Source organism: Apteryx rowi, unplaced genomic scaffold (assembly GCF_003343035.1).
Source record: "Apteryx rowi isolate R43461 unplaced genomic scaffold, aptRow1 scaffold_629, whole genome shotgun sequence".
Taxonomy (NCBI): domain Eukaryota; kingdom Metazoa; phylum Chordata; class Aves; order Apterygiformes; family Apterygidae; genus Apteryx; species Apteryx rowi.
Window position 1 is genome coordinate 450,350 of NW_020450904.1, and position 70,693 is coordinate 521,042.

Sequence of the window (70,693 nt, forward strand, 5' to 3'; positions counted from 1 at the left end):
CCAAATCTAAATCTTTTGGGAGGGGGGGCTTGTTYCTGTTTTCTAACACAAATGTGAAGACAGAAGTGAAAGGCAGAACTAATAAAGACGAAAACTGTTGACCAGAACAGAAGAAGGGCAAAATACGGGCACAGATGCACATCAAAATGAAATATGGGCACAAAAAATCCTTTTCATGAGTATGAATGATGATTACATGGCCACAGCTGGAAATTACAGAGGGCTTTATTCATTAAAAACTAACTGTCTTCAATTAGGTTTTGCTTTCATGACAAAACAGCAGAGTAGCAAAGAAATGAATTGTCATGCTGTGTCCGCAGCTTCCCCGAACACGCTGTACCTCAGCCCTGCAGCCAGCACTCTTCCTCTTCTGCTTAGTAGCAGCCTTTACTTTTCTGGGACCAAAAATCAATTCTGCCATGAGGGAAAATGCATTTAACTGGGGGTGGAGGGGACAACTTAAAAACAAGTAAGTTATGCCCCACCACATAATAACAGAAATCAAAGTATCTTATTCCAGCTAGGTGCAAGTATGTGCACCCTGCCGGTTGTCTCAGTACTTCTTGATCACCTGTGGCTGACTGTTCTAAAAATGTAAGTGTGAATGTTCACGCTGTGACCATGGCCCTGAGGAGATCTTTAATTGACTCAGTGCTATGTCCATACATGAAGCTTGATGCTAAAGGGTCCCGGACACAAGTAAAAGCTGAGACCTAGCAAAGACAGCTCTCCACAATGTTTTTCAGACGAGAAAGGAAGGCAGTCCCAACTGCCCGGCTGGTCATCTCTGACAGAAGGGGTGCTCCTCTCTGTCCTCTGGCAGCCTGCTCCGAAGCCTGATGACACCCACGAGAGACAGGGGTTGTAACATCACCAAGCTGAGGAGAATCTAAAATCCACTACTTCTGTGAGCATTTTTGCCATTGCAGTATGATGAAAACAATGTGCATCCCTTCACTCTGTACTGCCACATCGTGCTGATGATGTATTCTGGCACACTTGCATAGGGAGCTTTGCTAGCAAAGGCAATTAGGATTCAGAGTCACTCTGCGGCTTGGTTTTTAGCGCTCACAGAGTTTTCTGCTGTGTGAACTGTCCACAGTTTGTGCAAGGATGCTAGTAGCATTTGCAGTCTCATCCAGCCCTCCAACATTTGGAAGAGTTTCTCCTTGTTGCAGGTGTTTTTGCCTGCAGAAAAGTTGGAGATTCCTTCATGCAGAGGTGCTAGGATTTGAAAATAAGAACTGGTACCAGATGGAGTTGATAAATCAGTCGATACTCCAATTAATTCTGCCAGTAGGAATTTTGCATTCACATTAGTAGTAGCAATAACATCTTGTTGGCCTCTTTCTTGATTGGGGCTATAAGACTGCAGGAACCCTGCTGCTGCAATCACATGTTTCTTCATATGTTCCCTGGAAAGTGAAAGCGGTCAATATGTCAATGACTGTGAACAGTTGATTCCGTGGTACCTTGTTTAGTCATCTATGCCCAGAACAGGATGAGCAAAAAAATGTAGTTTCTTAAAATATTATCTCACTATTTTTTTAATCAGTTCTCTAGCTGGTTTGGAAATAGCATTCTTTTTTAATCTATTCCTCTTTTTTTATTGACCCCAGATTTTGGAACTTTTCAATCAACTCTAGTTGTGACATTGATGATGGGAACACATTTCCTTCACTGGAATGAGGAAAAATAAAAAAAACATAATTGGAAACAGGAGTGCAGACCCTAGAAAATGGTGCAAATCTATGGAAAACAGTTTACCCAGCTGAAAATATAGCCCTATTCATTCCAGCAGTGCTTCCTCACCACAGAATGCACACTGCAGCATGTGTAGCTTTCCAAGTATTTTTAACCTCTTATGCAACTTGTATTCTGGCAAACATATCTAAAAGCACTTCATATTAGGTGCTTTGCAGTTTCTAATGGATATTTTTCTAGAGGTGATTATGAGCAAGTGGTTGTACTCTTCCTGCTGCCATACTTCCCCTGTGTCTACATGAGCAGGGCTTTTGCTATTTTTTGGAAACAGGCAAATAAAGATCTGTTTAAGGATTTTGGAAAGAAAAGTTTCTATATGAATTCAATAAGGACACTACAGGCTTGAAGTAAGCAAGAGATAACTGAGAGAAGAGAAAGATTTCATGCTAATTTGCAGATTTTCAATGAAAAGTTGAAACCCACATGCTTGGAGTCTACAGTGACTGCAGAGGTTTTTAATGGCCATGCAATCCTCAACTTTTTATGTTCATTAGGCCTTGCCACCTGTTTACATTTACACATAAAAGTGAGGGGGAGGCCCTTTCTTTCTCTGGCCCTGTTACACCACAGTCTTTGCTGGTTAGTGGCAGATGACCTTTCTCAAGAAGGTGGAAGACTGGCRCCTCTTCTCTGCACAGGAGAAGTAAGATATGGATGCAGGTTTCCCCACATCGGGTGTGTGCCTTGGTCACTAAGTATAAAGAAGTAAGAAAAAAGAAATGAAGGGAGAGAACAGAAAGGGCAAAAAAGTGTTTCTCCATTCCTTTTTCATAACTGACTATTTCCTTGTAATTAGGCATACTTGAAAATAATATATTTCTGGTTGAATAAGACTTCTTTTAACCTCAAATGCATTTTTTATTGGTCAAAATGAATTTAATTGGGTTTCAGTCATATAGATATGATTTTTTTATCAGTTCCACTAAAGAATCAGTTCCACTAAAGAGTTTTCTTGATGTTTATAGCAAGAGACAGCAAAACCCCAAAGTAGCACTCATATGCCAGTGCTTCTTGCCAGAGCAAAAGGGTTAGCTGAATAAATTGCAGAATCACAGAATTGCCGAGGTTGGAAAGCACCTTTGGAGATTATCTGGTCAACACCCATGCTGGGAGCAGAATCAGCCATGGCAGGTTGCTCAGGGCCTTGTCCAATTGGGTTTTAGATATCTCCAAGGATGGAAACTCCACAGCTTCTCTGTGCAACCTGTTCCAGTGTTTGTTCACACTCACAGTGAAAACATTTTTACTTATGTTCAAGTAAAATTTCCTGTGTTCCAGTCTGTGCCCGTCGCCTCTCATCCTGTCACTGGGCACCACTGAGAAGAGTCTGGCTTCATCTTCATTACATTCTCCCATCAGATATTTATACAGATTGATAAAATCCCCCCTGAGCCTTTTCTTCTCCAGACTAAACAATTTCAGCTCTCTCRGGCTCTCCTTATATGTCAGATGCTCCAATCCCTTAGTCATCTTCACGGCCCTTCGCTGGGCTTGCTCCAGTATGTCCATGCCTCTCTTGTACTGGGGAGTCCAGACCTAGACCCTGTACTCCAGATGTGGCCTCACCAGGGCTGAGTAGAGGGGGAGGATCACCTTCCTCCACTTGTTATCGATGCTTTTCCTAATGCAGCTCAGGATAGCATCAGCCTTCTTTGGCGCAAGAGCATACTGCTGGCTTTTGCTCAGTTTGGTGTTCACCAGGASCTCCCGAGTTTTTCCTGAACATCTGCTTTCCGGATGGTCTGTCCCCCATACTGGTGCAGGGATAATTCCTCCCAAGGTGCAGGACTTGGCATTTCCCTTTGCTGAACTTCATGAGGTTTCTTTTGGCCCATTTATCCAGTCTGTTGAGGTCCCTCTGAATGACAGGAGGCACAGGAAGGCTAGGCAGATTGAAGGGTTAATAACAATAATACCAGCCTAGTCACTTGCCCCATTCTGCATCAGGCCCATGGTCCCTAGCCTTCCTTTGACTGCTGGTATACTTGTAGAAGCCCTTCTCATCTCCTGATGGATTCAACTCCAGATGGGCTTTGACTTCCCTAACTCCATTCCTGCATGCTCAGAAARTATCTATATTCCTCCCAGATCACCTGTCCCTGCTTCCACCTCTTGTGCGTTTCCCTTTTATGTTTGAGTTTAGTCAGGAGGTCCTTATTCATCCATGCAGGCCTCCTGCCACCTTTCCTTGACTTCTTACTCATCAGGATGGACCATTCTTGAGCTTGGTGGAGGTGACCCTCAAAAATCAACCCCTCATGGACCCTTCTTCTCATCAGGACTGTATCCCATGTAATTCTTCCAATCAGGTGCCTGAACAGGCTGAAGTCTATCCCAAAAAGGGGATATAGACATCCTCAGGGCCATGGTCTCTAAAGACTTCCTGGTTATTGCAAGGCAGGCAGGAGGTCACCAGCTGTTGACTGAAATTAAAGTAGACCTGATATTTGCCTGGCCCTAAACTCACAGGCATGGTTTAAGACAACTGCCACCCACTCTGTGATAAATTTATATGAGTTGTCTCAGTATTTGCTTTGGATTTTCCCTTTCAAAATAAACAAACTTAGATGCTCAGTGCTGATCTCATGCTAGTTTCACAAAAAATGTAGTACCACTACCTTTGTGAATAGCATCAGCCCTGGAACAGTTAAGTACCTGCTCAGCTGTGTGAATTCTGAGCTATTTAAAATTTAATACATGCTCAAGTACCTCAGAAATCAGGCCCACCATCAGACAAAGCTTAGTCCAAGCAGATGTAACCTATTGTCGTATTTACATATGTTAATTCTGTCACAAAATGGAGAAGAGTGTCTCAGTAATAAGTACACTCATGCTAATAAAACCAAGGAGTCTAGAGACAATAATTACTCGACGACCTCACTGCTTCACTGTGAGTGACCTTGTAAGATTGGAGAGTGGAGGTGGTTGAAAATGTTCTGGTAGAATGTTTTTCCATTAGAAAATGATCCTGAAATGGAGACATTTCACAAGAACATACGCTTTTATGGTGATTTTATGGCTGGACGCAAAATTATTCAAGTGGTTTGTTTGAATAATTTTGAAATTCTCAGGTTAATGTGATCATAAAGCTTTGTTTTGTTGCATCCAGATTTGAAATACATGAAGTACAATGTAAGGTTCAAAACAAGAAACTCAGAAGGGAGAATTTCAATAAAGTTATGTCAATATTTCTCACACTTTTTAACTCACTCTGTTAGAATTTTTCACTTTTCATTCCCAGTCATGAAGAAAGAATGCAAAGGTATATTTTTTTCCAGGTTTTGACCAGAGGTACTTGGAGGAGTATACTACCAAGGAAAAAAGACAAAAAACAGAATCTCTCAAGCAGACAGAAAGGTGTTAGTTTAATTACCAGAGGGGAGGGCGGGCTCCTTTCAAGTTATCTAGTTAAGGCACTGAGATGATAGTAGTGTTCACATGGTTTGGGAGGAAGAAATACCTGCATTCTGCAGAGAAAAGAGATGATTTATCAAACACTGAGGATAATCAGCATATTTACATACACACTTTTATGTTTAACTGCCAATTTCTGTTTCCCAGTTAAAGTGGTTTATTTTACTGTTATCTTCAGCTAATTGGTACTTATTTTAGGGAGTGAATACAGAGTAGGTTTCATGGGAAAGTAAACTCATTGGTTTCGAGTGGGGGGAATAGCTTGACGGCTGATGGAGAATTGTCCCAGATAATGAATTCCTACGTGTTTTGTAACGTAACCTAATGTCTCATGCAGCTACTAAACTCCCAGATGGCCCAGCAGAGGCACATACTCATCAGGTGACATATTAGTCAATTTAAAAGATAATTAGTAAGCACTACTCTTTCTGTATTCTTTAAGCTTTAGGAAGATTCATGTTCCAGTATTTTGTGTACTGGCCTCCAATCCAAAACACATGGACCTTTTTTTTTTTATTTTCCAGAGGTGCTGCTCTCCTGCAGTTCCCACTGACTTCAGGGACAAGCTTCTTATTTGCTAAAGATGATACTGCGCATTTTTGCTAGTGTGGCTTTATTTTTCCCAGTGTCTTTCTTCATTTCTTAAGTTAGTCACATTGTCAGGATAGCTATCGTTGCAGATGTTTATTCTTGGTTTCAGACTGGGGACAGTTTATTAATATTTTTTCTTATATCTACAGTCCAAATGCTTTACTTCCCCAACACAGTGGTTGAGACAGATATGATTCAATCAGTGCCGGATGTGAATGCCACGTTTGTGTTGGCATTAGGGTAACCCAAAACTTTAGTAAAATTATTTGCCAAAACCAGGGGACTGATGAGGAAAGCCCAGAGAATGGGCCTGGAGTCTGGTTTCATCCTGAACCAGTCAGAGTGGGGAGCTGGCTATTCTGGGTTCCCATCATTTTAGACAAATAGATTGAAAGTCAGCAGACCCAACAAACTCTGTATACCACAGTGAGTCTAGTGCTCTCTTGGGATTTAGGCTGGGCAGGCTCTGAATCAAAGAGCACAACTGCTCTGTTCTGGTATAGGTAGATCACTGTATCCTTCTCCCCAGAAGATCCCAACCTGATTTCCTTCCCCGAGCAGTGAACAATGAAAGGTGTGAAGTACTGTGCCAAGTCCATAGGAGGAAAGCTCTGAGGTCTGACCCTTCCGCCTCTGGATTTCAAACAAGGAAGCCTGGATCTGCTTTGAATRTTTCAGGTGCCCAGTCCTATAATTAATTTCTCAGTGAAGTATCCACATCCATTCTAGCAACTGCTTATAACTTGGAAGGGTTTTAACTATAATTCAGCATAGATAAAATAGCTGCATATGCTGGATTCAGTTTTCTCTTTAGATCTTTTGATCATAGCTGGTTTTTTTCCTCTATTTTTTATTCAATCACTTTTCAGTCACAAACTTACACTTTTTGTCATTTGGTCATTTCTCAGTCTCAATTTTCTAGCATTAAAATCTTGACAGGACAATTATATAGGTATTATGAAGCAGGAAATTCCATTTGAATGTACTGTTATCCACCTACCTGTTACTCTCATATATCCGCTTGAGTAGCAGGGGTTAGTAGAAAAGTCCTAAGCCTGCCTCTGGATCTCTAATAATTTCATGTTAACCCTTTATCTGTCATTTAGACAGACCCACAAACATCTCCATGTGTCTGCCTTGTAACATGTAGCTCCTGCTGAATCAGTGACATGCAGATACCTATATGGGCCTCAGTGCTTATACATCTTCATTTCCTTATGTGTCAGATGTGGATGACAGACACCTTTGCAAAGAGCTATTAGAGAATATTAGAACATTAGAGAGGAAAAATGTGCAGAACTGGGGGGAAATCACACACTCACAAACACACATGAACTCTCATATGGCCGTTGGCAAAACTGGAAAATCAGCTGGCAGGTCAAAAGGCCTTTGAGTAGTCAGGGAGCCCGGAGCAGGCAGATGGGCAGAGGGACCCCCGGGTTTCCAGAGTGGGTCAGCAGAGACAGGGCACACGGGGCAGTGGGGCAGGTGGGGGGCAGAGGCAGACCCAACTCCCAGGAGCTGGCAGGGAGAGCAGCGGCACACTTGCAGCTCCAATAGTGCTGTGGTGGCGCCCCAACACTTCTCATGGTGGTGATCCCACTCCCCTCCCCAAATTCAAGACCTAGACCTTTTATAAGATGCTTGCATTTCTAGACTGCTCTTAGCCTTTGGCCTCCACCGCTGGAAAAAGTCCTGTGTGATGCTGGAGGACATTACTTTCCCAGGCTACAACAGGTGTCATATCCAGTTGATAAGCCTTTTTTTATTCTTGCTTAGCCACTGCTTCTTTACTTGGTTATACCTACAACAATTTCTTCCCAGCTATCAAGGCTGTGCTTCTTCAGTGGCCGGTAGCTGACCATCGCAGAGTTGTTTATAGCTCTGCAACCTCTATTTAGAGCCTGTGCCCATACTTTCAAGGCCTTTGCAGTTATCCCACACTTAAACTGTATCTCGTAACAAGAGTGTCCTGGTGCCAAACTCCAGTTCACACAGCAAGTTCTCACAATAAGGTGATTACAGGCCTCAYGGGCCAGGACTGGGGCCTGGCAGAGTGAGCATAAGGCAGAGATAGCAAAAGGCCTGTGCCTGTTACTAGCAATGGCAATACCATTCTTAMCAGGCATGAGGCAGCTCTGCCTTGATACCTCCTCATAAATGCTTATGAGGAGTAAGCTTATTTTTGGTCACAGTCATATAGTAATTACATGCCTCCCCAGTTGCTATAAGAAAAGGATTCACAGCTCTGCGCTTTCCAGGCTCTGTATTTAGCAGCTGATCAACAGACCTTCTGCAGATGTGCAGCAGCCCTTTTTCCCCAGCAGGAAAAGTGGGAAAAGTGGTAGAATATTCCCTTCCCCACTTTTAGAAGTACCAAGCAAATTCAGCTCCTGTAAATTTCAGTGAGCTCTCACGGAGCTTGAACACCTTACCCCTTAAATTTCTGTCTCCACATCCTGACTTAGAATGGGTCCTAACTGTAATTCCCCAGGTATCTGTTGTGGGTTGCAGAAATGTGGAGAAATATCTCAATTTAGTACACTGCTTCTTTTGCACTCCTTCAAATTAAGTATAACTGTATAGATTTCTGTGAAAYATTTAGTGAAAAAAAAGCTCTAAGACTTAGAAGAGAAATTTGTCAGAGCTGTGAATGTATACAGCCAAGTGTTAAAACCTTGAAAAGATGATTAAATGTGTAAATGAGAGGCATTTCAAAAATACAGCAACAGAAGTTTGTGGCAGTAAAAATTAGGAATACTACTTAAAAGACGTTACTCTCAAGAGAGAATTTGCAGATTCCTGTGAATGGAGTAAGGTTTAAACAGTAATTGTTGTTAATGACAGACTAGCAGTTTTGCCTGTTGAAATTATATTGTTTATAAAAATTGGTTTATACTAAGCTAATTATGTCTATGAAACTAATGATCACAGATGCAATGGCTCAAATATTAGAAGACAAAGTTATAACTGTGTATTGTGGAACACATAGTAATGATTGCACTTAAAGCTTCTAATGGAATTATGAAACAGAGTCATGCTCAGATATCTGTGACATTCAAAGGGAAGAGTCTAATAGAAGTTTTGCTGTCCTTAATATCTTTAAGGATCTGCCAGAGTTTTTGAATTATACTGTGTTTATTCAAAAAGGCATCTTTTGGTCCTGAGTCTTTCAGTTAGATTCTTTAATAGAAACTACATGCTTATGCTGACTTCCACCAGCTGAGAATCTGTCTCTTCAAGATGTATTACATCCTCATGTCACTATACAGAAAAAAATACATCAAAGTCAAATCAAGGTGGTGGAATGGCAATGGGTCTGAGCCTGCAGTCTTCACTCAGCAACAGCTCTGACAGTTGCCCAACGGGTGTTCTCGTTTGGTAAGAACTGCAGTATTTGTTTCAAAGAGCAAAATCATCTCTCCCTGGAATCAGTAGAAAAGCCCACATTGACTCCAGTGGGAGCTGCATCAAACACTGATGACCAGCCCTAAAGTTCAAAGACGTTTCATCAATTATCAGCTACAGAAGGGATGCTCAGCATGACACAGCTCAGGCCTTAGGAGTAAATGCATTTATGTCTGGTTGGTGAATAATTCTATATAATGTGTGGTTTGCACTACAATATTTATGAATATGTGTGGTAAGGATTTAGTAATGAAATACCCAGAAGAGTGAGGTGATTTTCAATGCATCTCAAATAAAATAAGTTGAGCAAAGTTTAAAGAGTTTTAGTGATAATACTCTGAAAAATCTGTACAGAGCACTTCTCCCACATAGAAAGAATTGTGTGTAAGATTTAGGGAATAACTATATTCATTAAATTAATGGATGAAAGCTTATATATTGCAGGAGTCTCCTCCTACTCAGTGTTCCTATAAATTATAAATAACATTCAATTTAGTGTGACTCCATAGAGAAGACAGTGCCCTTAATCTTCAGATGGATTTCAAGCTCAAGCCTTCATTAATCAGAAGAGAAAGGAGTTCTCTTCAACATGTTTTACATTTTAGCATGAAATAGAAAAGAAAAACAACACATTTTAAGTAGAGAGTAAAAGTCAGATTTATTTCCCAGAACCTAAGAATGAAGAAATATAGATTTTGTACACTTTTATAAAACAGAACTATTTAGAAAGAAAAAGAAAATGTAAACATTTTTCATCATGATTCTACTTTAAGATTTAAATGTTATAATTGCTAGTAATTCAGGACAGCCCAAGAGCTTTTCTAATTTTGATTTTGGGCAAACTTAGAGAATAAACATTGGAAGTTAAAATCTGAGAGGAAGTCAGGTTTGGGCTTGATTCTGTAGTGTAGTGACAAAACATACCATTTCTTTATCTTCTCTCCTGATGTTCTTTCATGAATATATCTAATGATGTATGTCATACAAGATCAGTTGAGTTTCAGTACAAGACCACGCTGAACTGAGACTGTTTGAAAGGAGAATCCTTAGGCAAAACTGTCTGTATCTGTACAAGGAAACAAGGCTTTTCATGTTGCAGATCATCTGGCCTGTAATTTAACTGTAAGTTCAGATTCTAGTCAAATGATTCAGTATGAAGCACCTAAAATTTGAAGGGATTATACTTTGAGGCCACATTACTGAATTCTGCTTCCCTCTCCCCCTTCCTCTACACAAGACTGCTTTACAGCTTTTTTATTATTATTTTCCATTACAAGTAGTACTTTTTCTGGTCTCCATTCCCTTTTTCCTCTCATAACCCCTGAATGTATTACTTTGTTCAGATATTAAAAAGCTGCAAGTATTACAATAAAATTGTTTAAAAACTTTGGAAAGAAACACTAGAGCATGCAACTTTGCATTCCAGATCGTAAAACCAACACAAATAATTTAGTTCAAATTGGGAGGGCTGTAACTCACTGTTCACCTGAGAGGCCTGCTGCTGATCTATATTTTATGGAACGTACATTTTTAATGAAATAAGGAACAGCTTTCCATTTTAAAATGGAATGAAATGCTGATTGTTCTGTAATTTAAAAAAAGAAAAAAGAAAAACCTCTTACTGCTCTTGGTTGCAATGACACACTTGATTGCTCATTTCCTTTGTAGGTCAGTTCTATTGCCTCATTTCCCCCTCTTCCCCAAAGAGCACTATGTACCCCCCCCCTTTTCCTCCCTCTTCCTCCCTCCTCCTCCAGCTTCTCCCAGCCCCCTTTCCACACTTACCAGTTCCAGAACAATTGCTCCTTCTGCCTGACGTGCCCAGAGGTGTGCGAAGCACTTCCCAGCTGGGCGTAGCCTTCACATCCAAGGGACAGTGGAAGAGCTTTTCCATATCAGCACTTGTCCTGCCCAGCTGTGCTAAGACCCCAYTGCTCTTTCACTTCCAGAACAGGGGCGTTATTCAGAAAACAGGAACCCCCTCCATAAATCCAAGTGCTCTTCTTCACTAAGACCCCCTTTTGACAGGGTATTCTGAAGATATTATTGTTACAGTTAGGCTGGAGCAAATGGGGTTCGTGCTACAGGTTTAATCTGCCATTGTTTGKTTTTTTTGATTTAAGGTAGTTGCTCTACTGTTCTCAGATTGCCTTTCGCTCTTAAAAAGCGTGGTGTAGATTGATGGCATTGGCAAAACAACACAAGGAAATACAAACTGCAGATTCCAGCTCCCTGCCGGGGCCTGAAGAGAAACTTTCTCCTTTCACAAGCAGGGTACAAATGCCCAGTCATCCATTCCCAGGCAGGAATAAGGGAGAAATTATCCGAGCATCTGGCATGCTGCCAGCCTACTAAAAGGCTTCGTATACTGTATGCAGCAATACCGTCTTTTGTATATTCTGACTCCCAAACATTTTTGCAAGAGCCTCCTCAGGGTCTCTTTAAACAGCCCTGAAAAATGAAAGGGGAGAAATCAGAAAGCGGAATAAGCGGGCTTCTTCCCTGAGCAGACGCGCCTTTCCGAGGGGCTCAAACCGGGTGCGATCACATCTTGCCACGCAAAGGGCAGCGCCGGCAGCTTATGCTAAGGCGGGGTGAAGCGAGAGGGCTGATTTCTGCTGCCGTTTGCGCGCTGCCTCCAGGCGGCTCCGCGGCGGCGGCGGCTCCGCGGCGTCCTGGCCTGTGCCGCCCCCTGGAGCCGCCGGGCCGCCGTGCAGTGACTCACCCTCCTCCCGCCCCCGTTAGGCACTGCGGGATGCGCTCTCCCCAGGCAGACGGGGCCCCGCGCAGGACCCCAGAACCGTGGAAAGCAGCGGCGCTCCGCCGGTCTCGCGCCCTTTTGTTCAGCTCGCAGAAGCAGCAGGGGTGACTCAGCCTTTGCTGGTGATTGCCACACGGTGGATACTTAAAAAGAAAAACCGCTCAAGAGTAGTTAAGTTTGCTCAAAAAAAACTTCAGATGAATGAATTAATAAACTCGGGCGATAGCATCTAGGCTGCCGCTGTCAGTCCTATATTAAATCTGGCTAGTAAATGAGATATGGTTATTCCATTTTCAAGAGTATCTTGGAGGATGTTTGGATTCAGGTCCCTCTGTCAGCTGCATCTCAATTAATTTTGTATTATAGAAAGTAACAGCACAGAGACTGACAGCCAATGCAATTATTTACATCCTGCTGACACGATCTTCTGGTGCAACAGCATGTCAAAAATAGTAATTCACATTAGGTGAGTCATMTGCCTTGCCTTTAAAATGCAGACAGTAAACTGTATACGGCCATGCAGCTCCCTCAAACAGACTACTACAGTCTTACTGATGTAAAGCCAAGGTTATAGGTTGCATAAATTAATTTAAATCTCCATATCTGAGCAGCTGGTACTGCACATGATAAGTTTTCCATGCACCACCAGTAAAACTCAAGTAGAGGTAAACAGTACATGTAATTGCCTTCCCCCTCCCCCCACTACCTGAAGACACTCACTGTAGTCTCCAGCTCCATATTCTTTTCTTACTCTATGTGCAAAGCCAAAGGCAGAATCTGACTTCCTGCATTTAATGAGTGTTCCTGCTGGAGTAGGAGAATATGAAGCCAGCTTGCAAATACCCCATCTGCTGGAAGGTTCAGATCTGCATTTTGGACTAGTCCTTCCCTTATGCGCTGTGTTGGAAGTTGTTTACTCTAATGATTATGCCTATCAGTCAACTTTTGGCAGTCTACACAAAGGACCTTTGGTTTTATCCTTACATGCTATGGATATGCAATATTTTTCTGAGACAATAAATCTGAAATAAAGAGGGAACACTTAGCCAGTTCCAGAAAGTAGTATCTCTCTCTCCTGTCAAGTCTGCAATTGATATATAGCACATGAGAAAGTGGGCAATGAGGGAAGACTARTGCTGTCTTTACATCTTAGTTAACCTGTAACAAGAATACATTTAGGCCTGGAGATCAGATGAGTCTTTTCAATTGTACATTTTTTCAGCTAAAGATTGATGTTAAAATATGTTAGCTGACTATTTTGAGGACAAATGGTGCTTCTAATCAGTTCTGCCGCAAAGCTAGATACTGTTTACATACTACAACTGCAGACATCCTTGACTTCTGCAGATTTGCATTCCTCAAATTGGTATTGCTTTTTTGTCTGGTGCTGTTATGGTATTATATAAGCAGAAGACTCACCTGGTGGCTTCAATGTAATCTTTTTCTTCTTCTTTTTCTTTTTTTTTCTTTTTCTTTTTTTTTTATTCTTACTGTCTTCATTTTGTATTCCTGACATACACAAGATTTGGTAGAAACTTGTTCACTAATTGGTATCACTGATTTGCTCTGCTGCAGGGCATATTGTGAAAGTGTACATTTTAGAGGGAAAAAGGAAATCAGTGACTTTCTAGCAGTCTGTGCACAGTCTTCAAATATCTTCCACCCGTGTCCAATTCAATGTTCCAGAGGAGGCAAGAAATTGGGTGAGAAATCAGTGGAAATAATATTGCTAACTCTTTGTAACATGCAGAGAGAGTGTTTTATATATGTATATACTTAGCTTCTCTTTCTTCCAGAAGAATCCCAGCATGGTGGAAAGCTCCTGTAACTGGTATTGCCTGTGTTGTAGTATGGCTTGGAACAGCTCAAATCCCCAGTATGAGACAGCCTCTGCCCCAGTATGTTTAAAGACAAAGGAAATAATAACTTGAGATAAAATCACAGAACTGTGTCAAGAGCCAAGGCAGCGAATCATATCAAGTGGGACTTGCAGGAAAGTCAACCAGCTGCAGGTGATGTTTTGGATAATACTTGTAGGGAGACAGGAGAGCAGTAACTTGTCATCTGGTGTTCAAAGTTTCTGTATCTAAAAGTGACAAGTCTCTGTTTCTGTGACACATGAATAATAAACACTGAGTCTCATTTTTCAGTGCTGSGCCATTGGGTTAGCTCTGTCTCATATGGAAAAAATCCTCCTATTAGATAATGAACATTGTGCCCTGCAATTCTTAGCACCTATTAGTCGCAAGGAAGAGGACTCCTGATGAGCTATATTACTTATTTCAGCAACTGTCAGTAAAACAGACAGGATTAGTGTGTTTTTTACAAGTAAACAGATCTGAGCTGATTGCTTTCAGGTCTGTAGCTAATTAGGAAATCTGGAAGCCTGTAATATTAACTTACCAACTTGAAGAGAAAAATCATTGCGAATGAGGACATTACAGTAATCAAAACCCCTCTGCAGGCAGCAATTACTGTTGTTGGGTATGGATAGCAATGAAGTTAGACCTGTGCTGTTAGTCTCTCTCTCTCTCACCCCCACCCCTCCCGTGTAAAAACACAGTTAAGCACAGATTGAAACCTTCTTCATTCCTTTTTCAGGAGAAATCGGTTTAATGGTTTGTCCGGCAGGTGGAACCCTGCCACTTCTTTTTCTCCTATGGATTCACTTGTAAGCAAAAGAAAGGCAAGTACCGCCCATGTGCCAGGCTCGGCTTTGCCTGGGGCAGCTCAGGCTTCCCAGTTCCCTGTTCTCTGACTTCATCATTGCTCCATTACCAGTATCCCCACTTCCCAACTGTGTATGACCTTTTACAAAAAGGGGGGAGAAAAAATTGTTTCCCGTTGTGCTGTGTTTCATTGTCCAACAGCAAATGAAGCTCTGAAGTGTTCTAAAAATAGGAGGAGCCGTTTAGCTCTTTTGACAAATGTGTGTTTGTTTTCCCTCCTGTCTACAGGCAAGTAGGTCATTTATGAAGCCATGTATTATTACCTATGAAGGTAATTCACACTGCTAGCACCGTGGAAATCGTAGTCTTGATGCTGATTGCTCTGAGGACAGCTACCAAATCAGTGCTGGCTTTCCAGGGTAAAAGCAATACCTGAGCAGGTAATGAGCCCTGCCCTAGAGCAGTGCTCCTCGAGCCCAGGCATCGGGGCTTCACAGCACCTAGGAGATGAGGCCCCTGGGTGTTACTGCAGTACAAACACCCTAGCAATAACACTTAAAAAATATCACCACTTGGGTGAAGGCTCAGAAGAGATCATAGTGTCGGCCATAGTCACAGCTGGAGCGGCACGTGTGACAGAGGACTCTGCAGGCAGAGTTGTTGCTTTTGTACTGTTAGATGGTGCTGAGTGTCTTCATGCCTGGGCCAGGGCAGAGCCAGGGCATCCCGTTGCCTCTCAGGGCAAGAGGAGGCAGCAGGAGCCCCAGGCTCACTTATGGTTACAAACTGAGCTAGTTGCACAGTCATGCAGGGGCTGTTTTTGGCCTTTCCACCCCCTCTGAACAGACCCAACCCAACTCTCAGCTCTTCAGTGCCAGAGTGTCTTTATCAGCCTGCATCAGTGTTTCCTCAGCTTAGCAGCAGCCCTCTCAGGCATCTTCCTTTCCAACAAGCTAGACAGAGCCTCCTTATGACCTGCATCAGGCTTATCAAATCAGGAGGCACTGAAAGGATCATAACAATATGCTGCAGCTGAGAAGTGGACCTCTGAGCACAGGGCCCCCACCAACTACCACATCCCCATCTATAAGTGCAGGGTCCCCTGCTCTGCAACATGAGGTTCTGGTCACAGCCAGAGGAGCAGGCCGAGAGGGTATTTCTAAAACGTGGGGTTGCAGATCTGAAGAGAGGCARCAGCTCTGCGCTTCATGTGTGTAAAATTAAGACCTTGCTGAGGAGGAACACAAGGCTAGATCCCATTTTGGGATTGCCACCGTCACCACTTACCTTGCATCTCCTGTGCGTCTCCCTCTTTCACCAATGGATGGAGAACTTGGCTCCTTTCCTTCATCCATGTTAAGTTCCCCAAAAGGTTTATAGTGATTCAGGTGTATCTGGTGAAGCATCTCTAGACACCTGATTATAGTTTTATCCTTTAAAACCTAAACACTTAAYAGCTTTCAAAATGAGGCTTCTTGTTTAGGCACTCTAGTGAGGATGTAGAAGCCCACCCTTAGAAAACTATTTTYTTAATACTGTTCCTTTATTATTACTTTGCTTTCACACTCTCATTTTCTGTGTTCCACACAGGGGAATTGACTCCTTCTTCTCTGTTAAAATACATCATGTTATCGGAATACTCATTCTGGTTTTCCTTATAGTATTATTTGCTTAATTAATATTAAATCACAGTCAATTTTTTCCCTTTGATATTTTCAGCAGCCAATTAATTGCTGTTTGGTACCTCTGATGGGCCCTTCTACAACCAAGTTGAAAATCTTTCATTTTTATTCAACTTTTCCTATAAATCCTACCTCTGGAGTCATTTAATCTATTTGTAACCAACAAGGAGAGGTCTAGAACCAACGTAGTCATGTGGGAAGAGAGCTGCCATTCCCCAGCATCTGATACACGTCCTCATGTGCCCTCCCTCCCCTTCCTTCAAGCTATGTGTCCAACTAGCCTTTTCTTTTTAAGCTATATCTCTTTCCAAATATTTTCCTGTAGGCCCGTGTCTCATTTAGCATTACTGCATCGGAGGTTTTTCCATCCCATTGCACACATGTGTGTGCCAAGTTGATTTTTGCCCACATGGAATAGCTCCATGGTTCCAAGTTCAGCACCACTGCTTCCCCAAGAGTGCTTGCGAATGCTCCCCAGCCACCTTTCTGTGAAGCTCTGTCATTCCCCGGGGCTTTGCTGTTCAACATTTGAGTGGTCCACTCCTCTTTTTGTTGTTTACCTTTCTTCTCCCAGACAAATCCGCCATTCCCTGGCTTGCCACAGAAGAAGAGATGATGTAAAGAATGAGCGACATCACAGATTTTAAGCTTTTGGGGAATTTTGGCTTCACCATTCATCATTCTTCAGATTCTAACATTTGTTTTTAAATATTAAAAGCTAGACTGCCTTCACAGCTACACATACCAATATATAAGTATGATTTATATCACCTTATATCAAAATCCCTGTTCTCTCATTAAATCTTTAGCTTTCTATGAAGTAATTATCTTTTTTTACTTTGCCACTACAAAGTAATTTATATCTAATTATATAAAATAATATAACTATTATATGTGACCTTGTTATAAAGGTTTTACATTGTATCATAAAATAAACAGAGTGGGCAACACACCTAATTCATACTGCTTCTGAGGGGCTTTCCTTTTGCATTTCCCAGACGTTGTTGTAAATGTTAAAACCTGAAATCACAGTGTTACACTGTTATCATTTGATGGGGAGGCGGTTACGCCTAAGGTTGTTCACTTCCAGCCTCTGATCTTCTCCGACTGATCAACGACTGGACCAGAATTCCCTCTGAGCTGTGAGAGTGATTCTCAAGAAACTATATTAGCAATATGTCTCAAACACAAAGATATTTTTTTGGCAGGGAAGAAATGTATATTCCTGATGTCTAAAAGTTGAACTATTGTTTATCTGAAATTAATGAGTTTGAGGGAGCTAGAAAATCTCCTCTGACCTCCACTACAAGTGACCACAAGTCTCTGAGCATGACTACAGTCAGTTCTCCTGCCCACTGGGCTTCCAGCTGTTTGCTGGCACAGCCAGCTTTCACCCTCCACCTATTTTTCCTTTTGGCATTTCTATGTGTTTTGAACCCGTAAAACATCCCTCACTGGCAGCACCACGCATGGGATATCTGTATTTATTCACAAAACAAGCATAGCACGAGTAGCAGCATCAGTGCATCAGAGGGAGATGTATCTTGTAAGCAAAGAAGGGAGTTCACTACCAGGAAAGCTAAATACATCCTTTGAATAGGTCATCCACATAATGGTATCTTTGCTGAAGTCACTTGCAAGGGAAAGGAAGGCCCACACATGACTGCCGACTGGTACATTGTTTTGGTTCTGGGCACAAGAATAAGATACCCCTGCCTAAACTAAGATATTGATTTATGACGTGTTGGCTCCACTATGGTAACAGCTTGTGTTTACCACCAGATAATGGAGAGGCAGCTGATCTCTCAGCAAAAGTGAAGTAAATCTGTCTCACATTTACCAATGAGACAGAGTATGTCAATAATCAATAGCAGTGGCATAGCTGACTTGCAAATCCACCCCTCCAGTACCTGTTGTCCATGCCTGTAAAGATCTTCTGAGACTGAACACATCACCAACGGGAGAGTGCTCAGCTTTCCAGAACAAAATACCTTTAAAAAACAGAAGAAATATGAAAAAGTTCAGAATTAAAGGTAATTTTTGTCAGTAAAACAAGCTTTCAACTTTATCTATGACTCCTTCTTCTCACAACAGCTCTAAGATCTACATCACTGTATTGCTCATTAGCTTCTTATTAAACATGGCACTATCCAGAGAAAATGGGTCTTATTAGCTGTGGCATGTTCTGCACAGTAAAGGAAAGCAAACAATGTCATAGCATGTGAGCAGGCATGTCGTATGCTAGCAGTTGAATGTAAGCCCCATTAATTAGAAGTTGAGGCAGATATCAAACAACACTGAAGTTCTAAATCTGAGGTGTTTGAAGAAAACTTTGCTCTACTTACTTCAAAGTTTATATGAGCATCCTCCTTAAGGTCATTTCCATTTGTACGCCTTCCTCACTGAGAGGTGTTAGTATATGTCTGGAAGTCAGACCATTTGTTGTAAAATGCATTTCCTTATAATGCTTTCTTAAATTGGAATTACTTCCTGGATATGTAACTTGATACACGTTCCTGTTGATTCTCAATCTCACCGAAATGTAGCAGGCATATCTTATCACAGAGAACATGATATTTCAAAGATTTTGAGAATCATCAGGTATATCTTATGTGCTTTAGAGAAAAACAATTCCTTATCATGCTGCTTCAGAAATGGGCTCCTTTCACATTTCCAAGTGACCAAGCAAATATAACTTTATCAATAATTTTTTTTTTTGTGATCCTGCCCACCTCAGTCACTTGAATCTTCCTGCCATAATCACCAGGATAGTTTTCTTGACTGAGAAATTCTGATGGTATTATGTGCCAAAGGGTTATTTTCAACATAGTTGATATAATAGGCAATTGCTAGTATTAACATTACTGACTATGTATTACAAGCATATTTTTACCAGCTGCTTTCTTTGTTCATGATTTTTTCTTTTCAGTGAAATGAAGCTACTCCTGCTTAACTTCCTTTGAGATCTGTAATACTTTCAAGGCTTAGAAAGTATATATAGAATAACAATATCTAGCTTCTAAATATAAATGAGTAGCTTGCTTTGAAATGTATATGTGTGCTACTAATTAACATCTTCATTCTCAAACACTTAATGAAAGTGGAGTTGGTTGCAGTAAATATACACATATGTGTATAGTATTTTGTGGCTGCTTACAAAATAATTTAAATTGGGAAAGAACTTCAAATGTATACTGCTTAAAGGTAAAGGTATTCTTACAAGTAGCTTCTCTATTGGGCTGTCTTGCAATAAATTCTAAGCTCCTTTGATGGCAATGGCAAAATTACTTCTGAATTCAGTAGGGCAAATATTTCAGTCTTTAATTTTTAGCTGYCTATGCTAAGATAGGGAAAATGCAAAAAAAAAATTAAAATTATAAACCAGCTGCAAGTCATATAGGTACTCAATACAGCTGCAAGAAAGGCAAGCACCATTCTGGAGAATATTAACAAGACTACAGCCTCTGAGATAAGTAATCCACCTGCTGTACTCAGTTCTGATAGCGACCCCACTGCAGCATTGCATGTCACTTGGGCACAAAATTTTGAGGAGAATGTGTACCCATAAAAGAGAAAAAAGCAAAGACAATGACCAAAGGCCATATGACATGACCTATGAGGAAAAAATTGCATAAAATAGAGTCATTATAAAAGAAGACTGAGATAACCACCTTAGCATACTTAAAAGCTACCCTAAAGAAGGAAGGAAGAACCTCTTCTTCACTGGTGGGTGGTGTGCTTGAATAATAAAAATGAGGATTAAGGTTAGATGTTATAGAACAGATTCTAATAGTAGAGACAAACCCTGAAACAGATTGCTTGGAGAGGCTATTAAATTTCCATCACTGGCAGGTCTTTGAGAAGATATTAGACAAACATTTCTTAGAATTCTAGGTATAACTAATCCTACCTTGCAGCCACAGCATAGAATGGAAGGCCATTTTTTTCTATAATTCCATGTTCTTAATTTTAAACATATTCTTAATATTTGATTGTTTCAGTGGATCCTCAGCTTGTATTAAAATGATTTCCTGAATTGAGCTAGACCCTGAAAGAGGTCTACCCATAAAGATGCCTATGGATGCCACGCATTCAATATCAAAGAGCATTTTGAAAGTTAGCCTTAAACAATATAGTTTTTAAGTAACACTGAAAGAACTAGGTGGTCAGCTGCTACTAAATTTGACTGGATCTTTGTATCGAACAACCTCTGTATAAGCCAGACCTGAGATGTACTTGAATCAATTTGAACATTTACTGTTAACATAAAATGTCCACCAATTCAGAGCAAAAGGCTAAACCAGAATGCAGAACAGACTAGATGGCCTCTTGGAGTCGATTCTTGAAAATATATCTTTACAAATGAGAATATACTACAATCTCTGTATGCCGGTTTCTGCTGCTGCTGCCTTCTTGGTTTTGATATCTTCATGTGATTTTGCAGGAAAGTTTGCACTGTCCAGGGTGTGTTCATATCTTGAACAGAGAAAGGGCTTCATTGCCAGAACTTTATTTTGACATCTTCACCATGACTAAATTATATACAAATAACCAAACCTTCAGGTAATATGCATCAACAAAGCACCACAATTGCCATGGAAGTATGGTGAGGTAGATCAATGGAAGATCTAGTCTAAAACTGTAACTGAATGAGGAAAAACAGCTCTATTAAAATATACAAATCTTACATAAAAGAATAGGATTATTATTTCTGTTTCATATTTCAGTGGTTTATAGGCATGGATAAAAAATCCTTTTATAAGCAAATTTATTTGATAAGAGTAATCTGTTGATGAATATCTCCCATACAAATTTCAGTTTGCATCTCAGATTTTGARACTGGTGTATACATAATCATTTGTGTTACTGCACAGCCTCTGTTTGCTCAATTGATTGCCTTGTTATTGTTTTTCTGTCTGCTCATCTATACAATTGAAATTATCTTGCCCTTTTCTCTATCTGTTTTCTCAGATCATTTAACAATGAGCTACATTTTCCATGTAGCCCTTTCAAGGGAGATGGAAAAGGGGAAAAGTATGGGGAGAGGGACAGAAAACTGAAAAGTCAGTGTCAGGTCCCTATGAAATATCTTCCTTGCTGATAATGATTTTACTCAGTCTTTCCAAAAATCATTGTGTTCATGGTTACATGCCTTTCACTGTTCCTGTAGGGTCATACTTCAGTTACTCATTACTGCAATTTAGCTGTATTTCAATCTGGAAATGCTGAGATTGCATTTCTGTTTTGCAGGAAAAAGTAAACCAAACAAAACTGTATTTCTGTTTAGTTATCATTACAATGCAATGCAAAATATAAAACACAGTTAATGAAGTCATTCAGCTCCACTGTATATACTTTTTTGGCTTTATTTTATTTTATTTTATTTACAATAATATTGCCACCTTATTCCTGAATATCAAAAACTTGTGTGCAATAGGCTGGAGTGAGAACCTTCCTGAACTCTGACTATTGCTGTTAGGTCTGTGCTGGATTGTAGCCCAGACTATGTGCCTGCTTTGGGGACACACAGTCTGGTATCACCTTCGTACACCACAGGTTGGGGTGCTGGGGCAGGTGGGTGCCAGTTACTCCTCCTRCTGACCAGGAGAACTGGTAAGGAATTGACACAAACCCTACCTCACACCAAGTGTCCAGGTGTTATTATTTCTGCTTTTTGTCTAGCCCAACAGCATATGGGAACAAAGTTAGAGCCAAACTGGAAGTGTGCCTGTTTGAGGGTGGATTCCTTCCTTTCACGAGCCCTAGCATTGCAGCAGCTATGTGTCTCCCTTGAACCAAGACAGCTTGCACACTCCCAGTCTAAYGCTAGACATGTGAATTTCAGTGAGTTCTACAGTCTTAAACAAATAATAAGTATTCAGGTCTCTAGATGGTAATATGTTTGTCTTTAAATTATGTACAACACTACACTGTAAATGATAACTGAACAGGATATTGTTCTGTGGGTAATATTTAGGAAAATTATAAACAAACAGCTGACTTTTTTTTACACCTGCCACCTACATAATGCACTGGTATAGGGCAGTAYGGTCTGCGGTTTATTATTCGTCCTTCTATGCATGTGAACTAGGAATAAAAGAGTGAAGAACAAAGGGGGAGGGAGAGAAAGTGGGAAATGGCCTCTCAACGTAGTCCAGCTGTTGAAGAGTGAGATGTAATCTAGGCATAAAATAAGACTGTCACAAACAATTTCCCCTGGAGCAAAGTAGAAGCAGGGAACAAAAATGTGACTATTGGAGCCACTGTTTTTTCTTGATTTGCTATTATTACAGCACAGTTATGCCCTACTCCTTAATGAGAGCAAATTATATTGTTAGGAAAAGAGCAGAGCAGAGCAGAGTAGAGCAGAGGATGAAATCTGTTTCATGAAACCTGATGGTGTTATGCCCCCAAGTGGGTCTCAAATCTGTGGCAAGAGCTGTGGAGGTGCTCTAGGTGACAGAGTGGAGAAGTTACAGCAACTTCCTTCTGATAAAGAGGTAATACTTTTCCTGTATTAAATGTAAGATTTATGAATAGATCGAGTGGAGCAGTGAATTTTTTTCCATTTTTAGAAAATAAATGTTTTCTGTACTTTATGTTGTCACCAAATTTATAGTTTTAGYATACCATAGGCATTTATAAATGCCTATCACTCTGGCAGTATATATCTTTACAGCGGCAACCATGGCAGAACCTATTCATGGAAACATGTGGTTCAGTCCTCTCTACAAATCCTACACCAAGGCATTAGAGTGTCCTTCCGATTTCCTGGAGCAGAACTGTAGCTTCAGGCTGTCTGCAAATTCAAAAGGAGAACACTGCATTAATTTCTTCAGCATTTAATTTTCTTTGGATTAATAAACAGAAGATTCATTCAAAGCAGATCCTGAATCCAAAAGAGGAGGGATTGCATACTTTTCCTTTAAGCACCTCTATCCTATGATGGATATTTGTATCTGAAGTATTAGAAAATCTTTATCTTTTCACCACATTTTTTTTCTGTCAGTGGTAGATACCTATAAAAATATTAGGTAGTTGAATTCAGACATGTTTTTCAGCTTTCAGTGTCTCTTGAGTCATTTCACTTGTTTTGAGTGAAATTTTGTAGTGAGAGGGATGTTGAAAAATCAGATAAACTACTGAAGTATAACCAGCATTCAAGAAAGTGACAARAATGTGAAGCTAAATTAGTTAGGGACTCATATATAATACTCTTGTCAGAGGCTTATATTTGAAGTATAAAAAGGCATAAAAAAGAAGTTAAAGCATGGTAGTTCGTGGACTTTTTCCATTAGGTTGTATTTCTGTATGAGCAGAAGTATTTGAAGAATTCAGATTTCATCAGGATTTTAAATGTAAAAACAGTCCCTCCTCTCTGATCATTGGTTTATATCCTCTCCCTTCTTTCTTTTTCTCCTTTGTGGCCACTACCATTGTTATTTACTAACTCATCTATCAGCTGATGGCACATCCTCCAGGTAGTTGAGGGTTGTGTAGGGCTTCCCCACCCCTAAGTACTAAATCCTCATGAAGACATTGGCACTTCCAGATGTCAAATTTCTTGAACACTGCTTCATATCAGTGTTCAAGGGATCTGTCTGGCTAAAAGCAGGCATCTGCAATGGATGTGTCTGCTTCGAAACAGTCACCCCATTGTCTGTTTTTAGCTATCGGACAGAATCAGGTACTTTGAGAGCTCAGTTTGCCTCATCCTCAGCAGATGCCTTAAAAGCTTCAGGTGAATGGCACCCCAAAAATGCAGACTTCTCTATATTGACCATTAAGCCTGGAGTGACTAGCTTACTTGAAAATGTCTATGTTATTGGTGTCTGGAGGTAGGTGAGAAAGCTTATTTTCTGGTTACGGCAGTCACAGGGGAACCACAGACACTACTGCCATAGCAGCAGCAGCATTTTGATATAGGGCTTCAGTTCACCTAGCCATGCTTGGATCTGAATCACTAGAAATTAATGCCTTTAACAAGATTTGTTTCTAATAAATGCAGCATCAGATACCACATACGCATTGACATTTCTTTAGTGTGGATGTCTARCCCACTTCCAGTGAACCTGTCCAGTGTTGGTCTTGGCCACAGGAATTCACCAGCAAGGTTAAAGAGGGAGGGAACAAAATAGTCTGGTAATTTGACCAAAATTGTTCTGAGATGTCGGTCAGAAAAGTTTGTGGTCAGTGGTCTAGTCAGTATCTACTCTGTAGTAATTTAATAGTTGTTACTTAACAAGTAGGGGGTCATGACCAATATTATTTGCTCAGAGCATTATTTTCAAAGAAAGTTCCCTATCATATTTCAAGAGAATTTTCAAAATTCCAGATACTGTCTAAAAAACAATGGAATATACAGTCTTTACTTCAAGGAGTTAACATAATGAAAATAGTCTATTTAGCCAGGAAAGTATGATTTACTTTATTTCTCTCCATAGTATATATTCTGAGGTCTTAGAACTCAGGAGTCCTTCATACTAATCTTTCTCTTCTTGCTCTGGCCAGATGGGTTATTTGGGTGAATGAAGCTGATATATGATTCCAGTGATAGGCTCTGCTGCAAGCTGAGATTTGTTTCAGCAGTCAGTCCTTTGGGAGACTTCTGACATTTGCACATTTTGATTTCTCAGATGYCATCTGAATATTATAAAGTGCAGCCTGGTTTCTGTCCATGGTGCTGAGCAGTTCGAAAACATAGCTGGTACTGTTTTCATAAGCCACAATAGGGAACAAAGGCAAAAATAACAGTTTTATTGGAAAGTCAATGAAATTATTGATCTTAAAATGTATAAAATAGTGTAAAAWTATTTATTATTATGCTATAAACATATCAATTAATAACTACCATGAAGTTTGTTAATTAATATTATAAATATTAATATAATTCCTTGCCAAATTATATGTCTCAGATTAAACCACAAACCTGACTAAAAGTAACAAAAGAAATCTTAAAAAATCAGGAAAGTTAATAGTGAAGCTGAATATGTGCCTTTCAGTTCTCTTCCATGCACTGTTTTTTTGTTGTTGTTTTTTTTTTACTACTCTAAGCAGAGAGGGAGGGATTGCATTTTGACTACTTATATGCAAATGCATTTGATACTAGTATATAACAATGCAGCACATACAGTGAAGTGCCAATCAATAACCAGGGCTGGGGGGGAGGGCTACCAACTTTGAGAAGATTCTCCATTATCTCATTTGTAGGGAGTTTTTTTTCATGAGTTTTGTATATAAAAACCTTGTTTTTATTTTCCTTGAAAGTTACTTCAGGTTTACTATCTTCTGCTAAAGCACACAAGGTCTTTTTCTTATTCTCATTATGTCTAACAGTTGCAGGATGGATAGGCTGTATACCACAGAGCATGTAATAAATAATGAATCACTTTGAAACATTGCTTTTATGAAAAGTCACATACAAATATGATGTTTACTTGTAATTTGTTTAAGTTATAAAAACACCACCTGAAAGGATGACTTCCCAATAAATCTGCTAGAGTACTTGGGTAATGGAGCCTAGCTTCTTTTCTTTTTTTTTAGTTTTCCACCTCTGCTAATTTATGAGCCCTTTCAAAACCATGCTCCACAGCACATTTTTAGCAAAGTCCCCAAGTGAAATGCATATATGTAATTGTCACAGGATTCACTTCAATTTTTAATATCATGTCTTCCTAGTTTCAGGTTCAATGAACAACAAATCATAGAAAACTATCAGCTTTCATGCTATTTGCATTTGCCTCCCAAATGTGTCAAAGCACCAATACCTCAAGGAAAAGTTCACAGATCTGAACTCTGTTATTTATATTTTTGCATAAATAAAGCAATAGAAGTCACTCTTCTAATTAAAAAGTGGAATTAATTAGAACTGCCAGAGAAAGTTGTTCTGACAGTCAGTTGCACCATTGCTTTAGTAACAATTACATATTCTAAAATAGATACCTAAGCTTCTTACAGATACATAAACAAGCTTAATAAGGCTATACAAGTTTCCCACTTGTGCTACCATGATACAGGTCTGCAGGAGCCATAGATTTAGAAAGATCTACTGCTCTTTTTCTTGAGTACGTTAAGATTAGTAACTGACAGCAATTATGACTATTGTATGTGGTTTTTGACAGGTCTCCTGGAACATGAAGACACCACAGGCCCCAGAATGCCTAGCAAACAGGACCAGGAGCCCAAGATCACAAGTAGCTGCAAGTACAAAGCATTCTGGTCAACATGTGATCCTATCCTCTTGCTAATTCTCAGGTACYTTAGAAGATTAGTATGGGTTTTATAATCCCAGTCTTCTTCCAAAATCCTTCTTGCTGTGGTCAGATGCTTTCCTATTGAGTATCTGTCTCACAGTCTGGAATCTTTTTTGCCATTTGCACTTTGCTTTGCAGGCCAAGATTCCAGTAATGAATCTATGSTATTTTGGGACTCTGTTTTCTCTCTCTAATCCACCCAGTTTCTTATGTCCTGATCCAAATATCACTGAAGTCAACGACAGCAATTCTGCTGGGCACTGGAGCAGCCCCTTGTATTGGGATCATGCATTTACTGATATATAGAAGCTACAAGACACATTATTCAGAATTTCATCAATATGGATTTGTATGCCAAATGCTTTCTAACTGCATTTAAAATACTAATGCTTAGACCAGAGAGGTACAGAAATAGAAAGTGCTATTTGCATGAAAGAGTTTTCATGGGAAAGACAACCTAAGGTATTTTTGTCTTTACTTAAGAACTTTTCACCAGAAGTATTTTTTATCTTTCACTTATCAGTTTCAAGCTACCTGTACATATAGCGATTGTGATTCAAAGAAGGTCTTAAGCCTGTTAGTAGARCCACTGAAGTCTACAGGATTAACCTGATCATTAGGGATTAGTTACCCATAGGAAGACCTGAATAAGTGATAGCAGACCCCAGTTACTAAATAGTGATAATGGACATTGAAACACAAAAATAATAGCTGTTTTAAATAGCTTTCATTATATATATGGTAGACAAGATATTTGTATGTAAGTAGCAATGAGTGAAATAAATGACCAAGTGATAAGCACAAATGAAAAAACTATGCTTTGTATCTAATTCATCTGTGTATAAGGGCCTACACAATGCCCATGCAGTGTCTAAGTTTTACTGAAGGCTTTAAAATAGGTTAAATATTTTTAATACGTATCTTTAAAAAATCCAAGGTTATCATGTTAATCCAGTTGTCTTCCTTTTCCCAAATTAATTGAAATTACTGTACCATTTCAAAAGGAAGATGTTTCTCTTCTGGAAGTTAAAGGTGCTTTCTTTTTATCTCATGAATTTCAACCAGTTTGATTTAAAAGAAACAGAAATACTCTAGCTGGCTTCAACCAAGTGATCTGGCATACAATTGTATCTCTTTACCACTCCACTAAACAAGTTTTATGAATGTGCATTACTAAATAAAAAAATCCAAACTGATGTACTTTTTCTTTGAAGCTTGAGGTCATTCAACAGTCCTAAAATGACTTTTGTCTATAAAGGATTGTCATGTTGAAACTAGACAGCATTTCAGGCCAGAAGTATTGGCTTTGTAAGCCTTGCCATTAAATGTGCAGGTTTTCCAATCTGACAGTTTTACATAAAATTAAGACAGCTTTCATGAGGTTTAACTATTGCATAACTTGTAGTTAAACAGGGTTTTTATAAACAAACTCCTATTCTGTCTGAGATTATTATTAATAAGAAAGAAAAATCCTTCCTCCAAGGATATATCTGCTGTGATATTCTTTTCCCACACTAATTATGAACTCTGTTTACATATTCCTAATAGAATTAGACATGGTTATAAAATCATCGCCTATCAGTTGAAGTGTAGTGAGAAATCTGACTTCCAAGGGGATAAAATCAGAATCATTTTACTTTTTGTTTTTTTATTTTGGCTGCAAATATTATTTTAAGTTCTCTGGCTTAACAGTAATGAAATGATACATTTTCTATTTTTATCTAGCCAGATGATTTAATTTGAAAAGACCAAATTATATTTCTCACAGATTGTTTATAAATTAGATCACAGAATTCAGAAAATGACTCTGAATTGTGCCCTGATGGCTGTATGCAGCTGGTTGGCCAGTGGCAGAAGCTGCCACTTTTTTGTAGTATGAGTGACTTTTACAATGAGGATTACCATTTTGATTCTTTTCTGTTGGTCTATCCACTTTGTTTTGTGTGTGTCTTTTAAAGACATAAATAAGTAAGTACATACTTTAATTTTCCTGAAGGAGGGGGCAGGGGGAGGTGAGTGAACCAATATGTATGTTTATAGAGATACTGGCTATCTTTCAAAAATGAATAAATGTCATCCTTCTGCAGAGGACAGGTCTCATGTTTATTCTGAAAGCTTTAGAAGTGTGAACAAACACTGAGATATCATGGCCTGATGGGTTATTCTCTATCAATGGCTGAGCATATACCTGCTCCTCACCTATCATTGTGAAATAAAACACACTAGCTTAATCACATTTAGTGTGACATTCACAACAAACTGCACAGGTATAGACTCTAATCAGATCTGTATAACTATTATACTGGAGATCTGTAACTTGTTCTGGCAATGGTTCCATTAAAAAATTTTAAATCTAATACATGTTTTTTTTCTCCCTCAATATTTTGAAATTGGCTGACATTAGTTTCAACTTTTTCATTATGACAGACCATGCACATAGCAACCGATGAAATCATTGCCCAGATAGAGGCTATTCTGTATGGATACTTCAGCCATACTACTCAAAGTTAATGCTGTTTAAAAGGTTTGATTTATCTAATACTAAAATCCTTACAGAGTCAAATCAATATTTTCAGTTTTTCCCTCAAGAAATTGTTGATTCTCCAGCTGAAATGTATAGACAGGATTGAAGAGAAATTGAGTCCAAACAGAACTATCTTTTGACATGTCAGTCTACCCAATGCCATAGAGAATTTTTTTTTATGTTGTTCAGGATAAGCCACTAGTAGCAGTGCCAGGAATGTCAGCTTTTGCCTGACTCACATTGTCTTCACTAGATGGTTTCAAGGAAATTACCATGGTTAAATCTCAGTTGGGTTTTCTTCAGTTCTCGCCATGTTTTTTGCCAATTCCTATTTGGTCAAAATTATGCATTGAAAATGATCCAACAGTTTGTTTAAACATGTCTTTAGTATGACCATCAGCACCATGCCTGTTAACAACAGTAACATTCAAAGTAAAATTTATATTTCTTCTGATAATAGTTGATAAAAACACAATTTGTGTGTGGTTTCACTTAGTGCTTAACATCTTTATTATATTTTTTGCTTTCAATTCAGTTTGATTTGTGTTTTTTTGTTAGAAGGTGGTACCCATGGGTCTATAAAAAGAATATTGCTAATGTGAGGTTCATAATGGGAAAGAACCTGCCATTAGATGCTTTACCAAACCTTCTCACAGATTTTCTCTAAAGACTGAAGTCCTGTTAGAGAAAACATTGAAACAGCATGAAGCTGTTTTCAGTGAAGAGAGAGGAAATCTTTTAGTGAATTCTCCTAAAGCTACCTTTGTGAAGATCTCATCCATGCTATCAGCTACACACAAAAAATCCTTCCTAAGCTGAAATTTGAAAACTTAATACTCTTGAAATCCTTTCTCAATTTCCACATTTTTTCCCCAAAGACAGCAATAGGAAATCAGCTAGTGAGTAATGGATAATTTGAATTCAGACAGATTAACTTAAAAACCTCATGACCGGCACTGGGACAAAGTAGCTGTGTTTAAACCACAACAGAAGGTGGCTTAAAYTGATCTGCTACTCCTTACAGCTGAAAAAATTAGGTTTTCCTGCTTCCCTTTCAGTTCAAAGCCAAAGCTAGGACTACGAGCCATCTTCAGCATGGGTTAAGTATATTCAAATAGTCAATATTGGTTCCGTATGTGCTTAAGAAACTGCTCTCCCTCCTCTGCTGGCTCTTTCTTTGCAGCGATATAGTAGTTCATCATCTCCAAGGTTTTCAGATAGATCTATGGTCCACTTTTACATCTGCTCATGTGACTTCATGACTTTGTGTGCTCTGGCACCCTCCATTTACCTTCATTTTCCAGCTTTGGGTTATATGTGGATGGCTGTCTTCTGTAGGGATGTGAGGCACTGGCGTGGTCTCAGGATCATAGTACCCAGGTAGGCATACCCTTTGCCTTCCTGGGTATGTGAGTGGTCACTGATACACTGTAAGTCATCCTACAACGCAGATCATAAATGGCACAAATGCTAGCCTAGTTGAGGTGTTCCTAGGGTGTTCCTATGCCAATTGTCCACCCACTCAAAGGCCTTTTGCGATAAGCTTGATAAATGGTGGGTCTCCATTCGGACAGTTTTATTGCTCAAGGATAGATTTCCCCAGAAATCCAATGAGCATATCAATCTGCTTAATCTTGATTAGTTCAAGGCACCACAAAAAAAGGTGGATCCTTGGTTTGTCTGTTCCCCTTTGTTGGTCCTAACTCACTGTCTTTTTCAAAAATCTAAAGGAGAATGGCAAGTATTACTTCAAAGTAACTTGCAAAACAGCTATTTTGTATTATCTCCTATATTAAGAATCACTAATTTGTGTTGTAGTCTTATTTTGTTACAGTTATTTTATTTTGCTTACTCTTTCATGTTGTTCACTGATGCTGATCAACAATGCAAAAAAGCCTGAAAGAAAATAGGTAGTGTCTGCATCAAGAACTTCTCTTTACAATATGTTTGTATGGCACTTATCTCAGTGGAGTTTTGAGGCAACTGGTTTCTGGGAATTGCTGACTATATCAATATTAAGCAATGCTAATAATACACAACTTCTTCCCCTGCTTCATTTTAATCATTTACTCAGAAAAATTCAAATGTAACAGTTCACCATAAGGAAGTGTATACCTTAGATCTGATTCACTCTTATTTACATTCAAGTAAAGCAGGAATAATGCAATACAACTGGTTTAAGAGAATAAAAAAAAGTGAGCACATTCCATTTTCTCTTTCAATTCTTAGTTTCAAAACTTTTACAACAGCTTTCTTACACSAGGTGTTGGGAGGTTAGATTAGTTCAGGTTGCCTGAAATTTCTCAAAAGAAAAGCTTTACTTTCAATTGCATGCAGCTTTGCCAGGCATCAGACTACCAGCTGAAATTTTTCACTCCAGATGTCTGACTTAGATTGAATATTGATTTTCTTTTCTTCAGCATTTCAGCAAAAATAATTTTAGTTGTTTCTGAGATCTGCGTAAACATTGAATACAGCAGCAACTGAAATCGAYGGGAGCTATATTTTAAATATATAAAGCAATGTAAAAATGCCACTTATTCTCTYAGTGTGTTACGTATACAAAATTATCAGTATTTGTGAAGCAGTCATAGGCTGCACTCCAGAAACGCCTGCAGAAAATTACCAGTTTTGTTTTCACTGCAAAGTCTGAATGAAGTGCAACATATAGGGCCACATGTTTAATGAAGAATATAACTAGAAATATTAAAAACCTATTAATTTATTGAAAGAGACAGGCATCCTATGGGAAAAATAGCATGTGATCATGCAATTTAATACTATCATAAAAGGTACAGGGACAAGAGTGCTGTATTAAGGTTTCATACACAGTCTTAACTTTTCTTATGTTTTTAACTCTGTTTTTCTTATTTTTTCAAGTACTACACTTTACAGTCTTATCATTCTTTGCTGGGTTTTCTATATTATAGACTGTCAGAAATTATGCCACAGAGTATTAAACGATATGTCATATATAGTATTTGCCACAGTGGGAAAAAGAGCTGCCTATTTGACATTTCATCCAGTTTACTATCAAAAGAGTCACATCAATGATCTACACTGTCTGGAATCCTGAAAGCTCGAAACAGTGACTGTAGTTATATCTTCCCTCAAGGTAACCAGGGACTGTTAATATCTTTCAAATATATCTTCCAAAACTGTTTTCATCCAGGTGTTTTTTCTGAGCTATTGAGCAAATGGGTGGATAATTTCTTTGGGGACTCCATGGTTAATAAAGAAACTGCAGAGGAAAGGTAAGATGAATACTATCCCCAAAACCACAAACTGATTGAGAGACCCTTTTTTTGAATAATTCTACTATAAACCTTTCTGTAGCATCTGTCTGAGGAAAGCTTTTATTACAGGCCCTAAACTAAACTGTAGTAAAAGCTTTCTTACTACAAGAACCCTCATCAAATCCAGGGTTTTTTAAAGGAAGCTAGTGGCTTTTTTAAGGAATCCTGCAGTCCAACCTTATAAAATGTGTAATAACACCATGCAATATTTTAAACATAGAAATCTATTAGAAAAGAGAATTTTACTTCAGAAGTATACTTAACCAGATAGATATTTATTCCTTAGAGGTTTTAGATCATGCTAAGCCTGGGGCATCTCAAATATTTGAATTATAGTCTTTAAGATAGATGTTCACTGAGGTCAGACTTCAGTTTCTGTTCCTCATGTTGCATTTTGTTCAGGTTCCTCTGAAACACCAACTAGCAGGAAGCATTAAGAAAAAGAAACTAGGCAATTAGCCTGGCTGGCCCTAGCCCAAGGGTTTTTATTTTGATCAGCTGCATGAGTTGCATTCAGGGTGACCTTTTTCTAAGCAAAGTCTCAGTGATGGACATAGGTTTAAACCCAAAAGTCTTTACTGATACCAAGACAGAGTTTAAATAACCATATGTAGGCCCAGGAAATCATTAGAAATATTGTGATATCTTTGCTTAAAAAATGACAGATATTGTACATGAAAGTTAACTTCCATTGCTCTCACAGAACATTTCTCAATAGCTGTGTAAAGAAAGGAAGGAGAAAAATACCAGCTACAGCTGGATAGTAGGGAACTGGCTTGAAAAGTCAAAGCTTGAGGTAAGCTGTCTAATTTGGGTTGAAAAACTGTTTTCTGAAACAATCTGAGTARGGACTTGTACCTTAGACTTCTACTCCTGGATAGGTATCCTGCCACTGCACACACTCTTCACAGATTATTTAAAAGATTTGACTGTCATTGCAATAAACATACCTTTTGACATTTGGAAAATTGCCACAGAACAGAGATTTGAGGACAGTTTCTGTTAGCAGAGTAAATCAAAAGTGCATTCGGTAACTTAGTTTGAATTTTTCCAGGTTTGCACTATGCTTAATTAAAGTAAAACCTGGCCCTTCATCAGTGTTTCATAAGACGCTCAGAGGTAAAATTGCAACCTGAATAACCCAATATAGAATGAGACCTTGGAAGCTTGCAACAGACAGGAAGGAGGATGCAGGGTTATTTGCAGAGATACTTGTATTCATCAGGTTACTCTTCAGTGCTTCATACTGGTTCAGCTAGCTTAACCTAAAAGTAAAGAGCAGTAAGGGATCTTTGGTCAACCCATCCTGTTTGTCAACTCTGGACCCTATTGGGCTATTGAGGCCAGTACTGTCCCTGTTCAAAGCATAACTTTTTCATTGGGGAGAGATTGCCTGCAGCAATGGGCAGCCACAGAATCACTAACAGAGGTAGAAAAACCGGTATGATTCAAGGTGAGCAAACATAAGCTTCTGTACCAACTCTCTTTCATACCGAAATCAAGTTTGAAGATTTTTTTTTGTCCAACATGTTTTCAAGCTGTGTTCATAAGAAAAGGACAAAATAATGTTCAAGTAGAGAATAATTTTTTTACAAGCCACAAACTGTCAATGGACCACCTGATTCTCTTTCCCAGAAAACATTATCTCAGATCTACGCATTCCTATAGCAGAAGCAATTTTCTTTGGAAATATGGTCATGTCTAGCAAGAAATCTACCTTGCAGTTGCAGTTAGTATCTTTGGCTGCATAATGCAGATGCATGATGCATCTAATTCCATCTTTTCCGAAGAGCCATAAAATTTACTGGTATCCAAGGAAACACTTACACAGACCTCAGATATCATGAGAAATGAGCTTTGTATTTGGCTGTGGTTGATGGATGCTGTTGGGCTGCAGCCGGCATAGTGTACATAGCGATCCAGTGTAGCAAGATCCTTTTCCAGGACAAATGTCTGCAGTAAACACAAGAAAACTACCTGAAATGCAATGCTAGTGGGTGAGTTAAGAAGAGATACTAAATTGTTAACTCAGCTAATGCATTTGGTTCACATCTCACCAAAATGATTGTCTTTCACAGCTGCTTCCAGGCGAAGGTAGCTTCAAAACCCAAAGCTGCACCAGCTCAAGGAACCTACAGATTAGACTGACCCCGTATAAAAAACTGCATGAATTAACTTATTTGTGGTTAAGTAACTACAGGAGTAGATAAATATATAAAGTAAAACTTAGCCAAAACTAATGAAAATCAAAATTAATAAACTTCAAGATTCATTTTAAAAAATTTTCTTTAAAATATAATTAATTTAAAATTAATTAATTTTCAGAAATGAGAAAAATAGTTTCCTCACTACAGTTCTATAAACAAAGGTTAATTATACCCATTAAGGACAACAGGAATTTTGCCATAGTCTTCAATGAAGACCTAAGTCTGTATTCATTCTAAGAAAAGGATTTCWTTTTTTTGCCATTGGTTGACATTTTTTGAATATGCTAAAGAAAGACTTTTGGCTAACATTTTTTTCAAGAGTTTCCCACACTATGTGTTGTCATGGGTTCTTTTTCTGTACTGAGATGGAGAAAAACAGACTAAAATGTAATTAATCTCTTCTGTAAATTTAAGTTGACATCCAAGCAAGCACGCAAGCACTTTCTATCACATTTGACTAACTGAAGCTCATTTATATATTTGTTATTGAGACACACTCAACATTGTTTCCAAGGTCTCTGACTTCTACTTCTTGTTTATATTAGGTTTATTTATAGGATTTTTTCTTTAGAAGGTGCCTTGACGCTCCCCTATGTCTGAAGTGTGTCTCTGTTGCCTTTTACTGGGAGAAGGTTTTTACTGCAGACTCCCAAAGCAGACGTTGCATCACCAGCATCACTCAACAATCCATGAGACTGGCTGATAAAAATAGTATCGTGTATAACCTTTCATTCTTTGGTCACCTTTATTTGGGCATCTCCATCCAAGCCCAGGGACCCGAAAGCAGTATTATGCACACAATTTATGAGCACGCAATCATAATTCATTGCAAGTAATGTGCCCAATAAATGGCTGGGATTAACATGCTCCTTGGCCAAGCATTGATATCCTCATCTGACTGTGAGTGTGCAGCCGGTGAGGCAAAGAAGTACCAGTCCTTGTTGTTCCTTGGAGCAAGCTAAGCTAAGCTTTGCTGAGCTGCCATCTTCCTCCTCTCTGTTTTTATACCTTCCCAGATCATGGTTTTTCTCTTGAGTATGGGATGATTTTGTATTTGTTGCTTGAACTTAGTTCTATTTCCAGTCTCATTTCCATACTTCTGTGGGGGTTTTATTTCTACTTTCCTATGCCGCATGAGCAAGCAGCCCGTGTAACCTGCCACTCACGGGCTGCCAGTGACTGCTACAGCTCAGCAGGACCATCCCTTGGTAAAATTTGGGCCAAGGCCCACGTGGGCCAGCTTCACATGTGTGCCCTTGTTCTCAGCACTTAGGGGCCCACTGCCCACTGCTGTTTGTGACCAGACGCAGGAGTCCTTCCACCTGAAAGCTGATATTAGTGGGGCTCTGCAGGTGCAGTTTGTAAGGGTCATGGCAAAAAAAGGGTTTTTCTGCAGCTGGGAAAGGTGGGTGCAGGGTCAAGCAGCTCTGCAGGGAGCTGTGGGGAAGGCAAYGCTGGCAAACCGCCCCACAGCTGTGCCTTGGTTTACTGCTTGCCCCACGTTAAGCCCAAGTGCAGCGACAGAAGGGTGCCAGGGAGGCACCGAGAACAAGAGAGCCCCCCTTCCCTCTCCCATCCTCTGCTCTCCCCTTCCTCCACCCCTCTTTCCTGTGTGTGCCTCTCTTGATGAGCTCCTTCTTTTGTTCCTCTCCCCTTTTGGTCCCAAACGATCTCTTTCTTTCCTTTCTTTCCCCCCCCCACCTCGTTCCCTTTTGTTTCCTCACCCCAATTTTATTTCCTGCCCCCCGCTCCGCTGTCCTGACATGACAATCACTTTCCCTTGAGTCATCCTCACTTCCCCCCGACGTCCCCTAGCACTCTGACGTCTTCCCCCTTCCTCCCCCCAGCTCTGACGGACACAGTCCTCTCACCCCACTCAACCCTCCTCCTTTATAAAGGGATTTTCCTCTTTTTAATCCAAGAGCCCCCCCCTCCCCTCTTTCGCAGCCTCCACGCTCGCACCGCCACGGGGGGAAGAGGAGATCCTGCCGGCGCTCTCTTTCCACCTGTGGGAACAGGCAGCAGGACCCGCGGCCATGGGCGGCCGCCGCCGCTCCTAGCGCCCGTGCGTCCCCCCGGGGCGGCGGGCACGACGGGAGCGCAGGTGGGGGGCGGCCCCGGTGGGGGCGGCCGGGGGGCGGTGGCGGCGCTCCCCGGCGGCGGCGGCGGCCCCCGGCGCGCCCGCGGGAGCACAGCGGCGGCGGAGCGCGGGTCGCGGAGCCCCGCGGAGCCGCTAGGGCCGCGGCCGCTGCGCGGTTCGCGGCGGGCGAGCGCTTCCCGCGCCGCGGGGAGGGCGCTGCCAGGGGGGCTCGGCGCGGGCGCTCCGCGTTTACGTCGCCGGGGAGTTTTCACGCACTAGACTTCGCGTACCTTAAAATTTCCGCTGTCCGGCAGCTTTTAAGCTTTCCGTCTTGCTCCCGAAACTGATCGCAAAAATAGGTTAATTCTTCTGATGCTGGAAAGTTAAATCTCTTACCAGAAAGAAAGCGCAGATTCTGAATACAGGAGATGGTAGAAGGAGGAAGAGACTCACCCTTCCAACACAAAGACTCAAAAATGTGCTTTACTCCTGCAGTTTTTACTTATCTATAGCTTTTCTATGCCTTAATATAGTCTTGTGGCTTGTCTTTTAACTAAATAGAGACTTTGTAAAAATCTGCATGGCTAAGATCTTCTATCCTATTCTAGGTACCAAACTATTTCTTGACTGAAGAGTTTCCAAACACTGGGGACTTGGTGGGACTAAAAGAATTCTGTGTTCTGTAATTGATTTCTAATTAGTGCATAGGTTTTTCTAGTAAGTGCATAGTTTGTAGCCACAGCATTCATTTTCCATTGTAATTGTTGGCTAGAAGTCCACAGGCATTTTAGTTACTATGTAAACTTAATTTCAATTACTTCTGAAACACTCATGTCATAATTTCAGCAGAATAATCTCTGCAATATTCATCTGCATTTTCTTTATATGCTGACTCAAAAAAGCATCTTACTAGGTTTGTTAAAAGCAGACATATTATTGCATTCTCTCCAGAGGTCTTAATGAAATAGCAATTAAAGAACCAGTCGGGACTTCAACATGCCTTTTCATGTGGAGGGGCTGGTGGCCATAGTTGTATTCTACCTTGCTATCCTGGCAGTTGGGATATGGGCTGCTTGGAAAACCAAGAATACTGGCAGCGAAGGAGATCGCAGTGAAGCTATTATAGTTGGTGGAAGAGACATTGGCTTGCTAGTTGGTGGATTTACAATGACCGGTATGTAAAAATCTCTCTTTTTTTTTCTAGCTTGTCAGTTTTCCATCTGAATGAAAGATAAGCGTAATCTATATTTTGAATAATGCAAAATGGAGGAAAAAATGTATACTTTTGGGGGGTCAATGCTAATGCTACTTAATGAAAAGTCAAATATAACATTATATAAAAACATCAAATACTTTAAAATTGTGGAGGAAGAGCATATTCTATTTCTTCTTCACTGCTTTCATATTCATCTGTAAATCAGATACGTTTGGGACAGAAGTGGTTTTATATAGATTACTAAGAAATCTAATTCTAAAATAATTATTATTGTTGTTATAGCCATCCAAATGGTGAGTTATTTTTGTTTGATCTGAGTAAACTGAAAGTTTATATGGAAAAAAGATGGGGGGGGGGCCTGTATCAATTAAGAACAAGTTTTAAAAAGAAAATTGGCATAAATCCAAGCATGTAATTCCACTAACTTCAGCAAACTTGCTTTGCGGATTCTTTTAGCTTCTTTTGCAGAAGTTTGACAAAATAATGCTTACTGTGAATAGAAGTATCAGTAGGAAAAGCCTGGGTGAAGAAAGATTTCATCATTAATTTTATAAACAGTGCAGTCTGTCTGACTCAGAGACACCCTGCAGTGATAGACGACTGTTTGGCCAGTTGAACCAGATGGCTTCCCAGGGTAAACAAGGGGTCCACAATATGACCCAAAATTTCAATTAATGTATGTTCACGTATGTCATTGGATCAAAACCACAGTATAAGAAGAGTGAAATGGCCCACCATTTTTGTTTAAACAAATTAATCCAATTTGAGAGTTGTAGCAGCTTTGTCAGAATAGTATTTAGAATACCAAAGAAATGAAGCATGCTTACCTAAAATTAATCAGGTTGCATTTATGTTTTGTTGTTTTGTCGCATTCTGGTTTCACAATTATCTAATAAGGAAGAGACACATAAAAACTTGCCCCAAAATTCTGTATTCTTTAATCAAGAGAAATTCACATTCACTTAAAGAGGCATTTTGCCAATTCAAAGACTGAAGATTAGGATATGGAGTAAAGGATGTTTGTCAAAATCAGTTAAGTTTGAATCCAGGCTGACATTCTACTTTCAGCACTTTGCTGTAATGTACTGTGTCATCCATTGGCTACTGAAGCAGTCAGATGTGACTAGATTTTACTGAAGACAAGAGCTGGTTTGACTGTTTTCTGATGAATGAAATGTTTTCAAGAGCACCAAAGCCAGAATGTTTTGCAGAGACTTATTGCTTGCCACAAGACTGTAATTGTTAGTTAGAGAGAGTGAAGAAGAAACAAGACATTCCCTGTGTAAGTGGTTATGACTAACAGCCTTGTCCGTAGAAGACACAACTTTTAGCCTCCTTAATCCTATTTTATAGAAATATACATATATGTGTGTATATATATATAAATAAATACACACACACACACACACACACACACTTATATATATAGTAACAACTGAAGCAGAAGAGAGAATTGAACTGGGGTTTCCTATATTGCAGGCAATTTCTATAACCCACAGTTCACACCTACACACACTCATCCCATTTCATGCAACCTCTAGAGATGATGTAGTAAATCATCTCTGCGGTAGACTACCAGACAGATCCTAAAACCTTGGTTCAACTAAAACAGTCACAGACTTTATAGTATCAGGATTTACATGCTTGCTCACCTCCGTGCTCCATAAAAACAACTGAAGCTAATTGAGATGATGAGTAAATTCCACTTTCAGTTTCAGTGGACCCACGCCTGGGACACAGTTAGGTGTGCGCATCAGTCTACACAGTCAGGGGTCAGTTTGAGTTTTATCTCAGGGTAATTAGGATACTCAGTTTGTAAAGCCATAGCAAAAAAACTGTGAGTGTTGATCATAATCAGCAATAGTTTTTACTAAATGGTCACACTGACCAAGGGTTTATTTGCTTCTTTAAAAATGATAGGTTTGGGATTTTGTATCTCACAACCATGTCTCCAGAGTTACATGGCTGTTCCAACATAGTCTTTCTGTTTTACAGTTTTAACTGTCTAAATGTAAGCTAATAAGCAAAGCCTACCTGATAAAAGGGAGTATAAACTAGAAAGTTTTAAAGGTCACCAGAGAGTATATTGTATGTATGTATTTGAAGTACTTTTGGTTATGAGATAGGGCCTAATTCTGTCTCTCTTGTCCAAGACGGACATTACCATGTTTCTTGTGTAGTATCTGAAAACAGCAGCAGTTTCTAGGGCTACTTGGGGAAACAAAACTGAGCTCACTCTATAAACTTAAAATCAAATTCAGAGCATAAGCATCATGACTTCACAGGAATGCAAGATTTCTGAGTAATTATAGCTGATTTTCTAAATGGTATCTAAAAGCCTTAAAGTAAGTACACTCCCTGTGAATAATGTCTATGGACATATTTGGGTGCTTAAGAAACAGCTCTATCAACTAGCTACTAAAATGCCTGAACACAATGCCTACTGAAGGCTGAGCATATCAGCAATTATCAAAATAGAAAGAATGAGAAGCCTGAACTGTGGATGGATTACAACAGCTCATATTAAAATGAACTAATGCAGTACCACAATACGTATGCTTTAATTTAGGTGGGCTTAGTTAAAATATTGCATTAATTATTAGCATTCCTTAATTTGTGGAATGAAATTCCTAAATGGTATCTGTGACAAGCTTGAGTCTATCCTGATTTCTGTGATTGAGATTAAACACTAAATTAAGTATTTGAGATGGCATAATCAAAATGATGACAAATACAACCAAAACAGTAATGATCTATTTACATAATTTTCATTTTAGTTGAATGGAGCTATGTATCCTTCCACAAGGAAGAAGAAACATTATCTATATTCTATTTTCTGTAATCACTAGGCCAGGAATTTCATTTTACAGAACTTGATGAGTTTATTCAACGGTTTGAGTGATCAGTCAAGGGAATATTTTACAGAGAAGTACCCAAACATCTGATCTGCTGTTATATATTGGTGGACTCCGAGGAGTTTCTGTGTTCCTCATTTGAATTAGGAACAAAATTCAACTGCATACCCTCAATATTTTTCTGATCAATAACATCTTTCAGGGTGTGCTTTAAATGGAAGTTGGTATTCTCTGCATGTTTGGGTCCTTCAGAAGGTAGGCAGAGAGAGGATTAGAACAGATTACCACATGAGTGTTTCCACAGATTATTAAATTTGTATTCCTTTTGTCTGATTTAAAAAAAAAATCACCAAAGAAAGATATTACACTAACTTTAAATTGTGGCTTAGCAAACTAAGGATCAGAAAATTAATATCTAAGGATGAAATCCCATTCTATCATATCCCATTATTTCCCTTCTAATGTATTTATTGATGTGAATGTGCATGCTGACTATCCATTCTCTCTCCCCCTACCATCCCCTAAAAAAGCTATGCAGCACCTTCCTAAAGCTCTGGGGTCCTTGTCAGATGTTCCAGAACAGTCTCGTGTATGCAAAAATTGATAAGCATCTATTTTTTATCCCCCAATACAGAAATCAAGTAATCAAAAATGAAAATGAAACTTAAATCTTCCATGCCACCCTACTAACCAATACTTCTGAAACCATGATGCAAGTTAGCATCAGGTTAAAAAAAAAATACCCTTTGGACTACTACGTAATCAAGATGTATCATGATTAAGTGGAAGAGAGTGGTCAGTTAGAGTTCCATGAAAATTATTTAGAAATTTTAAATGAATTTTTGTTCTCCTCCGCTTGATTCTCTTAAACACACAGACAAGTTTGCTGCTTACACTGGCTGCTTGGAAAAATCTGAAGAATGTTTAAGGAAAATAAATCTCATACAATTTTGAGTTTTTACACAGAAAGCCTGAGTTACTCTTATCGTATATGTGAAAGCAAAGGCTTCTGAGACAAATTAAAATAGCATCACAAAAATTTGGTACTTGTAGTGATCTGCCCTTGTTCAAATACAGACTCAGTTATGAATTCATAAAAATTACTCATTATACATTAGAGAAAATCAAGAACTATTTGCAAGGAATCTGCAAACTGGAAAAGATAAACTTAATCAAGTAATTTGTTATGAATGATTTTTGCAGATCTAATCACAATACATTTCTGTATTTGAGAATGTCTTTCAGTCATATTGTAGTTCCCAGATTCTCAAATGAAGAAGCTCTCTTTAAGGCAGAGAATCAATTTAAGGGCCTGAGGCTGATATATTAAAAATATTGTTGATTTTTAATGAGATTAAATCTGAACTATTACAGATAGCACAGTTCATTTCTGGAATCTGTGTTCAGGGTGCACAAAAACAGATGTGTCAAAGTTCAAAACTTAAAAATCTGGACAAAACCACTGCAGCACTATATAGAAATGTAACATTTAAGGGACTCGGAGTTTGCTCAATCTGCTTATTGTAGCCACAAAATAAAATTAGATAAGATCTTAAAGACAGGTTTTTTTCATAAAGGTCTTAGTAAAAGATGCATTCATTGCATTCATTACACTGTTGTCTAATCTAAATGCTCTGGGCTTTCCCAACAGGGATGACTTTATCATTGTATATTTATTGTTCTTCTTCAGATCCCCCCTTCCATCTCTCCTTTGACTAATGCAAAGAAAATGATAATGGTTAGTGAGCTGATCTGCTTTGTCCTTGTAAACAAATAGTGCGGCACTCAGCCCTCACATCTTCACCGACTATGCAGAGGCTTAGATGCCTTGGTCATTGTCCGAGTCCATCTGGTTTCTCTTGTCATATGCTTAGGTTATAAATTCTTTGAAGTAAGGATTATTGTTTATAGATGGATGCCCTGCCTGGGACTCATACAGTAATACATATGGTAAAAAATAGCAATATTGTAAGTGACGACAATTTCATTCTAGAAAGTGAGAGAATTTCCTTCTTCGTGTGCCTTAGAGGTTTTTCCACCTCTTCTTTTTCAGCCACCTGGGTTGGAGGAGGTTACATCAATGGGACAGCAGAAGCTGTATATGTCCCAGGCTATGGTCTGGCTTGGGCTCAGGCACCTATCGGATATTCCCTTAGTCTGATCGTAGGTAAGCAAGGAAAAAAAGCTAATAGTCTTTCATCTTAAAAAATTCTGATGACAAGACCATCATCTGAAATGCTGCAACCAGGGTGTGATAAAAGGCCAGTGAAGTAAACTGGATTCCTTCTGCTGATAGGCTAGGCTCTGAAAAAGAAAAGCAATGCATGAATAAATCGCTAGAAACTGTTTGTTATCTTAAGTTCCCCAAATGCCTTGACAACACCAGTCAGATTGTTACAACCTCACTAGTGAACTATGGAGACCACAATAAAAAAGTTTTGGGGGTTTTGTAATATATACTCAATTTTATATATTCAGGTTTACTTTAAGTGCCTATATGACCTGGAACATGATAATATCAGGACACTTCAAAATCTTAGACCTCAAGAGTGGCAAATATTCCTGTAGGTTAGGGAAGTGCTTATAACTTACAGATCTCCACAGAGAGTCTAATTAATATGCCTAATTTTATGCAGGAAGTCTATAACAGAACCAGTCTATTGCCCTAAAATTGGATTAACCTTCTTCTTAAATGCAGTATGAAGTTCCAAATCATATGTCAAAATGCAAATACTTAATCCTGCTGTGTGCAGGTTCAGTGTCTAAAATAAAGACAGCATAGCAATTTTCAATGCTGTGCCTCTAATCCCAGAAATGTAGTCTCAGAACTTCCTTATTTTCCTTAAAAGTAATAATAATAAAAAGATTCTCACCATGTCTCAAGCACATGGTGCAGCTCTTAGCAAAACTATTGTGCTGTGAGTCATCATGAATATGCCACAAAGCTATCAGCTGCATCCTCCAGGTTTGTGAACAGATCATGTCCTTAAGGCAAATGCTTATGTAACCACTTAAAAAGAATTTGTTTGTAAAAAACATTTTGCATTTTTCATCTTTTATTAATATGATTGGTGTGTTAGCCTTTCTAGTGATATTTGATTTCTCAGTCTATTTTGAGTCTTTTTTTTCATGTTCCTTCCACTTGTGCAGTCCCTTTGTTTCCTCTTCCAGGTCTTCTTGCCCTTTTTATTTCTTTCTGTACAACTTGGTTTCCCTCATGACTCTTTGCTCCCCCTGGAAATGCTTTCCTACTCCCTGTCTCCTTTTATGCCCTTTCTTCCCAGGCAGTTAACTTCCACATCATGGATATTATTCTCTGGCTTGTGCATGCCAGCTCGAGTTCCATTAGTTGTTCCAATCCCTGAGAGTAACTCTATTTCACATAAGGAAAACAATAATGGTAGATGCCTGCCTGGAGATCAGTTGTTGTCATTGCGAGGTCATGAGGGTCATGATCCGTTGATGTCATTAAGAGGTCATTAGGATCATAGCCACAAGCATCTTCCTGCTTCCTAGCCCCTGTATAACTAGGACACATTAATAATAGCCCCCAAGGGGTTGTGTTAGCCTCTCCCCTCATTTCCAGCTGCTTTTAAAGAAATCCAGACTTCTTCATTGAAATGGTAAGTGTAGGTAACTGCAGAAAAGAGGAAAGTCTGTATTTTGTGACCATATAGCTCGCTGCAGAGCACAGTGAGCAAAGCGTTTCTGTAGTACATGCAGACGGGGAGGAGGGGTTGTTTATCCTTTTTTAAAAAAAAAAAACTAAATCAAAATTAGAAATAAATGGCTAGAAATATTGTTGCTTTAGACTGGAAAGATTTAAGACTGGTTTAATCTCCCTTTTCATTCAATGCTCCACAGTATACGGCTTTTCCTAATTTTTCATGCAGTTTAGTTTTAAAGGTTAGAATAGCTCCTATTTCCTTTGATAGGTGATTTAACTGCCTAATAGAGTATACTACCAGTGGCTTTTTCTTTTTCTCTTTTAATTGTCTTCTATGATGATGATGTAACGACTAGAATAGGAACAGGATTCATGAACAATGCAAGAATAGTAGAAAAATTGCTGGAGGGTTTCTGCGTCCAACCGACCTGTCTAAAGACAGAGTAACATAAGGGGTATAAATGATTTTTGATTGGTAAAGCAGTATCTTCTCTTCAGGGAACTTTATAAAATGGAAAGGTATGAGTGATATGAGGCAAGACAGAGAAATTTGGAAAATGTTCTGTACAATGAATATATCATGTATGTTGTGACAAAGAACCTAATTAAAGGTCACCAAATACTACGCAGTTGATTTTATTAGGAGCTAATTGGTTTCCTAGTTTTATGAGTGTAGCATATATATTACACTTCAGCAGTTTTATTGTAATAGAAGTCTACTTAGTTATAGCCATGAGCAGATCTGAACTATACATTTCAATAGTACTGCTATTTCAGGTTTCCTGAGATATATCCTTTTTTTCTTTCCATACCAGAAGGAATCTAAGAAATTTGAGGATTTTTGCACATATATGTACATATCCAGCCCATATGCCAGCCAGTCAGAGCAGAATTGCAATACATCAGATTTCCTGAACATGCACAGAAAGAAGTGTATGACAAATGTTTAGGGAGCCTGACACCTGCAGAACCAAGAAGGCATCTGACCTACCCAGCAGGTGTAGTAGGACTGATTTAAGCATACATAATAAATCTGAAATGTCCTGCAAGAATAGTGTGGACTATGCCATGTGTGAACTCATATTTCTGAACCAGGAATCCCAGACAGTTTTATGTTTAGAGCAAAAATTAAAAGTCAGACCCATCATCATGCTGGTTTCAGTACTAAGTAAGAACAAAATTAGGTAGAAAGCCATTCCCATAGGCTGATCCAAAATTTGACAAAACTTTAACAGCATTCATAACAGCAGGTCGAGTAAACTGAACCAGACAAAATAAAATAAACTTCTTTTTTCATTATCAGACCGTAGATGTTAATGGTGTGGGTGTGCTTATGTGACTCTGTAGATAGACCTAAGGTAAGAGTTCTTAGAGGATATTTTAATTGTACTTATTTCTTTTAAAAAACAGTAACATATTTTTCTACCTTTAACTTCCAATCAGTGTTTTACCCTTTCATGGCAATGCATTTCTCCACTGCAGGTGGTCTCTTACACTGCTTTTCTTTGTAGGTGGTCTGTTTTTTGCAAAACCCATGCGATCCAAAGGCTATGTAACAATGCTAGACCCTTTTCAGCAGCTTTATGGAAAAAGAATGGGAGGGCTACTCTTCATTCCAGCTTTAATGGGAGAAATGTTTTGGGCTGCTGCCATCTTCTCTGCCTTAGGTAAGGAATGAGCAGTATAAATATTAACTTATCACAGGTGGAAAGGATTAAGAAAATCAGAAATGCATAAAAATCATGACTTCAAGTGCTAACCATGCTAGCTAAATGATGCAGAGCATGGCGGGTGTCTCAGACCCATGGTACTCAACAATGAGAACATTGCTCATCTTGGTTGTGCAAAGACAGCTAAGATGTCTATTCATTTTCAGTTACCCAGAAGGGGTCCCTTTTCAAAGCAGCATGAAAAGATTTAACAACAAATTTTCTTTAATTGTAAGGGCGACATGAGTGATTGCAAGTGTTCCTTTTACGTCAAGGCTGACCAAGCTTCTCTTTTCCTATGTAGAGATCACAGCAGCTGGTATTAATTTCTTTTAAAGAGAGGATAGTCGTGTAGCATTATTGTCAATTGCTCTAAATGAAATAATCCTTTGCATATAGGAGACCTAGATAGACAGAACTTTCTATCACACAAATTATAGAAGTAAACCAGATGCTGATCAATAAATTCAAGTATTATTCAATTCTAAATTCCTTTCTACTTGAGAAAAATGGAGAAAATACTTAGGATTCAGGAAAGGATGTAGAGAATTAATGGAACTATGACTCAATAGAAAATCACCCAACTACTCATCCAGTCCTTAAAAAAAAGCAGTTTCCAGGGTTTTTAATTATATTTCAGGCCTAAATTTCACTACTCCTTCAAGAACTGAGAAAGCCCTTGACTTGAAGCACCAGCAGTTGACTTTTACCAGCTAATCATACTTACAGTGCACATGCATGTGGTAATGCTTTCTAACACAAGCTATTTTAAACAGAAAATAAACTTTGAAGGCACTCTCCAACTGTGTTCTGATGAACTGGAAAGCAATGGGGAGCTTGTTTACCATAATTTCATCACAAAACCCTTAAAGGTCTAAGAACAAACTACATGCTGAGGTGATAGGAGTTGAATAGCTTGAAGAACTCTCTGAGTATTTGGAGTATACTTTCTTTCTGATTGAGGACAAGCTGATCTGTGATATTTCAAAGCAAGTGGTGTGAATGCCTTTCTAGTAGGGTTTATATTAAAAGCTAATAGTTAAAGATAATAAAGGTGACTGAGAGTATCTATTTTAACTGTTCTGTGAATAGACCTAATTATATTTTACCTCCTAATCTGCACACCTATCCTCACCAATGAAGATTTAATTCCAGTATTCTTCACCAGGTTGTTTATCTTCTTCATGATTCTTTGTTTGGCAGGATTGTAGAAGGGAAAAGCAGGGCTTCCCACATTGCGACAGAGGTCCAAGGCTGTACCCTTTAAACACATGAACCTTGAAGGTCCACTGTACGACAAAATGCCACCTGGCAGCTCTCTGCTGCTCTTGCCAGATCTTCTTTGTCTGTGTGGTTAGGCTACATCCACAAATGCCTACGGGTGCTAAAAGTTATTGCAAGATGTTTCATTTAAATTATTCTGATCAGAGGGTGTGGAATATTTTTAAGTAGGATTTATAAAGACTAACATCACTTAAAATAGCTAATTCATCTAAGACAAATGTATATCCATCCTGATATGTGCTGGAAAGGAAACACAGCAACTCAGGAGGTTTCCAGAGTGCAATGATGATAATTTCCTGACACAGGTGATTGATTAGTTGATGAGGGAAGATGCTCTGCTGGACTTCATACTTGCAAATATGGAAGAATGGGTGAAAGTCGGGTTGCAGTGACCATGAGATGGTAGAGTTTAGGATCCTCAGAGGAGGGAGCTGGGCAAATTGCAGGACTGCAACCCTGGACTTCATGAGAGCAGATCTTGGCCTCTTCAAGGGCCTGCTTGAAAGAACCTCATGGGAAATAGTCCTGACAAGAAGAGGGGTCCAGGAAAACTGGTTGATTTTCAAGGATCACTTCCTCCAAGTTCAAGAATGGTCTGTCCCAAGGAGGAGAAAATCAAGCTACGGCAGCAGGACATCTGCATGGATGAACGAGGACCTCCTGACTAAATTCATACATAAAAGGAAAGTGTACAGAGGGTAGGCAAGTGACCTGGGAGGAATACAGAGGCGCTGTCTGAGTGTGCAGGGATGGAGTTAGGAAGGCCAAAGCCCATCTGGAGCTGAATCCAGCAGCAAATATGAACAGCAACAAGAAGATCTTCTACAGGTGTATCAGCAGCCAAAAGAAGGCTAGGGAGATTGTGGGCCTGATGCTGAATGGGGCAAGTGCCCTGGTGTCAAAGAACATGAAAAAGGCCAATATACTCAATGTTTTCTTTGCCTCAGTCTTCATTGGTAATAGCAGCCTTCAGGAACCCCAGGCCCCTGAGACCACAGGAGAAGTCTGGAGCAATGAAGACTTACCCTTGGTGGAAGAGGATCAGGTTAGGGAACCTGGACATACACAAGTCCACGGGACCTGATGAGATACACATATGAGTGCTGAGGGAGCTGTCCGATGTCATTTCAAGGCTACTCTCCATTATCTTTGAAAGGTTATGGAGATCAAGGGAGGTTCTTGAGGACTGGAAGAAAGCAAATGTCACCCCTGTCTTCAAGAAGAACTTTTGACACTGTCTCCCATAACATCCTCCTAGACAAATTGATGAAGTACAGGCTAGATAAGCAGACTGTGAGATGGATTGAAAAGTGGCTGAAATGCCAGGCTCAGAGGGTTGTGATCAGGGGCATGAAGTCCAGATGGAGGCCAGTCACTAGTGGCATACCCCCAGAGGCAATACTGGGGCCAATACTGTGTAACATCTTCATTAATGACCTGGATGAYGGGACCGAGTGCACCCTCAGCAAGTTTGCAGATGTTGCAAAACTGGGAGGGGTGGCTGATACACCAGAGGGCTGTGCTGCCATTCACAGGGACCTCCACAGGTTGGAGAAATGGGCTGGCAGGAACCTCATGAAGTTCAAAAAAGGAAGTGCCAAGTCCTGCACCTAGGGAGGAATAACCGCATGTACCAGTACAGGCTGGGCGCTAACCAGTTGTAAAGCAGTTTTGCAGAAAGGGCCCTGGGGGTCCTTGTGTACAACAGGTGGAACAGGAGCCAGCAATGTGCCCTTGCAGCAAAGAAGGACAGCAGCATCCTAGGCTGCAGAAGACAGAGTGTAGTCAGCAAGTGAAGGGAGGTGATCTTTCCCCTCTACTCCACACTGGTGAAGCCATATCTGGAGCACTGTATCCAGTGCTGGACTCCTCAGTACAAGAGAGATATGGATATACTGCCCAGTGACAGAACAAGAGGCAATGGTCACAAACTGAAATACAAGAAATTCTGTTTAAAACTAAGAAAAAACTTTTTTACTGTGAATATGGTCAAACATGGGAACAGGTTGCCCAGAGAGGTTGTGGAATCATTGTGGCATCTCCATCCTGGAGACATTCCAGGCCCAACTGAGCAACCCATTCTAGCTGACCCTGCTTGGAGCATACAGGTTCGATTAGACGATCCCCAGAGCTCCCTTCCAACCTCAGCAATTCTGTGATTCTGCAATTCTATCAGCTGTTCTGTGGATACTAACTCAGCAACTGAACATTGCGGTTTCTTTTCTATAAATGAAATCTGCTTCATCATGTTTGAAGAAGTGCTAGGTTTCTAGACTGACAATGGAAGATGGATTCTCCAATTTGCAAAGAAACCACTTTGTCCCATGTAAACGATTCAAGGGCACTTCAGAGAGGAGAGTGGACAATTCTCCCTGTACAGCTGATGGCTGCTGTACCATTCCTTCCCTAGACAAAAGGGGCTAGTTCAGAGCATAGGCAAGATATGAAAGAGTGTGATGGTATGTTGAAGCAGAACTGCCTTGGGCCCAATCCTCTACTGCAATGGTACATTTGCTCCCATGCATCTGTAACTTGGCCAGGGAGGCTTCAGTTGTGTATGCATGGCTTCTTTTCACCAATATACCTGAACCAAAGGGCAGAACATGAGACACTAGTCATTGCAGAGGTTAAACAGTGTAAGGGAAGACTGGTGGGAGCCTTCCCTCCTACTTTTTGTAAGAATTTGCAAAATGGCAGACCCTAAACTTAGAACAACAGGAGCTTTCCTTTTCCTGCTCCCTTCAAAGGTGCAGATGGAGCGTGGTGAAGATAGAGAGGGCTATACCTCCATGCTGTCACCATATATCAGACTGCATAGCAGACCAGCACCTGTATATGCAGATTCTCCCTGAAGTGATTTGCTTCACAGAAATGAAACAAAGGTGAGCGTTGTGGTCAGACATACAGTGACATACAGTGTTTTGTTTTTCCCCATAGGTGCCACTATAAGTGTGATCATTGACATTAATATCAATATTTCGGTCATTATTTCTGCCCTGATTGCAACTATGTACACTCTTGTGGGTGGGCTTTATTCTGTGGCCTACACGGATGTAGTCCAGCTCTTCTGCATCTTCCTGGGTCTGGTGAGTTTGACTTTTTTTTACCCTTCTTTGTTGAGGCATAGGGGATTTTGCCCTGAGCATTATGACAAATGCTGAGACCTAGTACTTACAGCTTAGATTTTGAACTATATCTACATTGAAAGGGAGGAGAAGGAATATCTCCAGTCAAAGAGCAACAACTTTATGGAGTCTGCATTTACATCAGTCTACAGCCCATACTTTGACTGCAATGCTGACAAGAGGCCTAATTCTTTGTGGGTTTTTTAACCAGTCTGATAGTGCAAACAGTCTTGTAATTTCCCTGCTGGGTATAAATCTAACTTAGGATAGGACTGGAGCTGGCTCCATCACTATCTGTCCCTGAGACTGTGGCACAGACACTGGGAGGAGACATCAAAGGCAGAGAGCAGCAAGGAAAGCAGTCCAGAAATACTGGAATTGGAACTGGAGAGCTGAAACACCCTCCCACTTCTGTAGGTGTACCACCTACCCATGGCAGCTAGGTTAACCTCCTGTTTTAAATCACCTTCTTGATTTTTCCCTCATTTCCCTCCACCTGTCATGGAGACCATAGCCTGGAGAGCCTTACCAGATGACCCTGCTGTTTGAATACGGTGGTACGAATATCATCTCATCAGCAGTTAATGATATGCTATTGGGTGGCCTTTTGTTTTTTTACTGCTGTTCTTTAAGGCCTACTTTGAAAAACATTAATGCAAAAGATCTCTGGGGTCGAACCATAGGGGCGCAATGAAAGGAGCCACTGCCTTTGTTTGCTAGTACCAGTAATAAATAGTTGCAGGTGTGCAGGGATCTGAGACATGCAGAAATAAAAGGGGTGGCTGAAGGTAAAGGAACTGAATGGCACCTTGGGGAACCAGAGTTGTTTCTCTGCTTTCAATAGAGTTCTTGTGCAGCTCTGGGGAAATTGCTTCAGCCAGAGCTTGCACACAGGTGGTCACTAACCATGTGTGAGTCCTCACTCTGTGGCTTCCTACAGTGAGGCCTGTTGCCTTATTTACAGAAATGCTAAGCATTCCCAGTTGTAACTGACTTCATCAGAATCGTGCTAAATGCTCTGAAAAAGCAAATCCAAGTTCCAGCTGGCCACCTCAATTGAGTAGTTACTCCAGATATTATTCACTAATACCTTTGCTCTTCATGTGCACAGTGGGGAAAATACTATTCCTTTCCCTAAATTGTCTGTTAATATCTGTGAACCATTCTGTTTCCACAAATGATGTGCATTACAGAAATTCCCAAAATAAAAAATAAAAACCTATGTGGAAAAATCAAAATACAGAAATGCTTTTCCAATGAGGATCGCTCATGCACTGCATAAGGCCCTAATCCTGTGGGAAGAATAATGTGTGATCCTGTAATGAAAGGCAACATGAACCTGACAGGGAGGGGGAGGCCAATGAAGGTTGCATAGCAGTCTTTGGAATGCTTGTTTTTGTAGCTTTAATGGTGTTCTTTTAATTCAGGTCGAGCTCTTTATGTAATTTCCCATTTAAAATAAACAACAATAATGTCATGTAGAAGGAACCATTTTTATAACCTACTGGGGTTTCAGCCCATCAGTGGGGCTGCAAGCTTTACATAGCAGTCCTCTGTATAGCAGAGGTCCATAGCAGAGGTCATGCTCTAGGTGGAGTGGTTTTAGATGAGATGGGAGACTTCCACAGTGGGTGTCACAGCAGAAGATATCACAGGCTCAACTATCCTGGTTGCCAATCCGGACTCTTGAAGCGGTTTTTATTCCCTTCGGCGCAGACCCTTGCTGCTCTTCCCTCTTATGTCTGTTCCTCTCCTACTCCTTACCCTCCCTATATTCTTGCTCTTATCATCTCTGATCCCCATTGTGGCTCCTCATTTCAGCCACATCCTCTTCCTCACCTCTCCATACGTCTCCCAATGCAGCCTGCCTGCCTACTATCTGCTATCCAGCTTCCCTGGCTTTATCTTTACAACCCCACGTAGTCTCTCTCCTTTCCTCCTCACCTTCCTTTATCACATCTGCAATTCTCAGCTCCAGTCTCTGTCTTAATCTTGCCCAGTGAGTCCTCTGACCCTGCACTAAATTTCCGCACTATTTACTGATCTTCTCCTCAGTTGTATTATTAATTCCCAGTTGTAAACTCTTTGCCCACCATGCATAAGTCCTCTTCTCTGGCTTCAAATCCCATGAGTCTCAGTTCCTCCTGGCTACCTGTTACTTCTGCCCCTGAGCCTCATGTCCTTGGTTTCTTTTCCCAAAATGTAGTCCCAATTTCTCCTTCAACTTCACGAACCTTGGTTTTATTTGCTCTGCATTCAAAACAGCAAATTTGCTACTCCACTTGGAAAGGGCTCAAAGAGGAAACTGGGCAAGAGAAGGAGGGAATTTGGGACTATGTCTATATTAGCAAATTAAATAGTGCGAAGGTAAAAACAAAAGATCATCCACACTGTTTAATTATTAACATAGTTCTGGCACTGTTTTGGCCCATGCCAACTAATACTTTCCCAGATAATTCCCATGCTCAGTTCAGGGCCTAGCCAGGGAGGATTCCCAACAAGTAGGGGATGCAGCCATCTATTTTGGCAGGAAAAGGGAGTCTAGCTGCAGGGACATAAGCTATGACATGTCAGTGAGCTGCAGGGCCAGAGTATAGGTCTTGACTTGTTTTATGACTAATGCAGAGATAGTCCCTGAGACCACAAAGAACTAGGTTGCTGTCAGGAACCTGAGCAGATTACAAAAGCTCATAATGCATTTGCAATATAGTCCCTATTAAAACCTGGGCTGTGGCATGCAGGCTGCAGATGGACTCTGTAGAAATTGACTTTCCTAAAATTCTCATCTGAGTATGTGCAAACTGCTGTTCTTCAGAAGTTTATCACTTGGACAAATTTTAGATTTGAGAGCAAGAAATCTCTTTAGATTTGATAAGCAAGAAAAAAAATCCATTTCACATCCTTCTTTCCTGCAAATTTTTCAACAAAAAGAGTGTTAACATCCTTTCATTTTGACAAGATATACTTTTTTTTCCCCTCAAAATGTCTTGGAGATGGTTGAGACATTTTGGTGATATTTCCCAGAAAAGCCCAAGCAGACACCAACCAGGGAAAAATTATGCCCATGTCTTAAACTGGCAAAGTTTAATACATAAATGAAAATGGAATCCAACTGTATTTGATAAATAACCTGAATAATAAGCAGTGCTGCCAAACATAGCAAGAATTCATATATTCTTCATATAGTGTTGCAATAATTGTGCAACAAAATAGAGGGAAATGTGTGATTTATCCACTCTTTGCTGCTAACCCCAAACACTTAAATGTGATCATTTGGATTATGGTAGTCTGCATGTTTTTGGATACCATTGGAGGCTTAAAAGTGTGCTAGAAATGGTGTATTCCATACAGCACAAACCCTGGTTTTCATCTCAGTAGAATCTATGCAGAATCTAACCTGGGAGAGTTGACGACTTACTCCATTCTGAAATGAGCTAGAAGGTAAAATAGCATCCATGCTCAAAAAGTCAGTGGGTGAAGGAAACCCACCTTCTGGCAGAAACTTTCTCTGGGAAGGTTTTCTCAGTTGATCTTTTGGCCCCGATCAAAAAGCAAGAGACTCAAACTAGTCCACAGCCCAGAGTGGGAGTGTTCTCTAGATAGAAAGTGCTGTAGCACTGAGCTGCCGGAGCAAGAGAGATGGGGATTCACCTACAGCACCTCTCTCCTGTCACCATATAGTTTTGTGTTGAATTAAAACCCTTTCCCAAGCATTTGGGTGTGTTTTTGATGTCTCATACTTGTTTACTGGCAAATCCTGGCATTATTGCACAAGTTTACTTGTAGACATTTCTCTACAGTACGGTCCAGGAGAGGGTGTAAAGAATACCCGTGGAGTATAGGGAAGATGTAGGGAAGATGTATAAATGTGTCTTTCCTGCTGATAGTATGATTGGTTTCTTTTTCCTAAAGCTTTCAAAAGTTTGGGAAACACTGATTTACACTGATTAATTCTCATACCCACACTCTCCAAAACTTTACCTTGGAGATGAGAGGTAAGCTATCGATTACCATTATCATTATCCATTATCTCTGGATTTTAGAGTTGTTTCACTGGCACATAACTTGACTATTCTGCAATTCAACTTTGCATTTGATCTGTAGCTTACTAGAAGAAAAACAGACCAATGTTAATATTATAATTTCATGAGTTTAACGTGCCTTGTTTAGACCTCAATGAAGCATTACTCTTTGGTTACAGTGGATCAGCGTACCTTTTGCAATGTCACATCCTGCAGTGACAGACATTGGGCTCACGGCTGTGCACCAGGTGCACCAAGCACCTTGGCTTGGATCTATTAACTCACTTGACATTTACACATGGCTGGACAATTTCCTTTTGCTGGTAAGTGATGGCTTGTACGAAGGAATGAAGCGTTTAAGAACTCATACTGTGTTACTGGAACATCTGAAAGAAGTAGAGTCTACTTAAGTGTTTCCAGCAAACTGAAAACTTTTAGCCTCTTGATGCCTGCTAAATATTTCTGGGCATATGAATGATTTTAGTGAAACATCAGAATATTGTAGCGCAGCTGTCAGAGTCAGCGTCACCAGTAATGCAATTTAAATATCATCAGGCTGAAAGAGTTGACTTATGCTAAAACTAATTAAAATTGTGTGGCTAATACCTAACTGATGTCATTTTTGGCAAAGAAATATATGTATTGCAGGAGGAAATGCATAAGTTTATACAAGTGATTAAATATGCCTTAATTATAGGAATTATAATTATAGGAAAAAGCTTTGCGAAGATGGATGGATGAATTCATACATACACACGTGCCAGAATGAGCTGAGAGCTTTCATTATTTAAAATCTATGTATTGCACATGGGACTGGTGGTTATTAAGTACTTTCCATTAGAAAATCTACCACATGTACAAACATTTTCCATTCCCAGTGCCCCTGAGCAATTCTACACTGTTTTTATTGTCATATTCTAGTCTGGGATTTCTTTCTTTTTTAAAAGTAATTTCAGCCAAAAATCTTCAGAGTTTTGTGATAATTGAGCTAGGAAAATATATTGTTTCATCCAGCTTAGGTTTTGTAGAGATACTCAAAGATCCAAATTATGACACTAGCTCAAATAGCTAAATTTGATTTGGTAAAATTACAGTTTCATTTCTGCCTATGACCAAATGAATTCTCTGATGATGCCAAATTATGACATATTTTCTTTTCACTCTGCTTGTTTCTTTATAGATCGAGAAATTTACACATATTTAGAAAGCTTTATTAAAGGAATATTATTAAGATTGCAAAGGAAAATACTCATAAATAGCATGTCAAAATCAGAGTTGCTTGTGCAACATTAATTTGGTCCCTGCATGAGCATGAAACACATATGAAACACCTGTATACACACTATTAGATCCATATGCCTCCTGCCTCATTCAGCATGTAGAACTGGACAGTGCACATTTAGGGAGAAATTAGTCTATTCACTGTTTTCTTTCCACGCTATTTAGTCATAAGTCCTTCTTTTACTTACTGGAGACTATTCAAATCCTGCTCTGAAGATGAAATTGTTACCACTTGGTTTTTCAGCCTTCTATAATACTTTTTTGTGTCATATTTTGTAGATATAATTTTAACTCTAGCAGGATCTTCTCTTATATACCCAACCTAAAAGAAAGGTTGCCACCATAAAAGAAAACTTTGGTTTACATCTTTGAACTTACTTTGTATTGGTATCATACTTGATTGAGAATGTGGGAGAATAATTTTTCAGGTTCTTGTGTTAAATGTTTATAGAACATGTTGCCATGTTTAGATGGCCACAAGAATTCGTGAAGGAAGATAAAAACCTTGCTTTCAAATCCTATCAGTGACTAAACTGATTGGGGTGGGAGGAGGGTACTGAAGGCCAGATTCTCCAAGTATGAAATATGGCAATAGTATTTTATGACTTTTTGTAAGACTTTTTCAAATATTTATGCAGCTCAGAATGCTTTGGGATTACAGGCATTACACATGTGCAAAGTATTGATGCTAATTGTACAAAGGGATAACCTGTCTAAAAGAGTGGAATTTAACTGAACTTGAGAAATCCTAACATTATTTGTGAGAATGAAAGTTACAGCTATTATTGACTGACTGACATTCAATAAATAAAAGAGCAGCAAATGGGGAGAGGAGCATATTCAAGTGATGCTTCTATGTGCTAACTGTATGATAGCTGACTGTATAGCAAAGAAATCCACTGTCAGCCCCCAGTGACGGGATGCTGCCCATTGTGTTTGCAGACATTAGGAGGAATCCCATGGCAAGCATATTTTCAGCGAGTTCTTTCTTCATCTTCTGCCACATATGCTCAAGTTCTGTCGTTTCTGGCTGCTTTCGGCTGCCTTGTGATGGCTCTTCCTGCAATACTCATTGGTGCGATTGGAGCATCCACAGGTAAACAATTAAATATAAATATTTAAATAAATGTGTGAAAAATCCACAAAGCTTACGGTAGATAAAATCTAGCCAGGTAACACCATTAATCAACTCCTGACTTGTTAAATGGGAGACCACACCAAAAAAAATATATTATGAAATGTTTTTCCAAGGCAAATTGTTCCTATCCCAGTTGCTGAGATGAAATTATTTTGCATGTGCAAGGTACCTACAAATGTAATATTTCTATTAATGTTTTGAGTTATATCCTAGTACTATCATTTGGTCATAACAATAATAACTGCAAAAACTGTGTATGTATTGTAGTTGTTTCAGGGAAGCCATTTATCAAGGATTTCTCATCTTAACCACAATATCCTTGTCAGCTTCTTTGTCATAGTGAGAGTGATCTCCATCACAATGACCATATAGCTAAACTGTAGAAGCCATTTTATATTAGAAATGCTTGACATATAGCTCTGAGCTCTAAGTCTGTAATTCAAGAGAGTTGTTAAACACATCCCAGACCAACATGGATCCCAGGCTTGTTTTATTGAGGAAAATGATATTTACAAGTAATGCAAACTTTTAATTTTAAAATTCCTGCTGGATAACCACTTGCTGTGGTCAGATTTAGCTTAGAGATGAGAAAAATGATGAGCAGAATTAAATCTGCCTAACAGAAATCAGTGGGACAATGCCTCCCTGAAATGTCAGTCACTCCGCCTTAGCAATGATTTGGATTGGTCATTGAATGGGAGTGAAAATATGACAATGTGAATAGTTCATTATACATGAAGTCAGGGTATATTGTAACTAACGATTCAACGTATTGATGTCCATATTGCAGCCTGGAACGAGACTGAGTATGGTCTTCCTGATCCCATGACTAAAAAAGAAGCAGATATGATTTTACCAATTGTGCTTCAGTATCTTTGTCCAGTCTATATCTCTTTTTTTGGCCTGGGTGCTGTATCTGCTGCCGTGATGTCGTCAGCCGACTCTTCGATTTTATCAGCAAGTTCTATGTTTGCTCGGAACATTTACCAGCTCTCATTTCGGCAAAATGTGAGATTACATTTTCATTTTTTTCACTTTTAGAGAAAATCTTAGGTGACACCTTAACTAGATGAAGCATAGACTGTCATTGCATACTGAAACATCTCTTCTGTGTTCCTGTCTCTGACTAGAAAAAGTATAGCATTTCTTTCCTAACAGTATGCTGAACAAACTGAAAGCCATAAAAATATTTATGGTTGTGACTGACCATAAGTGAAGAAGATATATTAGGGAGACTGCTTTCAAGTGTTTTCATGGCACTGCAATGTATCCAGACAGTTCCCAACTATTGCTGTTACCATAAGTTTTACTTAAATCCTTAATGAAATGAGACATCTTTCTGAATTATTGATTTATCAGGAAATCAACTGACACACAAGAAATGCACAGAATGGACTAGTAAGTGGACGTTCTTCTCAGGAAGAGAGAGATTCTGAAACTGATAGTGTTTTTCTGTTGATCCATATCATACTTATTTTTTAAAAATTTATTTCTACCACTCTGTCTTTGTTTTTTCCTTGCCATGCTATCAAACTTTTCCTTATGCTTAAAGATTAAGGACTTTGGGAATAGCAATCATAACCTTTGATTTTTTTTTCCTCTGTGTTTGAGTTAGATATAGAGACAGAGATGGAGATATTACTTTGTAAATTATTATTAAATATGTCATGCAAAATTTCCTTTGACAATGTAGTATCCAATATAGACTATGTTCACAAAAGAAGGCATATATATATATAAATATATATATATAAACAAACCTAACACTGCACTCTTTTTGCAGGCCTCGGACAGGGAAATCGTGTGGGTCATGAGAATCACTGTTTTTCTGTTTGGAGCCTCAGCAACAGCAATGGCATTGCTAGCTTCATCTGTGTATGGCCTGTGGTACCTCAGCTCTGATCTTGTTTATATCATCATATTCCCTCAGCTCCTGTGTGTGTTATTTATTAAAGGAACCAACACCTATGGTGCCATTGCAGGATATTTATTTGGCCTTGTTCTCAGAATAACTGGAGGGGAACCGTACCTGTACCTTCAGCCCTTGATCTACTATCCTGGCTGCTATCCAGATGAAAATAATATCTATATCCAGCGATTCCCATTTAAAACACTTGCGATGCTTACCTCCTTCTTTACTAATATTATAGTCTCCTACTTAGCAAAATACTTATTTGAAAGTGGGACTTTGCCACCAAAACTGGACTTCCTTGATGCTGTTGTTGCGAGGTACAGTAGAGAACACATGGACAAAGCAACTCTTGTAAAAAGTGACAATATTGTATTAAATGAACTTGCACCTGTGAATCCACGGCACAGTCTAACTTTGAGCTCAACTTTCACAAACAAGGAAGCCTTCAATTATGTTGATTCGAGTCCAGAACTGTCCAACACTGAAGATAATTAAAAAGTCTGGTATCCACAGACAAAGCAGTGCAAAACAGGATATCCTACAAAGAATAGTAAGAGACATTTTATCAGAAGAAAAGCAAGAATTGGGAATAAATTGCCACTGCACAATTCTTTAAGATGGTTCTAGGAACAGGAGCATCCCATGGAAGAAACTGTTTTGTGTTATTATCTAACACATTGGATTAGATCATAGAGTATTTATCAAAAGATACACTCAGACCCCATTCTTTCCACCCAGAACTATATACCATAAAATTTTAAAAATATTTAAAACTGAAAATATAAGTAACAGAAAAGTGCAACTGTTATTTAACTAGGATATTATGTGAAGAGATTATAATACAGTCACTCTGAAATACTATCAGTCAACATTTTATTGGCATTAAGTGAAAATATATTGTCACAGCTATAAGTGATTTATTACAAAAGAGCTAGTTGCTTGAGCCAAGACAGGTAACTTCCTTGGATTCTTGGTCTGTTTTTTCCTTATAATGAATTTCAAAGAACACCAATTTAATATTTTGTTATTTGTATAAGACAGTGAAATGCACAAATAGTAATAAATTCCTTAAAGGAGTGTTAAATATTTATTAACAAGTTAAAATAAATTCCCAGTTTAAAATCATGTTATACCTTATGCAAGACAACATTAAGCAAAGTATGTTAATATAGGTGTTCTTTTTTCCTAGTCTTGAGTGGCTGCCACCAATGGAGGATAAAAATATATATATTTTATAGCAATAATTGGAGTTGAAGCTCAACTTGTAAAAAATGTCAAAATTGTAGGCTTTTACARACTAAATATAATATTGCAGTGTTGAGAGAAGAAGCCTTATCTTGACTTGTCATCAAAATGAACATTGAGTGAAGCACTCTGATGCCATTCAACTGCAGCAGTGAGCAAATATTAAAAAGTAAAGAGAGTCAAGAAGGCCACTTGAAACAGAGGAGAGGGTTTTCCATGGGGAAAATTCCCATTTTTCACTCAATAAAAAAAAATTCTTAAAGACAACAAGAAGTCTTTGGGGTTAGACTTGCTGGATTTAATCTGAAAAGTGTAAATTTTCTATGGAAAATCATATCGTCTCGAAAATTTGACTTCCCACTGGAAAACAGGCTTGCTGAACAACTTTCCACATTGTTATGTGGCTGCCTCCAAAAGCAGTACCAGCTTGAAGGGGAACTGAAAGTAAAGGCAAATCCACAAGCTTAGCGAATTGCACGGTAGTGTCTTCCACTGAACACTGTACTCCGTTATCAAGAGCTGTCCTCCTGGGCAATCCCGGCACCCATGTGCAATGCCAGCACTGGCCAGGAGCAGGCAAGACTTCACTCATAAATGACAATGATGGCCAGGAGCAGTAAAGCAGGGAGATTAGGCCCCTTCTGACTTTGCCCTGACAAGGAGGGAACACATAAAGTTGTTTCTGCTTGCCCACGGCCTAGATGTTTGTGTCTGTCCCCATTGGTACGTGCCTTCCACAGTGGGAGATCTAACAGCTAGATTTCTGTACTATTAACAGTTATGCTCCAGTAGTTCTTTTTATGCTCTACACATGACACAAAATCTTCAGATGAAATCCAGCTATCCTCCTGCTGCTGGTCACTGGTGAAAATTTCTTCTTTAATGTTCACAGCACTAGGAGCTAGTGGATAGGAAGTGTAAGAATAGGTTTTGCTGCTAAAGGAAGAAGCCATCAACCTGTGCATTCAACGTCGACATAAACTTTCACAAGGTTGAATCCTTAGATATGTTTTTGCTCCTTTTGTGGAGTTTTAATGGCATATATATATTTTATATGTAGACAAAATTAATTTTAGAAGTGTTAACTTTTTTCTCCATACACTGCATTTCAGAAATAACACTGCATCTCAGCTCTGAATATGCACTCTGAACTGCAGTACTACTGTCTACCAAGCTAACAAATACTAGGTGTGCTCTGGATGGAGGGAATCAAAATCAGGACATGCAGAAGAGTCAATGCAGCGTAGAAATGACAATTCCTCTGGAGTAAGTGAATGGGTGGCCAGTGAGATTCAGAGTCCTGAGGAGCTCCCAAACCGGACATGAGCACAGCAATATTTATTCCCCACTGAATCATGGAAAAGAGAAGGGGAAAGGAGAGAGCGAGGGGAGAACAGAGCTATTGCTGAATTGTTATCAGTTCCTGGCCAAAAATCCACTAGCCTGAATCCCTTTTTAAGAGGAAATAGCAAGCCACAGTTTTACTAGCTTGCATAGCTGATAGCTTCCACTACAGTACCAAATTAAGTTAAAAAAATCGTATTTTACAGCCACCTGGAGATCTTCCTGAAAATCTTTTTTTCCTTCAGTTTTGTCTAGCTAGGAATTGCTATAATTTCACCATGAGAAGGTCCTAAGCGGCCAGGTGGCTTCGAATAGAGCAGTATTTCTGCATACCTGCCATACACAGGGATATGTTACTGTGAAGCTGCATTACAAGCATGCAGATGAGAGAAGAGACTTTCTTTTTCAATAAATTTGTCTCTGCTCTGAAGAAAAACAAAACTTGGTATTACAAATTTCACAAAATATTTGTGGGAGAAGAGTGAAAGGAGGAGAGGGGCTCCGCTGGAATCATTTAAGATATTTTGTTTAGAAAAGAAAAAATCATTCCATTTCTATTGTGTTCACTCATTGCCATAAAAACATAAAAGTTTTCAAATGTTCAGAATGAATAGTTAAATAAAAAAATAAAAAGTTTTCATCCAAAATTTTCAAACCAGATGCTTTCAACATTATTGGAATATCTCCTACTGTTTTTTCTATCTAGTATTTTTGTGAGATCACTGTGATTTTACAAAGCTTTTCTGTTTAGATGGAACTATGCATTCTGTAGTGGAAAATGGTTCCAACAAAGTTTTCCAGTCCTCTTGAGGAAGACTGGAAACATTGGTCCCATGGTTATTGGGTGTCTATAAGTAGTAAACCATGGAAGCTTTATCRTACGACAGAGAGAAGCAGACATTGAAGACTCTGTATAGCATGACCTTAACTCTGGTTTCTACATACATAGTCTCTGTGTGTGTCTTTGCACGTGTCCAACAATGATTGCAGTGGTGGGCTGCCTTCTGGTTTGAAAGAGTCCAAAAGCCAAACTAAACAACCCTGTGCAAAGTCTGGTTATAATTTTTCTTGTCTTTGTTTGGCTAACCTAGCGTTAGATTTATATAAAGCTGTTAATATAACCAAAGGCCATAAACTAAGATTGATAGCTACAAAAAGAGAGAAGAAAACAAAATGCAACCAAATTACTTTCAAAAGGAAAATACCAACAGGATGTGAGTCTTCAAACAGATTTTATTTTGATGTAAATCATCCAATGTTCTTTCCCCAGTTTTGCAATTTGTAGACAGTGGTACTGTGAACTAAATTGTTTCTACAATCAGTGAAGCAAAAAGTTCATTTTCAGACACTGAGGTTACTGTTTCTGAGCCCACCACTTGCGGATAAAATATTCATATCATAATTATGTATTTTACTTTCATATTCTTAACATTTCTGTGGATAACACTTATTTGACAGGGGATTTTTTTACCTCCTTTGCATGAAGATATGTTCATAAAATTAAGGTTAATACATAGCTGAGATGTCAAGAGCAGTTACAATTTCATCTATATTTGTCCATGTGGGATGATATATGTATTATAAATAAAATATTCTTTTGTGAACTTGAACTGAATGTAAACGTTAAGCGAATCAAATAAAGTAAAAGTCAGATTTAGCCTTTTATTTTCATATAGTACAATAACTTAGGATTTCAAATATAAATATCATAGGAAAAAAACTGTTATTTATTTTTCCTTCTGCCCTTCAAGCGTATTTGATCAAGTACAATGTGCAGTTAGACAGTAAGTTATTGTAAAACTGCAATTTATCAGGGCAGTATTTGTGGCTGTTGTTTAAAAAAAATGTATATTTTTGTCTGTGTCAGAAATGTTGTATTAAGCCTATACCTAACAAAGCAGATAGGAAAAATTATATGTATAGACATATATGTTTTAACTGCATTTGTATTGTATTCAATAGTGCCCATGCAATTCAGGAAAATACTGTCTAGTTTGGGGTTTGTTCTGTCCATCTACTAAAAATAAAGGCGTTTATTTTGTTATCACTCAGCATCACCTGCGGTTTTGCCTCGAGGCCGTATCCTGGCAGAAGCGAGCCGGTGCCTGGCCGAGCGGGAGCGGGTCCTCTCCAGGGTGGCCAGCAGGGGGCTGGATTTGCTCCCACTCCCGCAGTTCCTGAGGAGTAGGGCATTTACTGCCACCACTGCACTTCCTAGCTAGAAATGCAAGAGAAGGTCTGGCTTGCTCTCACCTGCCAATTAAGTAGGAAGCAGGGCTATGAATGGGGATGGAGTCAATGGGGCCCAAGGGGTTGCATCCCACAGACCCTTTGCTGGGGACCTTCRTTTTGCAGGTGTTGTGTTAGGGCACGTGAGGACTGCGCCTGAACAGGAACTGTGGTTTGGACTCCAGAGTCGGTAGGAGCACAAAATGTGTAAACGGAACAGGAATTCAGTTGCTTAGAAATTGCAATTGCGTTTCACCTTTCATGAGAGCTGACTGGAGCTAGGGTTTGACAATTTGTCGTATGGTGGAAGAGCTGTTTGCACTGGGACATAAAGTCATCCTCTGTGTTGCGTATGTTATAAACAAAATTATTTAGAAATCAAAATTATAAACTGACTTAAAACTGAAGCTCTGCATTTATCCTCTTATTAGGGGCTTGATCTAATGTCCATTGAAATCAAAGGGAAGGCCCAAATGGTTGGCTACTATAATGATACTTGCCAGATATACTTATCACCAAGCTTCTCTACAGAAAATGCATGGGCAATACTGTCCACTCATGAATGGGGAAAGTAAGGCACTGTCCTGATTTCCCAGGGCACTGAGATGCTCACTCACGGAGGGAAGCACAGACTAGGATGTTCAAACAACCTCACGTAGTTTAGACATTTCCTTGAGACCGTAGGGCTCTAATCTCCCATGACAATTCTGGATTTTGATCCCCGCTTGCACCCTTGAAAACCAGAAGCATATTTTAAGACAACAAGAGCTCTAATTTCTTGTAATTCATACCTCAGAATGGAAGCAATTCCACCACCCTATAGAGTCAAAAAGGTAAGAAAAAATACAAACTAAGCATGCACTGATTATTGCTTTGGAAGTATTAATAAACTTTTCTGCCACATGACATCATAGGCAAAATTTCATATGCAGGCTAGTAACTGTAACTGTAACACCCCCCCAAAAAAAAAAAAAACAAAACAGGAAACTATTTTGGAATTACTTGAAACCTTTTTTAATACTAACAGGTTATTTGTTGCAAAAAATAATTTCAGGGAAAAAATAACCCATTTTTTCTGTCAAAATATGTCCAATATGTCACAAAAAATATGTAACAGCGAACATAAAAGCAGTGGAGAAGCAAATGGGCAGAGAAAGTCAAGTTCTTTAGTGTAAGCGTTTTTTATCGAGGAATATTGAACTAATTTCTTCCCACTGGGGCCATTCAAGGACTGATGGGGAGTGAGTACCAAGCAATTATATGAAAGGTATGAGAACTTGTTCTCTTTAAATTATATTTATTTGCCAAGCATACTTAAAATCCAATACCAACCTACAGAAGGGACTGAAAAGATGACAAATACGGAGTAGTCTTCCAATTAAAAAGAGCAAACCTGGGCACAGCAAAATGCTATGAAATCTTCCTGCCTGTGACACTATCAGACTCCCCCAGAAAGGTTCAAGAACAATTATGCTGGGCTGGGGAGACTTTTAAAGAAGGCAATATTAATAAATGAAACAATGCCCGGAATTGTTCCCAGACCATTAAGGTGATCTCCTGTTCTTGGCTCAAGCCAAGCATTCCTCTCCTGAACAAATCCCCAGGCAAGACTCGGGGGCTAGACTGCTGCAGTGGCTCTAGAGGGTCTTTCCCAATGTGAAGCAGCCCCCCTTTTCAAGGCTGACAGACACTGTTAGCATAGTCTCATGCTGGATAGGCTCAGTGTCGAGGAACATGCCTGAGTATATTCAGTTTACTGGTATGGATACAACCTCAGAAGGAAACCATGCAGGTCTCCACTTCTGAGCTGGATCTTTTGGGCTTCCTTTGGGGGTCAAAGGAGAGAAATTGGCACTTGTAAAACATGACTAGTCTTATCCTAACACACACATTTATATCACCGTGAGATGAGTCACACCCTAGAAATGTCGATACAGATGCTGAATGGTAGGTGAGATGTAGCCCACTCATTCCTCCTGCTCCTGGAGAAGGAGGCTGAAGCCATGAAAAGGATCACACTAACCAGATGGCTGAGGAACTGGTCTTAGGATGAGGACTTTAGGGTGTTTAATTAGGAAACATTCATAGAGAAAGCATGTTTCTCAGAAGAGGGTCTACTTCTGTCTGGAGCACTGACCTTCTGGGACTGAAACTAAAACAGTCAAAACAAAATTTCAGTCTAAGTTGCAAGGGAGGTGTTGTGACTGGGAGGGATTTATGCTATCTCCACAGTTGGTGTTAATAACTAGCAGGTGAAAAATAATGTAAATGAAGCTGTAGTCAGCAATAAGACTGTACTAGACAACAAAGTGATGGACAGCAGAGGCAAAAAAAAAAAAAGAAAGTACTTCTGTTGATGAGGGAATTGATCAGGTAGGTTATATTTAATTGTTTTAGGAAACTGAGTGAGGTCAGAAGGAAGCAATGAAGTTGTTTGTGTACTAATGCAGGAAACCTGGATAATGATGTGGAAGAACTAGAACTACTAAAGCAAGTTGTGAAATCTTCTCTTACAGAGCTAGGGGAAACAGGATAGAACAGCTCTCTGGATGGAAATGGTTTTGAAAAGAGCTCTTGCTGAGGTTAGGCAGTATTCAAGCTGATTTAACTTGAATATGGACAGGGACAATTTTAATATTATTAATGAAAGAAACTACTTCAAACTGTATGATTATGTAAAAATTTAAACTCTGGTAGAGATTGGTGAAAAAAGGCTATTATATTGACAGAAAATAGGTAGTTTGGGTTGCTGTGCATAATAGATTTCTTCATCAAACAGTCAATGTACAGACAAGAAGGGGTGATATTTCAGCTTCGAGTTTGGTGCAAAAATACAGCATTATAAAAGAGCTCATGATGGAAAATAACCTTGTATTGAAAGCTGAATGTTTAGATTACCTTTATATACAGCAGTGAGAGGACACTTTTAAGCTAAAAATATTTTAATTCAAAGACAAATGGGTGTTCAATACCTAAGAATATATTGGGGATGGAAATAAGAGGCAGATTCCTCATCACGTGATTGAACTTCTGAAATATTCTCCCAGTTGCAATATTGTAAACAAAATCAAACATAGTTCTAAAACAGATCTTGTGAGTGAAACAGCAACAATGGTTGGGTTCTGGGCTGGTCTATATTTTTTTTATTGCTCCTGATTCCCATATATGTCATTTCGGGAGTCTAAGCACACCTGAAGTAAGTGTAAATGACAAATCCTGTTAGTAGTCATCCTTCAATGTAAAATGGCTGTAGGAAATCAATCCTTAGTTACTTGTTAATTCTGCCAAGTAAGAGTTTKCTGCAATTGTGATCAAAGCACTAAGATTTGTGTACTTATTTGGAAATGGACGAGGCATACTTTGCCAAATTGCTAATAAATTTCACTGCAAGCAAAAGGAATTGAATATTTCCTGCCAATTTACTAATGGAATGTAATTATTATCTGTGTAATAGTAACAGAGATAAGAGCGCTGCTCTGCACTTTATGTTACTCAGCAGTTTACATCCATCAAAGTGTCGAACATGATTTTCAGGAGGACCAAATGGGAAAGATGCTCCCAGCAATGATGACTCATTGAGGGCTTGTCATTCAAGGAGTGTGGCAGCTTCTTACAATTTCAGCATGATTAGGTAAGACATAGATTATCTTTGATGATGTTTTAATGATTGAGGTGTCTGCTTTACATTGGCACTGCCAGTAACTGCTGCAGAGCCATGACTGCAAAAGTCTGTGTCCTCCTCTGAGGTTGGGCAGGAGCATGGGCCAAGCTGAATGCAACAAAATGGTCCCCGTTGCCCAGCCAGCTTTACTTCTTGCCTCTGTTTCTCTCTCCTTTGGTAGTCTGGTGCCTGTGCTGTTCTCGTCTATGGTCAAGTGTAGAGATTAAGTCTGTCCTCACCACCCCAGCAGGTGCTCTGAATAAGAACTTGCATATAGCCTCCATACCAATAGTCTGTCATGGGAGGGAGCTATCTTTAAAAGATCATATTATCTCACAGAATCACAAAAGCAGTGAGGTTCTGCTGGGCTTAGCAATATATACAATATTGAGCCGTTCCACAAGCAATTTCTTTAGTTCATTTTAAAGGTTGGGTTTTTTTTCCTCTCTCTATAAACCAACACCTTTAAAATCTACTGTATCTTAATTTGCCTTCCTCCACAGAAAGGTTTTCCCATTTCAGTACTGATCAACTGCTATTGTCATAATATGTAGTGCAAGCCTAATTATTCAGCATGTAAGGAGAAAGTAATTAGCTAGCGATAAAAAAGACTTCTAGCCTCTACAGTTTGTATTTTTACACATAAAGTTGAAGTGACAGAAATATGGCAGAGACATAAACTGAACAACAGAAGTAATATAATTGACCAGGGTTAGTATACCAGTGAGCTATGTAAACTTTATTAGTCTGTGTGACTCTTAGAAAATATTCTGTGTTCCAGCAAAACAACAAACTAATAAGTTCTTCCGCTTCATTCCTGTATCCCACACACCAGGAAACCACTATTTGAAGAGATGAAGTCTTTTTATATCAATTATCCATTCTGCAGGATATCGTTAAATATGCAATTTAAATATACTTCCAAAACAAATACACTAACTGCAGATCAATGATAAATTTCACTGCAAGATGCCAGACAGCCAGCTTAAATAGGATCACTGCTATATCTTAAGTTTTAAGGTAGGCCATTAAAATGAATTATTCAATCTGTATAAAGCTTCACAGAACACTAGGTTCTGGCTCATTTCTCCATGCTAACGGGAAGGAAGAATAACTATGAATCCTAGTTCAGCTGGCTGATTATTCTGCTCCAAACTTTGTCAGGACCACTGCCAACAAAAATACAAATGACTAGAAAGTCACCTCATACCACCCCTGGATTGTAGCACACAAGATCAGGGACATCCTTCTTGGCCTGACACATGTGAAACACTGTCGAGCAGGATCAGCCGCRCATATGGAGGAAGAAGTTGTAGAAACACATATCTCAGGAGAAAAGGAAAGAAAGATTTGGACAGAACAAGTTAAAACTCTAATCACCCAGTCATGTTGTAGTGRTTATACTGCTGAAGGCTAATTGGAATTCCTCCACTGCTTAAATTAGTATGATATTTGCACAGTGGCTGATATTTGTTTATGCATTCACTACAGCAGCTATCCATGTAATGACTCCATGTTGAGGAGCAAGCACAGTTATCCAATTTTAGTTTTGATAAACAACTTTGTATTTCCCATCAGTCTAAAGGCTGTTTCTCTACTTCTGGTGAAGTATCCTCAAGGATTTCACTTGATCAGAAGAGCACATAACATAGCGGAAATGTCTTTTTAGTGGCATAACATCATATCTGAATAAGAAAATAAATAAGATAGGCTTTCATAAGTAACTTATTTCCTCACTAAAAAGAAAAGATGGAACCTTCACTCCTGAACAAGACCTCTCACATGTTTTCAGTGCAAACATTTTCAGAGTTTTGAACGTTAGTTCTTTGCATATTGAATCTGTCTAAGCTACTTCACAATAGATATACAAACGTAAGAAAATCTGGGCTATAAAAACAGTTCAGTCCCATGCCCAGTGAACTGACTATAGTGTGTGCTTAGCTTACCCTGCATGAATGTTTGCATCAGAACTTGGGATACTTGGCACTGTCTTTTTGTAGCTAATTTTTATTCATAAGCAGTTTCAGTTCAGATGCAGTATGAGAAAGGTGCATACATCATTCGCAAGGCACAAACAAAAACCAGGTAAGTCTTGTAACCCATACATTCAAAAAGAAACGTTTTATTTCAGGCTTTGCTAATGTCATTCCCTTATACCTAACCTACTAAAGAATTTCAGGTTGCACTCTTCACCCATTTCTCTCTCAGCATGTTATCTCCTGTAAATTTATGTGGCTCTCCAACAACCTAAAGAATCCTAAAGAGGTTTTTAATGAGTATAGAGAAACTGTCAGTAAACAGACTTATTTCACAACACTGTCACTTAAAAATGAGCACACCAAAAATGCAGAAGTCTCATAGCAATTATAATAGTTGCAGATATGAGCAGAAATGTCAGCGGAAATAGGCATCTGGCCATATGACACTGAATGGCAATACCAAGACAATGCTGAGCGTTTCCATTACTCAGTTTCATAATGAAGGCTAATGGTTCTGTCTCTGCTGTCAGTGTATGCCAGAGTCCTCCTGACAACAAATAGTGGGCATGCAGTTACAGAGGTGCAAACTGTAATTAAATATTCAAAAATAAAAGTCACATTAGTAACAGATTCTTCTTAATCATGCAATGAGCTGTTATGCTAAATATCATCCATCTAGAGCATCTAATTTATCAACCCATTTGAAATGGGCTGGGATGGTTTTTAGTCATGCAGAACATTGTAGGATAACAAACACCTGTACTAAGAGCAAACAATTTTTATTTAGGAAAACACACACACACACACACACACACACACACACACACACAAAACTGTTGTGCCTTATTAAGCATGCAATATATATCTGGAGATCTTGAGCAAGGTGGGAATAATGATAGCCACTAGTAACAAGCTAACCTTGATTCCTAAGTCAAGGCACTTCCAAAACAAATGAAGATAGGAATGGATACATTAAAYGTGCTTGCCTGCAGCCCATCTCACCTAAGCAGTAGCCAGCAGTGGCCTGTATATAATTATTTTTTATGGATAGGTGATCTACTTCCAGGTAGATTGTGGAATCCTTGTAACTGGCAATCATTAAGATGTCAAGAAATCACTTTTCTAAATATAGCTGCAGCATGACATAAACATGTAGTTGGAACTGAGGATCTCTGATAAGGGGTAGAAAAATAGGACTCGTGTAGCTGGTACCTTTTGCATTGCACTAGAAGCTGCAATAGAGAAGGCCACGGGGACATGGAGCAGGGAGCAGCCACATCCAGCCAACTGCAGGATCAGCACGAGCTAGTGAAGGTGCAGGGGAATTGTCACACTGTCATGCTATGAAGGTTCGATAGCAACGACTGAGACAGTAAT

The 70,693-nt window shown here is 39.3% G+C and overlaps 1 protein-coding gene across 1 annotated transcript; it reads left to right on the forward strand.

The window, feature by feature from the left end:
* The first annotated feature begins 37,645 nt into the window (after positions 1-37,645).
* SLC5A7 (solute carrier family 5 member 7) lies at positions 37,646-59,353 on the forward strand. The gene is made up of 8 exons (XM_026084185.1): positions 37,646-37,823; positions 42,774-42,887; positions 45,899-46,054; positions 50,318-50,466; positions 54,707-54,850; positions 56,751-56,904; positions 57,737-57,954; positions 58,730-59,353. Exons 1-8 carry the CDS (start codon positions 37,646-37,648, stop codon positions 59,351-59,353), a joined length of 1,737 nt encoding a protein of 578 aa, XP_025939970.1.
* The last annotated feature ends 11,340 nt before the right edge of the window (positions 59,354-70,693 follow it).

Bases quoted from the DNA above. Each gene is read 5' to 3' on its own strand.
- SLC5A7 (XM_026084185.1), top strand. From the start codon at position 37,646: ATGCCTTTTCATGTGGAGGGGCTGGTGGCCATAGTTGTATTCTACCTT. The intron at 50,467-54,706 runs GTGAGTTTGACT...CTTTGGTTACAG, and splicing joins TCTGCATCTTCCTGGGTCTG to TGGATCAGCGTACCTTTTGC. The intron at 57,955-58,729 runs GTGAGATTACAT...CTCTTTTTGCAG, and splicing joins AGCTCTCATTTCGGCAAAAT to GCCTCGGACAGGGAAATCGT.